General features: G+C 45.5%; 2 protein-coding genes, 2 long non-coding RNA genes and 1 other non-coding gene across 5 annotated transcripts; 1 reads left to right on the top strand and 4 right to left on the bottom strand.

Annotated features, from left to right (window-relative positions):
* Positions 1 to 4,993: 4,993 nt before the first annotated feature.
* Positions 4,994 to 11,643, bottom strand: LOC115402456 (uncharacterized). The gene is made up of 6 exons (XR_003933097.1): positions 11,479 to 11,643; positions 11,288 to 11,359; positions 8,019 to 8,119; positions 6,518 to 6,619; positions 5,148 to 5,249; positions 4,994 to 5,075 (listed from the first exon to the last, which is right to left on the bottom strand). It is a non-coding gene; the product is annotated as an uncharacterized LOC115402456 (long non-coding RNA).
* Positions 11,644 to 18,972: 7,329 nt separating this feature from the next.
* LOC115402425 (NLR family CARD domain-containing protein 3-like) lies at positions 18,973 to 35,993 on the bottom strand. The gene is made up of 12 exons (XM_030110970.1): positions 35,857 to 35,993; positions 35,711 to 35,782; positions 34,294 to 34,394; positions 33,704 to 33,805; positions 32,123 to 32,224; positions 31,972 to 32,050; positions 31,499 to 31,706; positions 25,316 to 27,119; positions 25,062 to 25,235; positions 24,784 to 24,957; positions 22,874 to 22,920; positions 18,973 to 22,756 (listed from the first exon to the last, which is right to left on the bottom strand). Exons 3-12 carry the CDS (start codon positions 34,380 to 34,382, stop codon positions 22,209 to 22,211), a joined length of 3,327 nt encoding a protein of 1,108 aa, XP_029966830.1. The 5' UTR covers positions 34,383 to 34,394; positions 35,711 to 35,782; positions 35,857 to 35,993; the 3' UTR covers positions 18,973 to 22,208.
* A 4,296-nt stretch (positions 35,994 to 40,289) lies between these two features.
* On the bottom strand, positions 40,290 to 58,691 carry vash2 (vasohibin 2). The gene is made up of 9 exons (XM_030111005.1): positions 58,079 to 58,691; positions 55,422 to 55,843; positions 46,442 to 46,530; positions 46,069 to 46,125; positions 45,585 to 45,659; positions 41,887 to 42,124; positions 41,635 to 41,778; positions 41,114 to 41,232; positions 40,290 to 40,986 (listed from the first exon to the last, which is right to left on the bottom strand). The coding sequence occupies exons 2-9, from the start codon at positions 55,725 to 55,727 to the stop codon at positions 40,917 to 40,919; spliced, it is 1,098 nt and encodes a 365-aa protein (XP_029966865.1). The 5' UTR covers positions 55,728 to 55,843; positions 58,079 to 58,691; the 3' UTR covers positions 40,290 to 40,916.
* On the top strand, positions 44,370 to 44,442 carry trnat-ugu (transfer RNA threonine (anticodon UGU)). Its single transcript has one exon. It is a non-coding gene; the product is annotated as a tRNA-Thr (tRNA).
* A 10,498-nt stretch (positions 58,692 to 69,189) lies between the features above and the next one.
* On the bottom strand, positions 69,190 to 70,315 carry LOC115402471 (uncharacterized). The gene is made up of 4 exons (XR_003933119.1): positions 70,269 to 70,315; positions 69,964 to 70,050; positions 69,858 to 69,886; positions 69,190 to 69,395 (listed from the first exon to the last, which is right to left on the bottom strand). It is a non-coding gene; the product is annotated as an uncharacterized LOC115402471 (long non-coding RNA).
* Positions 70,316 to 71,076: the final 761 nt, after the last annotated feature.

Here is a 71,076-nt window from a genome sequence, read left to right as displayed (position 1 = left end):
GTTTTGAGGGGTTGAGATACCCTGGATCATGGGGTACATGGCTGGAACACTGGTGGGATGCTGGCTTGGGGTGGATAGCCACCCGTGGAGGACGGTTCTCCTGGGTATGGTCATGGCCCTCTACCTGAGTGGGTGGGGTTGGCTCTTGGGCTCTGGGACCCTGGGCTCTCGGCTTGACCCGCCCTGGGTGTCCAGTGCTCGTGGGGGCCAGTGCCTGCCGGTCTTGGTCTCCTGGGGCGTGGGGAATACAGGGGCCTTCCTCTGCCCCCTTACCAGTGCATGGACATCTGCCTGGGATCTGGGCTCTGGGAAGGTCACTGGTTGCCTGGGCCCTGAGGGTCTCTCTGGCTTGCCGGAGTCCAACATGCACCAAGAACAGGTCTGACTTACTGCCGGCAATGCAGACCAGTCATCCACTTCGGTCACACAGAGACTGAATGGCCCTTAATGAGTAACCCCAGATTCCATACTCCCAAAGCAACTCACTAAAACTCGCCAACCCACCAAAACAATTTCCTGGTATGGTGTAACTGTACTGGGCAATAAAACCCGATTCAGATTACGATTGCAATTTGATTAAGGTGCAGCAGCAGGCTGATAGGAGGCTACAGAGGGCATTCACAGCACAACAGAAAATTGAAACATTGTCAAGGACAGCTCACATCCTGGTTTCCACCAGTTTGACCTGTGGAGACAATTGTAAGACAATCTCAGTTTGCGTGTTGAGCACCTGCTGTGTGTCCATACCTGAGAGTCTCCAGACTGCACTGTGGATCCTCCACTGCAGCAAACAGCTTCTCCACTCCTGAGGCTCCTGGATGGTTGTAGCTCAGGTCCAGCTCTCTCAGATGGGAGGACTTGGAGCTCACAGCTGAGACCAGAGAAGCACAGCCTTCCTCCGAGACCAGACACCCTGACAGACTGGAGGCACAAACATTGCATCAAGTCAACAAGGAAGAAGAAAGATCCTCCACATCATCAAGCAGCAGCTGGATCCTGACCTGAGAGCTTCCAGTTTACAGTGAGGACTCTCCAGTCCAGAAGACAGTAGCTTCACTCCTGAGTCCTGCAGGTCGTTGTTACTCAGGTCCAGATGTGTCAGATTGGAGGACTGAGAGCTGAGAACTGAGGACAGAGCTTCACAAATTCTCTTTGACAGACCACAGCTGCTCAACCTGCAGAAGAATAATGGAATAAAAGAGTTACATGTTTCTCCTGGACTCAGTTCTACAGATTTGTTCTTAAACCACGTACAGAGCTTTGTTGGAGACTTTGACCACTGGCAGCAGCTTCAGAAGAGCTTCCTCTGAAGCAGAGTACTTCTTCAGGTCAAACTCTTTCAGATCTTGTTCTGATGACAGTAAGATGAAGACCAGAGCTGACCACTGAGCAGGAGACAGTTCATCTGTGGACAGACGTCCTGATCTCAGGGACTGTTGGATCTCCTCCACCAGAGAACCATCATTCAGTTCATTCAGACAGTGGAAGAGATTGATGCTTCTCTCTGCAGACAGACTCTCACTCAGCTTCTTCTTGATGTACTGGACTGTTTCCTGATTGGCTTGTGAGCTACTTCCTGTCTGTGTCAGCAGACCTCGAAGGAGAATCTGATTGGTCTGTGAGCTACTTCCTGCCTGTGTCAGCAGACCTCGAAGGAGACTCTGATTTGTCGGCAGTGAAAGACCCAGGAGGAAGCGGAGGAACAAGTCCAGGTGTCCATTTGGACTCTTCAAGGCCTCGTCCACTGCTCTCTGATGGAGATGGTGGAGATTAACTTTCTTCTTCAACCCTTTTGAGCACATGAGGGTTTGTTGTTGCTTTTCCAGCAGGTTGATTCCAGACTTGATGAAGGTCTGATGGACATGAAGAGCAGCCAGAAACTCCTGAAGGCTCAGATGGATGAAGCAGAACACCTTGTCCTGGTACAGGCTGCTCTCCTCTCTAAAGACCTGTGTGAACATTCCTGAGTATAGTGAGGCTGCTGTGAGATCGATGCCACACTCTGTCAGGTCGGGTTCATAGAAGATCAGGTTTCCTTTCTGCAGCTCCTCAAAAGCCAGTTTTCCCAGAGACTTCATCATCTTCTTGGTCTCTGGAATCCAGTGTGGATCTGTGGCAGCTCCTCCATCATACTTGACCATCTTGACTTTGGCCTGGACCACCAGGTGGTGGATGTACATCTGAGTCAGGGTCTTGGGCAGCTCTCCTCCCTCTCTGCTCTTCAACACCTTCTCCAGAACTGTAGCAGTGATCCAGCAGAAGACCGGGATGTGGCACATGATGTGGAGGCTTCGGGAGGTCTTGATGTGGGAGATGATCCTGCTGGCCTGCTCCTCCTCTCTGAACCTCCTCCTGAAGTACTCCTCCTTCTGGGGGTCAGTGAACCCTCGGACCTCTGTCACCCTGTCCACACAGTCAGCAGGGATCTGATTGGCTGCTGCAGGTCGTGTGGTGATCCAGAGGTGAGCAGAGGGAAGCAGTTTCCCCCTGATGAGGTTTGTCAGCAGAACATCCACTGAGCTGGACTCTGTAACTTCAGTCAGGAACTCAGTGTGCTGGAAGTCCAGAGGGAGTCGACACTCATCCAGACCGTCCAAGATGAAGACCACCTGGAAGTCTTCAAAGCTGCAGAGTCCTGCTTCTTTGGTTTCAGTGAAGAAGTGATGAACAAGTCCCACCAAGCTGAACTTCTTCTCCTTCAGCACATTCAGCTCTCTGAAGGAGAATGGAAATGTGAAGTGGATGTCCTGGTTGTCTTTGTCTTCAGCCCAGTCCAGAGTGAACTTCTGAGTCAGGACTGTTTTCCCAATGCCAGCCACTCCCTGTGTCAGCACTGTTCTGATTGGCTGAGATCTTCCAGGTGAGGCTTTAAAGATGTCTCCTGGCCTGATGCTTGTCTCTGCTCTGTCTGCTGTCCTGGATGCTGCTTCAATCTGTCTGACCTCATGTTCCTGGTTGACCTCTGCAGTCCCTCCCTCTGTGATGTGGAGCTCTGTGTAGATCTGGTTCAGGAAGGTGGACTCTCCTGCTTTAGAGACTCCTTCAAACACACACTGGAACCTCTTCTTCAGGCCACATTTCAGCTTCTGTTGGCAGACTCCAGCAGAAGTTCCTGGAAATAAAAAACAATAAATTAGTTGAGAGTATTTGACAATGAATGTGAAGATTAAAGTATGTTGATCAAGTTCCTTCTCGATTGGAGCCAGTCAGCCACTCAACATGCTGTTCTGCCACAAAGAGTTCATCCAGAGATGAGTGTCTAGAGACTATCCAGACTTCATGGCAGGTCCTCTGTTATGCCCCTCCTATGTATGTGTATGTTATTTAGTTGTTTGAACATTTTACGTGGTTTGTTCATGTTCATTACCATGGCACCCTGTAGTCGGCATGTCACCGGAAGTAGCCAGCGTGCCACAGGAAGTAGTAGGTGTGCTAGCAGAAAAAAGTAAGCTGCTGTGCTGTGATTGGCTGCTGTCATTTGAACTCCAACCGTTGTCCTCCCTTGTGCGGTTCTCCTTCTCTCTCCCCTTTTGCTGAGGCAACGTCTTTTCACAGAATTCTTCAGTAAAACTTCTGAAAATGAATCTACTGTGTCAGAGAGTTTTTTGAAGACTGTTTAAGCTGATTGGGAAGCTGCCCATGAAAGTGAAAAGACGGCATACAGCCAACGAGGGACACGAGAATCACCACACTACGGTGCAACTCCATATCAGCAGATAAGTGGCTAACTCTACAGCTTCATGTTAGCCTCTTCCTCTGAGTTCTGGAAACACGGTGAGTCAAGATGTCACAACGTAGCATCAGCAAGAAAGGAAACAAAGATAACCAGTCTGAATCCGTGTGCTCGAGTAGCAGCAGCTTATCTGGTACATCTTCCAACTCAAAAGTTAGCATAGCTATCGCTATGGCTAGAGCAAAGGCCAAAGCAGCACAGGCTCGAGCGGCACATTCACAGAGAGAAATCGAATTAAAGGTGGAACAGGCCCGCATTAAAGCCAATCTTGATGCATTAAATGCTGAAAAAGAAAAAGATGCTGCCATAGCAGAAGCAAATACTCTTGAGGCGGGTTTACAAGATATGGGCTTCAAGGTACGCCGCGAGGCTAACAGCACGGTCCTCCGGTCCACCAAAGATGAGCGAGTTGCCTCCTATGTTTCGGAGCAAGCTAGCATGTCCAGCAAAACTTGACCTGCTAACAGAGAGATCAACGACACCTCACTGACACGTTGTCGTCCACATCCCCAACCAACTAGCGTCAATACTTCAACATCTCACCTGCCAGAGGCTAGCCAAGCACAAGTTTCTGCTTCTACCGATATTATGCCAGATCAGGATCTCCAAGCCTCTCAGACTAGTGGCCCACCACCACAACAAAGCTACAATCAGGCTCTCAGCTATCATCCAACTCCTCAACCTCGTGAGAAACACCGGCAGCATAATTTAAAAAGTACCTCAATGAAATCAGTGACTGAAAATAAATGAAAATGTGAATGTTTTTCTGTCCTGTGAAATGAGATCTTACTGCTCCTCAGACGCCCAGCCAGCTCCTCCTGCTTCATCCTCCTCAGGAAGTCCAGTGTGATCCTCACTAATGACTCTCTGCTGCTCCTCTGCTCTTCATCCTCATCCTCTCTCTCACTCTCTGAGCATGCTGGGTAATCTGGACTCAGGAGCTTCTTCATCTTCTTCAGCTCCTCCTTCATGAAAGCCACCATGCTGTCCTCCAGCAGCTGGAACAGAGAAACATCTGGAGATGTGAGGTAAATCCAGGATGGGCAACATGTGAAGCAGAGTCAGACTTCATGTGGATCTCCAGCAGAACCAGCTTCAGCATCAGAGAACGCTGGAAGCTGGATGAAGGCTGGACTGTTTCACTTTGGACCTGAATGGATCTAAGAAGCTGAGAGTCTGCTTCATGTTTCAGCTGGAAGTCACAACAACGTCTTCTGTCTCACTGAGGAGACAGTAAAGAGTTGAATGGAGATTTGTTCTCACCATAAAGATGGAGTCCAGATGTGCTGGATGCTGAGGGGCAGAGCCTCCATGGAGAACCTGGGAGCTCTGCTGGCTGACGCTGCAGAAACATGTTGACTTTGTTCAAGCTGCTGCTCTGAGGATGAATCCTGACACAAACACTGATCCTCACCCCTCATCAGCAGGTCCTGGTCCTGATTTAAATGAAATGGGTTGCACCCTGGATCCATCACTCTTCAGGGACACACAGCTGGATGGAAACTCAGAGTCAGAGCTGAAAAAATGGAACATCAGGAACAGACTGAGTGGAAAAATGGGAGGAAGACTGGAGGATAAAGGGAAGAACTGAGAGTTTCAGACTGAGTGAGAACTATTGAACAGTTTGAAACTTTTGCTGGATTATGGCTTCAATTACATGATTATGAAAAATGTTCTTTATAATTACATGGAATAAAGAAGACAATAGAAATTAAAACTCAATGTTCTCTGAAGTCAGAAATATGTCCTGTGAGAGATCACTCTTCAGAGACAAATGGGTGGACGGAAACGTAGAGTCAGAGCTGCAGACAAACACACCTTAAAACAAAAGAATAAATCACACTGGCAGTTACCACACAGACCCAACCCAACAACAGTTAAACATCTGGACTGAGCAGCAGCTATCAAACTAGTTCAGAATGAATTCACAAAACAGACACATAAGTTGAGAAATTTAACACTCCGGTGAGATTCATCACACCTCCACCCAGATCTTCTGGGTACATGAAGCTTTTCCTTTCACAATTAATTATCCCTACTCTTGAAGCCCCCCCCACAGGACACCTTGAGAGTTGAACACCTTCTTAAAATCCACAAAACACATGTGAACTGGTCGGGCAAACTCCCGTGAACCCTCGAGCACCCTATGGAGGGTCTAGAGCTGGTCCAGTGTTCCACAACCAGGGTGAAAACTGCATTGCTCCTCCTGGATCTGAGATTCGACTATCGGTCTATTCCAGTACCTGGAATAGACTTTCCCAGGGAGGATGAGGAGTCTGACCCCCCTATAGTTGGAGCAGATCCTCCAGTCCCCCTTTTTAAAAAGGGGAACCACCACCCCGGTCTGCCAATCCAGAGGTTCTGTCCCCGACAGACAAGACCACAGGTTCAGACTGTGAAACAGCTCAACACATCACAGCAGGGGGCAAGATGCTGGCAGCAAAGGCAGTCATGGAACGCCTTAACCAGGGCGAGGCGTGTACAGAAACATCTGTGGCGATTCCTTCTCTCAACCTGTAGTCAAACTGTATTTTATGTTATTTGGATTTTTACGTTTAAGTTTGAAAATGTAATTAAACAATTTTTAAAAGTTTATAATTATGAAAAGTTTTGAATATTTGTCATTAAGGAGGGGGATGGAGCCACCAGGGAGAACCAGGGAGCAGAAAAAACAATATCAACAAAACAATGACGACAGTATGAATGGAAGCTTTAAGATGCTCACAAAGGAGCAGATGATATAGAGCTGTAGAAATACATCACCAACTGTAGGTAAGTTCTTACCCATCGTCTGGATGTTGGTGAGATTCTCTGAATAAAATGGTTTCAAACTTGGACTGGTCACTCTTCAGAGACACACAGCTGGACGGAGGCCAGGAGTCAGACCTGAAAACAAACACATCAGGAACGACTGACTGGAAATACGAGGAAAAATGATCAATAAATCCAGTCGCTGTGAATTTAGAGAAAATTTGATTGAAACTTCTCCAATATCGAATGTCAGAAAACTGCTGAACTGAGTTCTGATTTCTGGCTGCTGGAAAGTCTTTCTCAACTTTTAAAACATAGCATGTGACTTGTTTGTTAAAGTTTTCGCCTTTAACTCTGGACCGATGACATTAGTTGAGGGTGAATGTGTCTCCTCTCCTCTTCAGCGCTGACTGTCCCGTTTTACACCAACACTGAATAAAGTATCTGAACGCTGCACCGACTGACGCCCCGAGACGTGACGCGATTCATTTCAGTGGATCAATCCCATGATGCTTTGCACTGCGGCTTCTGCTGTTTGAGACAGTTTGTGCGGTCAGAATCCCAGCTTTACCTGCGAATATCAAAAAATGGAATTCCATTTTTTGACATTTGTGGGTAAAGCTAGACACACTAGAATCCTGCTGAGTCGGTAAAACAGTGTTTTCCATTAAAGCTAGGGTCGACGATCTTGGAAAACTAGCATGTAGCACGAATGTAGCGTCTCCCCAAGGCTCCGCCCAGCTCCCACCCCACTGGAGGAGCTCCCGTTGGGAGCGAACGCACCGGACGCGGAAGCGCCACGCGCACGGACTTTGTGATCGGCTCCAATGTTATGAACCTTTCCGACTGCCGCACACAACGCGCACAGGAGCGCAGCGCGCCGCTCCGCTTCCTTCTATTTTTCACAAGAGCCGCGAGCACCGAGAGCTCCTTGGCAACGCGCTCTGAACCAGGGCCAGTGCACGCCATTGCAATGTACGCGCAGGGGGCTGGTAGAACGGTGAAGGGATTTGATTGGTTCCTTAAGAGCGGTCCGCGCGATACGATTGGTTGGCGTTTTTACACTCCTGTGGCCGCGACAGTGGTCAGATTTTTTCCGCACCTTTTTCCGTCCACATAATGTATTGACTTCTCCCAGGAGGCAAGGAGCATTTCACTCAGTATGACAAGAAGTGCTTTTGGACAACATCGTCTACCCGAGCTTTAATATATCTTTTTTTTTTTTTTTTTTTAAATCAAGCATCAAAGTTCTGCCATAAGTTCCCCGATCTGGTGTGTCAGACATGAATGTAAAACTAATCTCATGCCAAACAGACTGGGTCTCCTGTGAGTTAATCACTCTCTGAATAACAGAGATTTAGATCCGTCAGTCATTAGTTGGAAGTTTTTAAAAACACTTGAAGAGTTTATTTTATTTTAATGGACTGAATTAGCTTCATCTTTACAACTCAGAATTTACTGACTAAATCTAAAGTTCTGTGGATGATTTAAACTGAGCTCTTTTTCTGACTGAAGACGTTCTGCAGAGTCTCACCTCTGAGCTCTGCTCTGTCTCTCATCTTCCACATGGAGACGTATTTTAGAGGGACGGACTCCCTCCTGTCTGTCCTCACAGCCGTCCATCGCAGAATCAGCCTGCACACACACACACACACACACACACACACACACACTGAACATTATCATGTCATCAGCGTTGAGTGACAGATGTTGAGTCGGATGTTTGTGACTGAGGTTCCAGGACGAACTGAACCGAACACGCCTGTTTCTATTTTCCCTCCAGTTTTCTTCTTTATCACAATAAAAATGATTAAAAACATTTAAGCTAAAGCTTGTCATCTACTCTGTCTTCTGTCTTCTTCCTCAACAATGTTTTGGTGAAGCTTTTTTTTTTTTTTTTTTTCAAAACAACTTCAGTGGGCGGGGCCACATCATCTCCACTGTCTGGTTACTGGTTGAATGGAATGTTACTCTGCAGGGTCAACTTGATGAAGTCTGCTCACACTACCCAAATCTGTATCTCTCTGTCTCACACACACACACACACACACACACACACACACACACACACACACAGCACTCAAAAATGATCTGTTGGATGAACACAATTAAAATTTAGGCAGGATTTCCAAACCAAAGAATATATATGGCCCCAACTCAAATAAAATACATCAATACATTACAATATACTTGAGATTTTCAAACTTGTTTTGGTCCTACTGTAGATCCAACTATAAATTATTCTTTTTTAACCAATTTAATTGAACTCGTTCTTCTTATTTTTTTTGTCAAACACTTAAAATAAACTTGCCACTTCAAATAGTTTTCAAGATAAACTTTGGATGTACCTTTAATTTGTTATCAAGTAGACATATTGTTGCTGCCCGTGTAGCTTATTCTTGCAGAGTCCCTGACTTTTGTGAGCATCCAACAGGAAATACCAGTCTTATTATCTGCGTGCCGTGATGGGGAGTGGAAGCAGGAACAGATGAAACACACAGCACTATTCATTCCAGGCTTGACATGAAAAGACATTCAAATACTGACTGAACAAGAAGAACGCAACAAAACACAACGACCAACAGCACTATCAACACCAGAACACTGAAATAAACCACAAAAACAATGTTTAAATCACTCCCATGATGCATTCAGGCACGACCACCTTCACTACAAAACCCCTGTACAAACACTTTCACTCTGGGTTGAAAAATAGTACAGGGGCCCAATGAATTACTTTTAGGACACAATCAATCAATCAATCAATCAATCAATCAATCTTTTTATTTTGAACTCGGTTGTCAATTGAAGTTCCACAGGAAACAAGTAAACTTAAAGTACAAGTTTCATACAAAAACAATAATAATAATAATAATAATAATAATAATAATAATAGTAACAATAATAATAAAATAAACGTAGTACATATGTACACAGGAGTGACAACCGTTCAAAAGGGAGTGGGAAGAAGTAGATACTTATTCAATCCCACCCCCAGTACACACCATCTCTAATCAGCGGTTGTTTAATACCAATAATGACAAGAATGACATTAGAGACATCAGGGATGTCAAGACTACAAGGCTAAACCACCATTCTGGTCACTCAGGACATAACCATTCACACCACAGCGTTACAAAGTCCAGAGAACACAAAATTCATCCCGAGTCAGTCTGCTCCACACACACACAGACACACACAAAAATGCATCATCAACTCATCATACAAAGTAGAGTCCGAATAATTAGGTCACAAACAATATCATGTCAAGACAGTACTAACGATAGTCAAAGGTAACACTGACGCTTGCTCATAAAACAATCTCAAATAATGGTGTACCTTCTCACAGGTAATCGCTCCCCAGAAGGAGACATCCCCGCATCACTAAATAACAAAGATTGCAACTCCAATAATAACTTACTTCATAATTCATTAATTTACACTTACACATACCAACTCTGTTAGAAGCACTCCTAATTTTTCAAAACCACGTCCTGGTTCTAACTATGTTAGTAATGAATTATCCCAGATGTAATAAAATGTAACATATAATCTTTATTCTCTAACAAAGATTATAATAATAAGACTTTTCATCCTGCACTGTACTGTAATAATGTACTTTCCTGATACTTTGCCTTAAATTGATGAATATTCAAACTTTGTTTTAGACTCCATCCTAAGCTGTTCGACAGACGAACCCCACACACTGACACACACATCCTTCTTCTTGCAGTTCTTATAGCTGGTGGTACCAGTTTACCTCTTCCCCTCAGACTGTAGCCATCACCTTCCCTCTCCATAAATAAGCCTTAATATTGGCTGGAAGAGCATTTTTACTGGCTTTAAATAACAATTCGTACTACAATTAAGTACTTATCTATTATTACTCCTAAAAATTTAATTTCAGTTACTTTTTCTATAACTGTATTATCAATGTTTATATCCATATTTGTGCTTTCCTTACAGTTACCAAACATGATAACTTTTGTTTTTTCCAGATGAAGTGTGTCACGGCCAGCCCCCGGCCTCCTCGGAGGGAGGCTGCTGGTTTGATTTCCAGGTGGGCGGTGCTGAAGCGGGTTTTCGGAGGTGTGGTTCCAGCTCATCAGCCAGATGAAGTTCAGCTGCTCTCCTCGGTCCCTATTTAAGTGGCGTCCTTGGCTGGAATCGGCGCTGGAACTTCACCTCTGCTACAGTGTGTGTTAGACGTGCCTGCTTCGACCTGCTCTTGTGAACTTTGAACTCGCTCTGTTTTCTCCTCTGCTCTCAGTCTGGGATTCGCTCTGCCTGCCGCTCCTGCCGCCCGCCTGCTCCAAATTACCTCCGGACTCGGACCCAAATCTTGGACTGGAACTTTGCCGAGACCCACCTCGGACCCAGCTTGGTCCGACTCAGCTTCTCGACTCACCTTCTGTTCTTCGAATAAATCAGTTTTTTTCACCCGCCACCTGCTTTCCCGTGTCGTCTGCGCCTGAGCCTCCGACCCGACCCGTAACAAAGTGATCGCTTGTTATTATCCATCCATATTTTTATTTTTGCTAATTCCTTGTTAGCACAGTTTATAGCTTCATTATAGCTTTCATTTGAATAGAACATGTTTGTATCATCTGCAAATAAAATCAGTTTCAGTAGTGTAGATACCTTAAATATATCATTTATATACAGATTGAATCATTTTGGACCCAATATGGAACCCTGCGGTAGTCATGAGATATATTTAGGTTTTGTTGGACGAAATAAGCTTTAATTAGGAAAACAAAACGTGAATGTGTCAACTCTAAGAGGGGCTTGAATCCGTCTCACCCTGGATGTCGGCTCTTCCTCTCATTAAGAAGCAGAATTCCCAGATTGTTCTCCAGCTTTAGGGACGGTGATCTGCGGCAGAACGTGGAGAGATGGGTTAGTCTGACCCTGACACACACACACACACACACACACACACACACACACACACACACACACACACACACACATTTGCATGTTTCCAGACTCACCTCTTCAGCTCATCTTCCAGACTCTTTCTCCTCTGGAGGAAACTTCAGGAGAGAAGAAGCTTTCCTCCAGTCCGTCGGGTCGTCTCTCTGGGATCACTGCACAGCGTCTGGAGACAAAACCAGCTTCACTGTTCCTGTCAACATGAAACCAGTCGAAGCTCGTTGCATGATGTAACTCTCACAACCGGTTTTCAGTCTTACAGTATTTATCCGAAACACGCCTGCCTCTTTCCAGTCAGACCAGATGATCACAATCTGAGCTTCTTACAGGAACTCACAGGTGGATTTCTGATTGATAACAGTAAAGAAATACATTTGATTTATACTTTCAACAGCTTCAAAAGAAAAAGAAGTGCCAAATGGTAAACACAATGAAACACAAAAACAGTGAAAAATGAAGCACTTCAAAAACGAACATAAAGTTACTTCAAGTTAAATGTTAAACTAAAAACCACCACCAGGGACTGCAGGGCTGGCTGGAGGGGAGGAGGGGAATCCTGCAGCCGGGCAGCAAGGCAGCAGCGAGTGGCAGAGAGCTGGATTCTCACCTGGAGCTCCTGTGATTCAGGTGTCTAACATCAGAGGATGCAGTTCTCAGGTTTGTCCACTAGATGGAGATCTCTAACAGGATGACAGCTCCTTTATTCTCTCACTGACTGGTTCATGGGGAAGAAAAGAGGAGATTTGAATTCTAAACGTTTCAGTGTTTCTGAGAGCTTCACAGTTATTCTGTCTCTTCATAACGTTTTCCTGAATTTTACTTTTCAGAAGTTGAGTCTTAGATTTTCACTTTGAAGATGCAACAGCAATATTGTCGCCATTTGTCTTGAAACAAAAATTAAAAATCAATTTCAAAAGGTCAATGACCGTAATGGTTCACACAGACAAACAAACAAACAAACATTGTAGAGAGCAAACCCACTGCATTTTTCCTCACACAATGAAGCAAAGGAAGCTGCCATCATTTCCTGCTGTGGTTTAAAAATAAACAAAAAACAGGCCCACCCAGGTGCATGCTGGTCCGACCCCTGCTGTCTAAAACTCCAGGTAGTCAGTGAGCCTACAAAAATTAAAGGAATTTAACCCAAAACAAACAAACAAACAAAGCTACTGTAAGTGACGTGTAAAATAAACACTAGAAGTAATACTGGGCTCTCCAGAGCGCCCTGCAGCTGGCGTCATGCTGCTTTTTCTGCTTTAATGCGAGCGTCGCTTTGCTCATTTTCCAGGTTCCTGTATTCTTTCTGATTTCACTGAAGCGATTCTGCCGTCTTGTAGAGTAGTTCATGTAAACTGGACTCAACATCATCAACTCTCTTTATTTTAGGCTGTGTTCATTTACCGTACACACTTTTCAAACAGCAGCTTCAGCTTAAGTTAACCTTCTGTTTCAACTTGTTGAGCTGGTCTCGCCTGTATTTTCATGTGACCCATCATTTTTCAGATTTTATAAAATTCACTGAATGTTCCAACATATCAGTTTTATTACCGTATTTTCTGCACTATAAGGTGCACGTAAAAGCCTGTAATTTTCTCAAAACCCAACAGAGCGCCTTATAATCCAATGCGCCTTTTTTGCTGGAACTACGGTAATCAGCCTGATCACATGAGCAAACAACCCCTAAACGAGCCAGTACAAACAGAACGACAAACATGAAGCTGCAGGCACATTCTCCACCTCCAACCTGTCCGTCACCACAATCACACAGCTGTCCTCCAGCCTCCAGTCTCCCGACCGCGGAGCACGGCGCGGCTGCACAGCCCACCGACGTGGGGAGCGGCTGGACGCCGGGCGGCAGCCTGCACGCTGCCACGCCAAGAGCAGCCGCCCCCCCGCCCAGCAGCCTGCACGCTGCCACGCCAAGAGCGGCTGCCCCCGCCCTGCAGCCCACCCGCCGGGACGCCGGCTGCGGCTGAGCTGTCGGTGGGAGACTTCACTCAGGAGACGGCAGCTGGCTGAACCCCGGTGACCGAGCGATTAGACCAGTCGTGGCCGCTCTGAGCTGCACATCGTGAAGAGGAGCGATCCTCAGTCAGACTCGCTCTGATATGTCGCTTTACTCACACATTTCAACCGAGAATGTAACCACCTAGATCGCCAATGTGTATCTCGCGCAGACTATTCTATACATCCTATGCGCCTTAAAATGCGTTTTTTTTAAATAAAAGCCATTCATAAACTGTGCGCCTATTAATCCAGTGAGCCTTATAGTGCAGAAAATACGGTAGTTCCACTTTCAAAAACAGGCAGAAATAATGAAGGAACTGAGTTCAAAACTCATCCAGATCTAAAATATAAGAATTTCTTTCTTTTTTTTTTTTTAACGTTTTCAGTCTCTGCTTCTGTCAGAAATGAGAAAACAGGAGATTTAAAAACATAGAGGCTTTATTAAAGCTCGAGTCCGGAGTTTTGAAAGAGAGAGGGTTTGAAATTCCAACGTCTCAGGTTCCGCCCTCCCTCTGCTTTCATGAGCGACCAAGCCACGCCCCTTTAATTGTGCGCGCGAATTATCTGTGGGGTGAAAATGAGAGCCTCCGAGTCCTACAGCATCCTACATGTTTAGCTGTTTACGGTGGATGTTCAGCAGACAGTGGATATATCCGAGGTGAGCGGGGCGGCTGCTGCAGAGCTAACTCTCCTCTGCTGGGCGAGCGGCCGTGCTCTCTGGCTGCTCCACACTTTGATTGACAACACGAGAATGCGGAAGCTCGGAATCTATTGTGTGAAGCTGACCGGCGCTTTTTCGGATAACATGGGGGTCTATGAGACGAAGGCGGGGCTCATAAATACATTTTTATATTGCTTTATGCTAATATTATATTGTAGTATCGAACCAGACTGACACATTTAAGCTCTGTTGAAAAATGATACATACATTGGAAACGAACGGACACGAGCTTTAAAACAAGACATGCTGCGACAGCTGATAAAAACCGCTGTTATCAGAACAATGACAGGAACATCTTCAAACCCTCTGAAACTTCTGGGGACCAGTCCACACGTCAGGCTGTTTCGCTGCGTTCTGGACGTCCGTTGCCACGACGACGGCAGACACTGACAAATACCACTTTATGAAAAGGTTACATCTCCATGGAAACTATAAAAAAACTAAACTTGTCGAAAACACGCCGACACCATCTCCACAGAGAGGGGGAGAACGACTTTTTGAAAATGTTTCATCTCCATGGAAACAGGGAACACAGCAACTTTTTGAAAACAGTCCATCTCCTTGGAAATGGGGAAAACTTCATCTTTTTGGAAAACGTTCCGACTTCATCTCCATGGAAACGGCAAAAACCAAGTTTTCCAAAAACAACCATCTCTGCACCATGGCTCTTCTGTGAGTAAACAGGCTTCGCTTTCAAAATGTTGCTGTGTGAACGCCAAACTTTTCCAAAACAAAAACGCAGAAACAATGTGCTTTCACACCAAACGCTGCAGTTCTGTGGCACAAAACGGAGTTCCAGTCTTCATGTCGATAGATCCACGTCTCTAGAGTAGAGTAGTGCTTTATTAATCCCAAACTGGGAAATTCCAGACCTCATTTCAGGAGTCGAGAACTGAAATGCGTTTAGTTTCAGATTTCAAATGAAAGAGCAAATGACAAAATAAATACTTAAAAAAATACAAAAAGTAAAATGAAAGTTCAATATTTTAATCAACATTTTGAGACTTTTGCAGAAATTAAATTATGAAAATGTCTACAATTCAGAGAATACAGTTTTTTAAAATCACACTGTAATTTTGAGAATAAATATGTCCACTTATTGATGAAAAATTAAAAGAAAACATCACTTGTAAGTAAAAAAGCAAAAATTCAAATCCTAACATTTTCTTTCTTTCCATAAAGAGTCGACTGTTCTCGTTCGGCTCCTTTCAGTCCGTTTTCCCGTCTTCGGTTAAACTTCGCAGACAATCATTAAATGAAACTCAGCAAATAAAAAACTGCTAAAAGGCATCGCTGCTTCTCTTTTTACATTTCAAAGTCGAAGCCAAAGAAAAGCACAAAGTCCAGATAAAAAATTTCCAGGACCCACCACGCTAACGTCGAGCTAACGGTTAGCGTGAAGTTTCCCGGATCTGCAGTCGTTTCTACATCCGAAGCCTCAAAGAGACGAGAAAGAGAAGAAGGCTCCTCCTGGAGACGTGCTGCTGGTCGTCATCGTCCCACAATCAGAAAACACTAACGCTAGGCTAACGCTAGGCTAACGCTAGGCTAACGCTAGGCTAACGGGAGCTTCCATCCTGGCATCGAACCGCTGCTCCCGTCACGTGGAAGACCTGGATTGGCACGAGTGGTTCGCACCCTCACCTCACAGCCAAATGTCACAGGGTTTGAATCCGGGCTGTTTCTGAGAGTTAGCATCTCCGAACACGGTTAGCTAAAAGATGCTAAAGAGGAACCGGTCTATCGTAAAACTATGAAACATGTAAAATTAGAAGAAAACAAATAAAATACTGAAGAAACCTGAAGTCACTTTGACTTCATAATAAATAATGAACTTAAAAGTTCATCTAAACATTTGTGGTGTGTAACATGAACTCATGACCAATGTTTAAGGATAAACTGGAACATTTTGGGAATTAGAAAGAATGAAAGTGAAAATAAAAAAAATAAGATGACATTTATGATGATTTTCAGATTAATGATGATGAATACAGTTACAAAAAAGATTTTGAGAGTTGAGTTAAAATGTAAGTTAAATTATTTTGAGTTATTTGAATAATGATGAATAATAAAGTAAAAATCAAATCTGTAGAAAAAAGTTTAACAATGTATATAAAACTTAAAAATGAGATTTAATAAATATCAGTAAAATATCAAAAGAAAAACAATTCTGGGAAGACAACAGAAAAACGAAGGAAAAATAAAAAAGGATTTTAAATTTCAAATAAAGAATAAAGTCAAATAGTTTGAGGATAAAATCTCAGAAAAAAGCAGAAATCTGAGAAGAGATTTGAAATGTTGCGACGACGACTGGAGAGAAAAGAGGCGAAAGATATTTTTGGGATTGAATCTGTAATCAGGACATTTTAAAGCTGATATGTTGAAATCAGATGAAATTATGTCTTGATGAGAGAAATCGAAGGAAACAGAGAATCTGAGTTCCTGGATCGACTCTCTGCTGCCCCCCGCAGCTCAGAGGAGGAATTACATCCCTCATGAGGAGAAACGTGAGAGGAGCAGACTCGAAGGGGAAGAGGCGCTTCATGAAAACGACAAAACCTCTCGGCTCGGTTCTTTGTGCTGATCGCTTTGAGTTTTTCTCCTGCGCTTCTGTGATGAGAAGAAAAAGAAAGACGAGGAACATCTGGAGGAGACGGAGGACAGGAAGAGAGGGACGGTTTGGACCAATCAGAGACCAGGAGGTTTGCTGGGAGCAGATCCAGCAGGTCCTGCAGGGCGGAGCTGCCCTCTGGACTCTGGACCAGGGTGCTCTCCCTGGTCTCCCTGGTCCTTCTTCTGAACGGAAGCAGGACAGCTGGGCTTGCAGGTCGGTGGGCACGCACACACTCGTAGAACTGCAAGTTACGTTTAGTAACTATAATTTCTACTTCGTGTGATGCTTAGCCCACTTACAGCCTTCGCTATTGGTACACTACCAAGGTGGAGGCCGTAGGGATGAATGTACCCCCACCTGGAATGCTGCCAGGATTGGCGCGGAAAAGTTAGTAGGCAGGCCGTACGCCCAGTCCCGCCACACCAAACCTCCATGACACTAGCAGACAGCCTCGCACCGAGGCGCCGACCGCAGACGTGTCCAATAAGCACCGTAACGGCACACATACGCCGGCTAGGACACCAGAGTCACAACGGCAGGCAGCAGAACCACACGGCCTGAATCCCCCCAGGGGAGCAAGCAAGTGAAATATTCAGTATTGTTCATAAATTTCCAAATAAAAATTCCAGTGACCAGTGGTGGGCCGTCAGGGCCTGCAAAGCCTTCTCTGCTGGCCTAAAAAGTATCTGAATTACAGACTGATGTAAATTATATTTTGTCCATAAATAATTAATAAATGATTCCAAACGGTATGTTCCGGTTCCTTTCATAGTTTTCCAGTGGTTGCGCTGCTTCCAGACATGTTTTTTTCATATTAAATCATTTAACCAATCAGATTTCAGGCATCATCTGTTGCTAGGGTCAAAGAAATCTGCCCGAGGCCTTCTCTATCCGTTCCTGATGGCGCAGTAAAGTAAAGTGAAGCGTCAAACAGACAGCTGCTTCAACCAATCAGACAGTTGCTTCAACCAATCAGATTTCGAGTTGGCGACTCAGCGCCTTCTAGCTTCTAACAACAGCAGATCCAGGCCTTCTGATTTACATTCACCAAGAGACACAGTAGGGGGCAGTATGCACCTAAGTTGTTGGTCGCCTACCTCAATTATTCCAAAGAAGAAGAAGAAGAAGACCTGAAGAGAAATAAAACTTAAGCCAGAAATCCCACAGGGCAGCTGGACTTTCAGCCCTGGCTTTATGGAACTGAAACGCACAGATAATCTATATGACAGAGCAACTGAACTCTTTTTGAGGAAGGAAAGGAGGATGTATTTTGTTTTCAAATAATCGGGATTTTGGCGAGTAAAATGTTCCTCTTTTCCTAAATAATATTGCTGTTTTATTAAGTCGTTGATGCTCATTGTATGTGCACAGATGTAGTAGGAGAATTGTGCACTTCAGCAAAGGCATTTATTCTGGCTGCACAAGTATCTATCTGCTGTGCAACAACTCTTTATGTGCATATCTGCATAATAAGATTTTTTTTTGTGGACAAAATAGTTATTGAGAGGTGGATTGGTTCAGGCGGATCTGTTCTGAAGGCCTTAGTGTGAAATGCACGGTCCGCCACTGCCAGACACTATACAGACATGAACATGTCACTGTTAAAAAAAAATATCTGTTATGATGGAACCCTTTAAATACATCTGTAATTTGTCATTTGCCACAGGATCATTTCCAGAGAGTATGAAAATAGCCAAAGTAATTCCACTTATAAAAAAAGGAAATAAAAATGATGTCCCCAATTACAGACCCATATCATTACTTCCTCAGCTTTCTAAAATTTTAGAAAAATTAATTTTGATCAGATTAAATAAATTAATTGATAAACACAGAATTTTAAGTAACAGTCAATATGGATTTCGGACTAATCACTGAACCGCCACAGCAATTATGGAATCGGCAGATGAAATTACAAATGCAATGGACAAGAAACGTCTTTTAATAAGTGTCTCCGTGGATCTTCAAAAAACATTCGATACTCTAGATCAGGGGTGTCGAAAGTGGGTCCTGGAGGGCCGCAGCCCTGCATGTTTCCATGTCTACCGGCCCAGCTGGACAGCGGGACAGAGCCCCTCCCTGTGTGAAAAGAATAGTCAAGAATTTTTTGACTTGATCCCAACAAAAGCTACCTGGGGGCCGATCTATATAACCTATTTATCCGTCACCAACAGAAGACTCAGATGTCAAACAGGTTTTTTTTTTTTTTTTTTAATGAAGAACAGACCCCCCCCAAGAAAAAAAAAACTTTCCAGACTAAAAACTGACATTCATAAAGTGTCATAACTACACTTTCAATATATTACATTGCATTTTTGTGCATTTACAGCCCATATTTCACTGATCTTTCCTCCTTTGACCATATTTAATATTTTCGCCATTTTAGCTCTTTATAGCCGCTTCAGTCACTCATCTTGCTGATTTTCTACGTATTCATTTGTAGATGAAATACATAAAATAAGTGTGACAGAGCGGCCCCGTCACTGAGTGTGGACAGTGCACACACACACACACACACTACACACCAAACCTTTCTCTACTTCCTGGTTCTCTACGCCCCTCTCAAACCCTCAGACCCCCACCACCACGATTCCTCTGGAGCGGTTCTGTGGTTCAGTCGAGGGTTCACACCTGGCAGTCCTCCTCCGACACATCGGCTCTCATACATTTACGCTACAGACACCGAGTTGGAAGAACAGCTGCAGGTCCTGAGTGTTTTTCTGACCGTAAACGTTTTGCTGTTGGCTGTGAAGGAGCGATGGAAGAGTTCCAGAGCCTTCTGAAAACTTGTAAATACTTTTGTCGTTTCGTTTTCCAACCTTGTCACTGGTATTTTTGAAGCAGTAAACACCTTGAAACAGTTAGCCTTCAGCCAAGCCTTATTTTAGAGATTTTTCCCAGAAGGAACCTCGTCACAATCAGCAAGATGAGCGACTGTAGCGGCTATAAATCGCTAAAATGGCTAAAATATTTAAAACGGTTAAATGTTTGTCTGTTTGTTTAACCTTTATTTAGCCAGGAAAGTCCCGTTGAGATTTAAAACCTCTTTTTCAAGGGAGTCCTGGGGTTACAGAGTTATAAATTCCGATACACAGTACAATAAATTACAATTGAAATTAAGAAAAACAATGAGACTTAATAGATGCTGTCTCAAGTGCTCTCAATCTTGTTTTAAAAGAGCTCAAGGGAACAAGTTCACTCAATTTTTAGTCCTTTTGCAACTTGTTCCAAGTGTCGGGAGCTGAATACGCAAAGGCTCTTTTTCTGAATTCTGTAAGGGCAAATGGAACAGAGAGCAACAAATAATCATTTGAGCAGAGACAATGAGAGTCAACGCTTCTCTGAGTGATTAAGTCGCAGATGTATGAGGACAAAAGACGGAGCATGGCCTTGTAAATGAAGATATACCAGTGTTCTAGTCTCGTAGTGGACAAGGAAGGCCATTACACTCAAGAATACTAGTCACAGTGATGGTCTGGGCTTTACAGTTCGTTGTGAATCTTAGAGAAGCATGATAAAGACTGTCTATCTTGCGAAGACATTGAACAGTGGCATCCATATAAAACAAACCTCCATAATCTAAAACTGATAAAAAAAAAAAGTTTCAGTGACAAGCCTTTTTTTCATGTTAAAGGAGAAGCAGAACCTTTTTTCTAAAGGAAAAAAAACAATTTCAATTTGAGTTTGTTTGCCATATTATCTATGTGGGGTTTAAAGGTGAGAGTGTCATCAAACCAGATACCAAGATATTTGTACATGTGAACCACCGCTATAACATTTCCTTCAAGAGTGGATACTAGTACAAGAGGCCTCCATCTTTTCAGCTTTTGAGAACAACATTAACTTAGTCTTGTCAGCATTTAAGATGAGTTTCAGTGACAAAAGTGTGTGTTGTACCACATCAAAAGCTTTCTGCTGGGACCCAATCGCTTTGGCAGCTGTTGAACCACAACAATATATAATAGTGTCTTCAGCGTATAGATGAATATTGGCATCAGGCACATTTTATCCCAGATCGTTGATGTACATAATGAACAACAGGGGTCCCAATATTGACCCCTGTGGCACCCCCTTGCTGACATGCTTGTAGTCAGGGCAGAGGCCATCATACTTAATGCACTGAGTCCAGCCATCCAGATAGTTTGTGAACCAGGCAACAGCATCACCTGACAAGGTTCCATCAAGTCAGGTCCACGAGGTTTTCTGTTTTCTAAAGCTTTAAGTGCTTTAGATCACAAAGTAGAAAGTAGTTAAAGTAGGAAAAGTCAGTGAAAAATGGCTAAAATGAGTGAATCAAATAAAGTGTTAAATAGTGCAAGAAAGAGCTTATGTACAAGATGAAATCAGACAGATTATCTTTTTAGTTTGATATTCAGCAGGTGGACGGCCTGATGAAGTATCTCCTCCTCATCCTCTGTTTCCCTTCAGGCAGCAGATTGAAGTCTGTAGCTGTTCTTCCTGTTTGTTCTGAACGTCCTGCAGCTCCACCAAAGACCAGGACCGAGAAGTCCTGCTGGGTGCTGCTGCTCCTCCGGGTGGATAGACCCCAGACAAAACACCATCAGCGGTGCAGCAGTAAAGGATCCTGAGCGCCTTGAGAGGGAGCTTGAAAACCTTCAGACGTCTGAGATGGAAGAGATGCTGTGGAGCTTCCTGCAGCAGGGTGTTGATGTGACAGGAGCACAGTGGGAGATGAGGACTGGTCTATCTATCTGTCTATTGTGATCGATGAAATATGGGATTAGCCATTCTGAAAACACTGAGGAGCACTGGGGGAAAGCTGAGTTGGAGCCATCAGCCAGCTGACACATCATCAATGACGTCTGAAAAATCCCAAAACAAAAACGTTGATATAAGCATCGTGGACAGAGGAGAGACTGGGACATGAAGAATCTCAGCAACACAACACAAACCAACAACAAAACACACAACAGAATCCCACATCAGGCGTGACCAGGAGCCAAAGGAACCAAACCAGTGAGAAGGAAACTGGTGTGAATGATCTGGTGTCAAATGGTTCAGATGTTATTATCTCAGCTGATTGCCTGTGTTTTCCCACAGGACTTGAATGCACCACCATTCAACTAACCCCATCTTCATTCACCGGCGCTCCCTCCCTTTGTTCACTCCATTGACTCTGATCCAGAGAAGATAAATCAAGAGTCAGGAGAGCATGGAGGTGAGGGGGAGAGACGGGCCATTTGTTGACTGAACTCATTTCCACTTCCAGGAGGAATAAAGAACTGTTCCCCACACTGCCGCTGTTCTCTCTGCAGCTTCACCTCCACCTGCACTGCGTCTGTCCAGCCTGAGTACTGGGAGCCTTAGTTAGCAGAGCATCTCACACACACACACACACACACACACACACACACACACACACACACACACACACACACACACACACACACACACACACACACGTGCTGTCAGAGACAGAGACGTCCTTCCTACAGAGGACACAGACTCGCTGAAGAACCGGAGGACCAGAGTCTAAATCCAGCAGACAGAGGTTGAGAGAATGTGGTGTTGAAGGTGTAGAGGTGGATCGGAGAGTCAGAGGAGACTCTGAAGAAGGACAGAGAGCCAGCAGGACAGTCCACATACACTGCTACTCTACCAGAGGAGAAGGAGGACGTCAAGGAGAAGGAGGGGGAGATGGCTGTTACTGTGTTGTTGTGCTTGGCGTAGTAACCTCCATCAGAGCAGCTCAGACACCAGGACTGGTGATTCAGACCAAACAAACACTCAGTATTGTCTCCTCTCCTACTGATTCCTCTGGAGCTCACTGATATCTCAACCTTTCTGCTCCACTCGACCTCCCAGTAACATCGACCACTCAGAACATTTCTACACAGCAGCTGACACCAGCCTTCAAATCTTTCTGGATGATCAGGATACGGCTGCTCTTCCTCCACACGTGTCACCGTCCTGTCGTTGTTGGACAGTTTGAGTTTTCTGTGCATTGAGTTTGTGTCCAGTTCAAGTTGAGAGAAATCTGATGGAGAGAAAAAGTGAAAAGTCATTATCTGACACATGTGATGGATTTCTATTTAACCATGAGTCTTGTTGTCAGAAAAGTTTTAATGAATAAAAGCTTTCTGATCAAACTTACACTTCCGCAGACCAGGTTTTAACCTGTGCTCTCCACCATGATCCACCCTGCAGGAAGAAAGACAGAAGAGGTTTCTCTCCAACACAAAGCAGAGATCCTGAGTTTGCCAGAGGGACTCAGAAACTCTCTTCTCAGACGCATGGCTCCACGACAGCATCCCAGGCAGCCATCCTTTTAACAGTTGATGCTGGTCACCCTGCTGTCCTGGTCCTTCTGCGTCTTACAGCTTTGACATGGGCGATCACGACATTCTCCTGTCACACTTAAACACTTGTGGTGGGCATTAGGGGGAATGCTCTTCAGTGGTTTGAGTCCCACCTCACAGACACGAGCTTTTCTGTCCAGCTTGGCCAGTGCTTCTCAGCCACTTCCCCTCTGAGTTGTGGGGTGCCTCAGGGCTCCATTTTAGGCCCTTTCCTTTTACAATACACAAGTGTCCCTTGGGGTCCACATTCCAGAGGCATAATATTTCATTTCATTGCTTTGCCATTTGATATCTGCCAGTAAAAATAGAAAATCCAGCCTCTGTTCAGGCTCCATTAAACTGTCTCATTAATAATCATTTTTCAATGGAAATTGATTTTCTGTCTATGAATAAAAACATAACTGAGATAATCTTATTTGGCCAACATAACATCTTAGATGGGCATGACAGCGCCATTGGCACACTTCATTCATATTCCCACGGCTTTGCTAAAAATCTTGGTGTTATTCTGGGCTGTGAACTGAAACTCGACAAACACAGTCCACTGTAAAAACAAGCTTCTTTCAGTTGTGGTTGCTGGCAAAAGATAAAAACTATCTCCCCAAACAAGGCCTCGAGAGGACCATTCACTGCTTCATCACATCACGCCTTGACTACTGCTACTCCTTATTTCTTGGATTGAGCCAGTCAGCTGTGCACCCTCTACAGGTGGTCCAGAATGCAGCTGCCCTCCTTTTTACTGGCAACAGACAGCATGGCCACATTACTCCTGCCCTTGTCTCTTTGGATTGGCTTAGAGTTCATTTCAAAGTTGTTTTAATTGTTTTTATGTTTTTGAATGGTATGGCACCATCATACTGAGCTGAGTTGTTGAGGTCTCACTTAACTACCAGGACACTGAAGTCATCCAACCACCTGCTCCTGGCGGTGCCTCGGCCCAGGCTCAACATGTGTGGGGCCTTTGATTTGGTTTGACCAAACTAAATTTTGTGACAATTTATATGATATCTTATGAAAGTAAATATGTAGGCTAATCAGACAGAGGACTCTGGGCCAAATAGGTACTTGGGGCTCTGTATTTATGTACAAGCATGAGGACAAGTGAACAAACAGCATGATCATGGGCAGTCATCCTCACCTGGAATCTGTAAAATGCAGGTGTTTATTGATTAAGTGAGCTAACAGCATGATTGTCACGGCTCCTTATAGTCCACATAATACATGGTATTCTCTCCCTCGCTGAACATCATAAACACCGGCGGCTTCACCCTGACGGTGTTCGTATAATTGCTGGAGACTTTCGTAAGGCCAATCTGAAGATGGTCCCTCCAAAATTTCACCAGCCAGTCAAGTGTCCAACCAGAAGGGTCAACACTCTTGATCATGTCCATTCCAACATCAAACACATAGAGCCACGCCTCTCCCCAGCTTGGCCAGTCAAACCATCTCTCATCAGTCCCCATCAACAAGCTGGTCAACCTGGGACCCCTTGAACCACTCCTCCAAGCAGAACCTGCTGAAGTACTGTGTTACAGTTTGGTACAGGAGCAACACTGAGGCGGATCGGAGGAAGCTCCAGAGGTCAATCAAAGCAGAACAGTGAATTAAAACATTGTCAAGGACAGCTCACACCCTGGTTTCCACCTGTTTGACATTTGTAAGACAATCTCTGTATCCATAATGAGCTCCTGCTGTGTGTCCATACCTGAGAGTCTCCAGACTGCACTGTGGATCCTCCACTGCAGCAAACAGCTTCTTCACTCCTGAGGCTCCTGGATGGTTGTAGCTCAGGTCCAGCTCACTCAGATGGGAGGACTTGGAGCTCACAGCTGAGACCAGAGAAGCACAGCCTTCCTCTGAGACCAGACACCCTGACAGACTGGAGGCACAAACATGGCTGCATCAAGTTAAGCAGGAAGAAGGAAGATCCTCCACATGATCTGCACCAACATCAACCTGATCAATCAGCAGCTGGATCCTGACCTGAGAGCTTCCAGTTTACAGTGAGGACTCTCCAGTCCAGAAGACAGTAGCTTCACTCCTGAATCCTGCAGGTCATTGTTACTCAGGTCCAGATGTGTCAGACTGGAGGACTGAGAGCTGAGAACTGAGGACAGAGCTCCACAGCTTCTCTCTGACAGACCACAGCTGCTCAGCCTGAAGAAGAACCAACAATGAAAACCAGATCAATGTTTCTCCTGGACTCAGTTCTACAGATTTGTTCTTAAACCACGTACAGAGCTTTGTTGGAGGCTTTGACCACTGGCAGCAGCTTCAGAAGAGCCTCCTCTGAAGCAGAGTATTTCTTCAGGTCAAACTCCTTCAGATCTTCCTCTGATGACAGTAAGATGAAGACCAGAGCTGACCACTGAGCAGGAGACAGTCTATCTGTGGAGAGACGTCCTGATCTCAGGGACTGTTGGATCTCCTCCACCAGAGAACCGTCATTCAGTTCATTCAGACAGTGGAACAGATTGATGCTTCTCTCTGCAGACAGACTCTCACTCAGCTTCTTCTTGATGTACTTCACTGTTTCCTGATTGGCCTGTGAGCTACTTCCTGTCTGTGTCAGCAGACCTCGAAGGAGACTCTGATTGGCTGGCAGTGAGAGACCCAGGAGGAAGCGGAGGAACAAGTCCAGGTGTCCATTTGGACTCTTCAAGGCCTCGTCCACTGCTCTCTGATGGAGATGGTGGAGATTAACTTTCTTCTTCAACCCTTTTGAGCACATGAGGGTTTGTTGTTGTTCATCCAGCAGGTTGATTCCAGACTTGATGAAGGTCTGATGGACATGAAGAGCAGCCAGAAACTCCTGAAGGCTCAGATGGATGAAGCAGAACACCTTGTTCTGGTACAGGCCGCTCTCCTCTCTAAAGATTTGTGTGAACATTCCTGAGTACACTGAGGCTGCTGTGAGATCGATGCCACACTCTGTCAGGTCGGGTTCATAGAAGATCAGGTTTCCTTTCTGCAGCTCCTCAAAAGCCAGTTTTCCCAGAGACTTCATCATTTTCTTGGTCTCTGGACTCCAGTGTGGATCTGTGGCAGCTCCTCCATCATACTTGGCCTTCTTGACTTTGGCCTGGACCACCAGGTGGTGGATGTACATCTGAGTCAGGGTCTTGGGCAGCTCTCCTCCCTCTCTGCTCTTCAACACCTTCTCCAGAACTGTAGCAGTGATCCAGCAGAAGACCGGGATGTGGCACATGATGTGGAGGCTTCGGGAGGTCTTGATGTGGGAGATGATCCTGCTGGCCTGCTCCTGCTCTCTGAACCTCCTCCTGAAGTACTCCTCCTTCTGGGGGTCAGTGAACCCTCGGACCTCTGTCACCCTGTCCACACAGTCAGCAGGGATCTGATTGGCTGCTGCAGGTCGTGTGGTGATCCAGAGGCGAGCAGAGGGAAGCAGTTTCCCCCTGATGAGGTTTGTCAGCAGAACATCCACTGAGGTGGACTCTGTAACTTCAGTCAGGAACTCAGTGTGCTGGAAGTCCAGAGGGAGTCGACACTCATCCAGACCGTCCAAGATGAAGACCACCTGGAAGTCTTCAAAGCTGCAGAGTCCTGCTTCTTTGGTTTCAGTGAAGAAGTGATGAACAAGTCCCACCAAGCTGAACTTCTTCTCCTTCAGCACATTCAGCTCTCTGAAGGTGAATGGAAATGTGAAGTGGACGTCCTGGTTGGCTTTGTCTTCAGCCCAGTCCAGAGTGAACTTCTGAGTCAGGACTGTTTTCCCAATGCCAGCCACTCCCTTTGTCAGCACTGTTCTGATTGGTTGAGATCTTCCAGGTGAGGCTTTAAAGATGTCTCCTGGTCTGATGCTTGTTTCTGCTCTGTCTGCTGTCCTGGATGCTGCTTCAATCTGTCTGACCTCATGTTCCTGGTTGACCTCTGCAGCCCCTCCCTCTGTGATGTGGAGCTCTGTGTAGATCTGGTTCAGGAGGGTGGACTCTCCTGCTTTGGAGACACCTTCAAAAACAGACTGGACCTTCTCCTTCAGGCCACATTTCAGCTTCTGTTGGCAGACTCCAGCAGAAGATCCTGGAAATAAAAACAATAAATTAGTTGAGAGTATTTGACATTGAATGTGAAGATTAAAGTATGTTGATCGAGTTCCCTCAACATGCCGTTCTACCACAAAGAGTTCATCCAGAGACAAGTGTCTAGAGACTATCCAGACTTCATGGCAGGTCCTCAAACGTGTCGGGAGAGAAAAACTGTTTAATGTGGTGTACATTTCTAGTCCAGCTCTAAAGTGAACAAATCTCTAATTCAGTACAAATTTCTTGGCGATAAGCTCGTTCTATTTCCGGGTGTTTTCTGATGACCTTTTCCACAACAGCAGCAGCCGCCATTTCTCCTGAACTAACACCGTTCAGTTTTTTTGTTTAAGAAGCCAGTATCCAATGGAAAGTTTTCATAACAATTACCAGTGAACGGGAAGCCTCGCATGAGCAATGTCTTGCACAATCGTGGCAAGTCATAATTACATTTGAGATATTTCACTTTCATCCGTACTGGTCAAAACTGAATTACAGACAACCTTTATGAAAAATTTACTTAGTAATAATTATGACCAGTCAAAATGAAGTTATTGATATTGTTTGGAGCTCAGAAATGATCAGGATCATGTTTTCTGTGAGTTCGGCCTGCTTCACATAGAAGGCCTTAGACCACGCCACATGGCAGGTTTGACCCTTGGACAACAGAGACACCTTTCCCCACCAGGGGGCCCCCACCATGTTGTCTTTCACAAACACAAAATGGCACCCAATTTCAATCTCTGCGCAGGAAGAACAGTGGGAACATGGCGCCTAGTCTCAAGCCAACACAGCAGGGGAGGGAAGCATGACTTGGTGGTGCAATACCACTCTCCCACCTCACGGGGGCGCGCGTGAGACCCTACAAAACAGAAGTGGTCCGCCGGGTCACCACTGGATTGGTCGCACTGGAAGCTGGGGGTGGGAGCTCCGCCTGCCAGTCAAAAGGACCACGACTGATCCAGAACTTCAGTCTTGGGCCAAATTCTGTCTACGGAAGACGCACACCGTGTCTTCTCACTCGTTAATGTAGGCTTAAAGCGTCCCGCTGGCTGCAACGGAACCGATCACCCTCCTTCTTCACGTGAGCCTCCTAACAAGCCACCTAAGTCCGACTGGACGCAGTCACGACCCGGTTGAAACGACAATTTCAACCCCATCGAACTTCGACTGGATCACACACACACCACTGCTGCTGCAGCGTCATCAAGACCCCCCCTTCCCCTCCACTCCCCTTATCAACAGAAATCAGTGAGATCCCTGGGCAGGCTTACATAGAAGTGTGATTAGCTTGTGCTTTTTATGAATGAACTGAACTGAAGTTGCGTTCATTATACGCGTGATTGTTTTCTTTCTTTGTTCTTACTCCGTCTCCACACCTTGTGCGCATGGCCGCGAGCACGCGCTTCCATTCTCACCTCAGACTCGCAAGACAACCGGCCCGATCCGCTTTGTTCATGCATGTGAGATAGGGAGCAGAACACTGACGTCCTTCACTCTCTTCTCCATACTAACAAACCTCAGAAATTTCAAAAAGGCGCGCAAGGCTTTTGCCAAATTCGCGCACGCGTCCACACTCGTGTCCACGCTCGTGTCCACATGTCTTTCTCTCTCTCCCCCTTCGTTTCCATCTCACCGCCCCGCCCCCCCCCCCCCCCACCCCCCCCCACCCCAGTCTTATAATCAGTCAGACTGATAATTTAACAGTTGTTTATCCAAAGATTAACAACCAGCTTAAATTAACTTTATTTTGAGACTGAAAATTGGTTATGGATTTTCCTCTAACGAGGTGGCCCCCCTGAATTATTAATTAAATAACCCACAGGTTTATTTAATGCATAATTCACAACTTCTCTTGGCTCATTTTCTGTAATTTACCCATTTCCAGTAATAAGTAATTTGTGGTATGATTGAATAATTAATAACACCTTGTTAATCAATGATTTGATGGTTAAATCACTCTGTGGTCTACTCGTTCCCAAATAGCTGATTATTTGACATTATTAACAAATAAATAACCATTTATTCTGATTAATATTAATTGATGTTGGGTTAAATTACAGAATTTCTAGGTGCAGCCAGGGGCCGGAGGGGGTCCGGTTCGGGGACCACAGGATTTCATCTCTGCTTTTTGCAGATGATGTTGTCCTGTTGGCTTCATCGAACCAGGACCTACAGCATGCACTGGGGCGGTTTGCAGCCGAGTGTCAAGCGACAGGGATGAGGATCAGCACCTCCAAATCCGAGGCCATGGTCCTCGACCGGAGGAAGGTGGCTTGCCCCCTCCAGATCGGTGGGGAGACTCTGGCCCAAGTGGAGGAGTTTAAGTATCTCGGGGTTTTGTTAACAATGAGGGACGGATGGAGGTGAGATTGACAGGCGGATCGGTGCAGCGGCTGCAGTGATGCAGTCGTTGTATCGGTCCGTTGTGGTGAAGAAGGAGCTGAGCCGAAAGGCAAAGCTCTCGATTTACCGGTCAATCTACATTCCCACCCTCATCTATGGTCATGAGCTTTGGGTCATGACCGAAAGGACAAGATCCCGGATACAAGCGGCCGAAATGAGCTTCCTCCGTAGGGTGGCTGGGCGCTCCCTAAAGGCTGGTCCATGCTTCACATGTACGCATTTCCGCGTCCGCTTTGGAAGGTCCGCGCACCACCAATGCGGACACGCTTTTTCCCATGCTACATTTTGAGCTCAGCTGTGCGCGTCCCATGCAGGCGCGGTAATTCACGCAGCCTCGAGAAGCTTTTCCGCCACTACAGACTGTTTGTCTGCTCCTTTATTACGGTTTATTCAGAGAAAATGAAGAACATACAATGTCAGTACATTATCATTAAGTATTAGTTATTAAGTTTATTTAGCCTTTTTTTCCTGTTTCTGAATCGCGGGGGCGGCGCCGGAGCGATTAGTTACTTTCACTTCTGTCTGCAGACCTTCTCCTCCCTCCAGACAGTCTGCTCTCTCTTTCCACGAGGTTTTCACTCTTTCCGGGTCTTTAAGTGGAGCCATCAGGCTGGAGTTCCGTCTACTTTCACTTTTACCGTCATGTTTTGTTTGCTATGGCGCTCTGGCGCATGTGTACACTTCCGCGACCTGCGCGCACTGCGCAACGCGGTCTCAAAATCTGGCTCCTGCGCGGACGTCCGCGGATCGGTCCGCGCGGACCCTAGCGGACAGGAATTCATGACGATTTTTACGTCACGCGGACCAAAGCGGACCAACGCACACCCACGCGGACATGTGAAGCATGGACGGGCCTTTAGAGACAGGGTGAGGAGCTCAGTCACCAGGGAGGAGCTCGGAGTAGAGCCGCTACTCCTCCACATCGAGAGGAACCAGCTGAGGTGGCTCGGGCATCTGGTTAGGATGCCTCCTGGACGCCTCCCTGGGGAGGTGTTCCCGGGCATGTCCCACTGGGAGGAGACCCCGGGGAAGACCCAGGACACGCTGGAGAGACTACGTCTCTCGGCTGGCCTGGGAACGCCTTGGGATCCTCCCAGAGGAGCTGGAGGAAGTGTCTGGGGACAGGGAAGTCTGGGCATCCCTGCTGAGACTGCTGCCCCCGCGACCCGGCCCCGGATAAGCAGTGGAAGATGGATGGATGGATGGATGGAGGGTTAAATTATTTTGTGCTTCATTTTAAACAGTTTGTTACGCCTTAATTGATTCTTATTGGTGATTCACTGTTAATGACCTGCAGTTATTAATTGGTAAATAACAATTTACTCAAATTAATAAGTAACTTAATTAAAGTAATCAATTACTCCTTGTAATCAATACTTTAGTAATTTATTCCCAATTATCAATCGTAAACCACAACAATATCTATAATGTTAATTCTGGATAGTCAAGTTTAGGTATTAAATGTTAAAAGGCCTTCCATATGGAGCCTCTATACAAGTCTTTCAGGCTTCATTTCCTTCTTGCACCATTCTTTAATGTGTGCTGAATAAACAAACTAAGCTCTCTTCAGACCAACATCGTGAAGACAGTAATCAATGCTCTTCTAGAAATTAATAATCTGGATTCATCAGGACTGAACAATAACAGGCCCATATCAACCTGTCTTCCTTTTTAAGGAAAGATTTTTGAAAAGTCAGTTTTTTCTACATCGTAATGCTTTAACGATGCAAAATACCTCCTTACATGTTTTCAGTCTTTATTTAGGTCAAACCACAGCACTGACATGTCAGAGAATAATAATGTCTTTAATGACTTTACAACATCTATCACAATTATAGATGACATACATTTCTATATACACGTCAGTGAACGGCCAAAACTCTTCATACTTGCTGATTAAGTACCTCAATGACTGAAAATAAATGAAAAGGTAAAAGTTGTTCTATCCTGTGAAATGAGATCAAATCCTCTTACTGCTCCACAGACGCTCAGCCAGCTCCTCCTGCTTCATCCTCCTCAGGAAGTCCAGAGTCATCCTCACTAATGACTCTCTGCTGCTCCTCTGCTCTTCATCCTCATCCTCTCTCTCACTCTCTGAGCATGCTGGGTAATCTGGACTCAGGAGCTTCTTCATCTTCTTCAGCTCCTCCTTCATGAAAGCCACCATGTTGTCCTCCAGCAGCTGGAACAGAGAAACATCTGGAGATGTGAGGTGAATCCTGGATGGACAACATGTGAAGCAGAGTCAGACTTCATGTGGATCTCCAGCAGAAACAGCTTCAGCATCAGTGAAGGCTGGAAGCTGGATGAAGGTTGGACTGTTTCACTTTGGACCTGAATGGATCTAAGAAGCTGAGAGTCTGCTTCATGTTTCAGCTGGAAGTCACAACAACTTCTTCTGTCTCACTGATGTGACAGTAAAGTGTTGAATGGAGACTTGTTCTCACCATAAAGATGGAGTCCAGATGTGTTTGATGCTGAGGGGCGGAGCCTCCACGGAGAACCTGGGAGCTCTGCTGGCTGACGCTGCAGAAACATGTTGACTTTGTTCAAGCTGCTGTTCTGAGGATGAATCCTGACACAAACACTGATCCTCACCCCTCATCAGCAGGTCCTGGTCCTGATTTAAATGAAATGGGTTGCACCCTGGATCCGTCACTCTTCAGGGACACACAGCTGGATGGAAACTCAGAGTCAGAGCTGAAAACAAACAACATCAGGAACAGACTGAGTGGAAAAATGGGAGGAAGACTGGGGGATGAAGGGAAGAATTGAGAGTTTCAGACTGATGATTCTCTGAGTGAGAACGATTGGATAGTTTGAAACTTTTGCTGGATTATGGCTTCAATCACATGATTATGAAAAATGTTCTTTCTAATTACATGGAATAAAGAAGTCAATAGAAAATAAAACTCAATGTTCTCTGAAGTCAAAAAATATGTCCTTTGAGAGATCACTCTTCAGAGACAAATGGGTGGATGGAAACGCAGAGTCAGAGCTGCAGACAAACATACTTAAATAAGAATAAATCCAAAGAATAAATCACATTGACAGTTACCACATAGACCCAACCCAACAACAGTTAAACATCTAGACTGAGCAGACAAATCAAACATAAACATAAACATAAACATAGTTCAGAATAAATTCTCGAAACAGACACGTAAGTTGATAAATTTAACACTCTGGTGAGATTCATCACACCTCTACCCAGATCTTCTTGGCCACAGTTACATGAAGCTTTTCCTGTCAGAATTAATCATCCATCCATTTTGAACAGCTCATCTGGGACCGGGTCTCGGGGGCAGCAGTTGAATCAGCGATGCCCTGACTTCCTGATTACAAAAGCTTCCTCCAGCTCTCCCTGGAGGATCCCGAGGCCCTCCCAGACCAGCCCAGAGACATAGTCTCTCCAGCATGTCCTGACCAGCTGGCCCTGAACAAGGGGCCCTGGACTGTGTATTCCCAAAGCGCCCCCCCCACAAGACACCTTGAGAGACGCAGTCGAACGCCTTCTCCAAATCCAAAAAAAAAACAAAAAAAAAAAAACACGTGGACTGGTTGAATGAACCCCGAAGAACCCGCACCCTATGGAGGGTCTAGAGCTGGTCCAGTGTTCCACGACCAGGACGGAAACCACATTGTTCCTCCTGGATCCGAGGTTCGACTATCGGTTCAATCCTCCTCTCCAGTACCTGGAATAGTCTTTCCCAGGGAGGATGAGGAGTCTGACCCCCCTATAGTTGGAGCACATCCTCCAGTCCCCCTTTTTAAAAAGGGGAACCACCGACCCGGTCTGCCAATCCAGAGGTTCTGTCCCCGACAGACAAGACCTCAGGTTCAGACTGAAACAGCTCAACACATCACAGCAGGGGGCAAGATGCTGGCAGCAAAGGCAGACATGGAACGCCTTAACCAGGGCGAGGCGAAAACAGAAACATCTGTGGCGATTCCTTCTTTCAACCTGTAGTCAAACTGTATTTCATGTTATTTGGATTTTTAAGTTTAAGTTTGAAAATGTAATTAAAAGATTTTTAAAAGTTTATATTTGTCAAAATTTTTGAATATTTGTCATTAAGGAGGGGGATGGAGCCACCAGGGAGAGCTTTAACATGCTCACAAAGGAGCAGATGATATGGAGCTGTATAAATATATCATGAACTGTAGGTAAGTTCTTACCCATCGTCCGGATGTTGGTGAGATTCTCTGAATAAAATGGTTTCAAACTTGGACTGGTCACTCTTCAGAGACACACAGCTGGACGGAGGCCAGGAGTCAGACCTGAAAACAAACACATCAGGAACGACTGACTGGAAATACGAGGAAAGTGATCAGAATCCCAGCTTTACCTGCAAATATCAAAAAATGAAATTCCATTTTTCATGTGCTTTGTTGATTTCATACACACACTAGAATCCTTCTGAGTCGGTAAAACAGTGTTTTCCATTAATTTATTGCTTTATTTTGAAATCAAGCATCAAAGTTCTGCCATACGTTCACCGGTCTGGTGTGTCAGACATGGATATAAAACTAATCTCATGCCAAACAGACTGGGTCTCCTGTGAGTTAATCGCTCTCTGAATAACAGAGATTTAGTTCCGTCAGTCATTAGTTGGAAGTTTTGAAAAACACTTGAAGAGTTTATTTTATTTTAATGGACTGAATTAGCTTCAACTTTACAACTCAGAATTTACTGACTAAATCTAAAGTTCTGTGGATGATTTAAACTGAGCTCTTTTTCTGACTGAAGACGTTCTGTAGAGTCTCACCTCTGAGCTCTGCTCTGTATCTCATCTTCCACATGGAGACTTATTTTAGAGGGACGGACTCCCTCCTGTCTGTCCTCACAGCCGTCCATCGCAGAATCAGCCTGCACACACACACACACACACACACACACGGTGAACATTATAACATCATCAGCGTTGAGTGACAGATGCTGAGTCGGATGTTTGTGACTGAGCTTCCAGGACGAACTGAACGGAACACGTCTGTTTCCAGTCTTCCTCTTCCTCACTGCTGTGTTCTAATGAAGTCACACGTCTACTGTAAAAATAATTAAAAACATTCAAGCCTGTCGTCTGCTGTGGAAGAATCTGTCTTCTTCCTCAACAATGTTTTGGTCGAGTTTTTTTTTTTTTTTTTTCCTTCTCCAAAACAACTTCGTCAGTGGGCGGGGCCAGGGCGACATCATCTCTACTGCCTGTCTGGAATGTTACTCGTCAGGGTCTGCAGCTACATCCTTGTCAGTTTAGAACGGTAAGATTAACTCTGTCACTTCCTCACACAACCCAAAGCTGTCTCTCTCTGCAATGCACACACACACACACACACACACACACACACACACACACACACACACACACACACACACACACACACACACACACACACACACACACACACAACACAAACAAAAAAGACCCATTGGATGAACACAATTAAAATTCAGCAGGATTTTCATCCAAACAATAAATGTGGCCCATATAATTTATGTATAATGCAAGTTTATACATTACAATACATTTGAGATTGTCCACCTTGTTTCGGTCCTTTAGATCCCACCATAACTAAATTATTCTGTGTTAACCAAGTCAGTTGAGCTCATTCTACACATTTTTTGTCAAACAGGTAAAATAAGTTGGCCGCTGTTAAGTGAACTCTATGACAAGCTTTGGTTGAACCTTCATATTGAAATCCAGAAGTGGTTGCAGTCATTTCTGCTACACAGTCTCTGACTCATGTTTTCACCCAACAGTATTTACCAGTTTTACTATCTGTGTGTCACAGTTCGGAGTGGAAGCAGCAGATTAAACACACAACGCTTCTCATCCCAGGTTTGATGTGAAAAGACACTCAACTACTGAGATTAACACAACAACGAGAACACAACAAAACACAGCTACCAACAACACTATCAACACCAGAACATTGAAATAAAACAGAAAAACAATGTTTAAATCTTGAACGTCTCATCCCAAACTCCCATGATGCATTCAGGCACGACCACCATCACGACAAAACCCCTGTTCAGACACATTCATTCTGAGATGAAGGACAGTACAGGGGGGGGCAAAGAATCACTATTAGGACACATTCATGAAGTATATTTAGGTTTTGTTTGATTAAAATAAGCTTTAATTAGGAAAACAAAATGTTAATAAGTCAACTCTGACTCCGGCTCACCCTGGACGTTTGCTCTTCCTCTCATTGTGAAGCAGAATTCCCAGATTGTTCTCCAGCTTTCGGGACTGTGAGCTGCGGCAGAACGTGGAGAGACGGGTTAGTCTGAGCCTGATGAGCCACGACTGCCTGAAGCATTAAACTCTCACCTCTTCAGCTCGTCTTCCAGACTCTTTCTCCTCTGGAGGAAACTTCAGGAGGGAAGAAGCTTTCCTTGTCTGGTCCTCAGTCCGTTTGCTGTCTCTCTGGGATCACTGCACAGCGTCTGGAGACAACACCAGCTTCACTGTTCATGCCAACAGAAAACCAGTCTGACCTCATAGTATGATGTACCTCCAACAAACCGGTTTTCAGTCTTTATCCGAAACACGCCTGCCTCTTTTCAGCCAGATCAGATGATCACAATCTGAGCTTCTTACAGGAACTCACAGGTAGATTTCTGATTGATGACAGTAAAGAAATACATTTGATTTATACTTTCAACAGCTTCAAAAGAAAACAAAGTGCTCAATGGTAAACACAATGAAACACAACAACAGTGAAAAATGAAGTACTTCAATAAAGAAAATAAAGTTGCTTCAAGTCAAATAGAGGTCCATAGAGGAGCCTGTAGTCTAACACTAGATAAAGAGAGAGGTTTCAGCAGGTCACTGACTGATCAGCCTGACCAGGACCAGGACTCTCGTTTTAAAATGTACTCTAAATTTCAGAGAATCCAGGACTGGAGTAATGTGGGACCTTCTCTCGGTACCTGGGTAACAAACGGCTCTTCAGGCTCCAGCAAAGGAGGAAACAGCCAGAGAGATGATCTGTTGAGGAACATCATATTAATGGGAGTGTCGTCAGTGTGAAACAAAACTAAAAACCACCAAAAGGGACTGCAGGGCTGGCTGGAGGGGAGGAGGGGAATCCTGCAGCAACATGGCCGGGCAGCAAGGCAGCAGCGAGTGGCAGAGAGCTGGATTCTCACCTGGAGCTCCTGTGATTCAGGTGTCTAACATCAGAGGATGCAGTTCTCAGGTTTGTCCACTAGATGGAGATCTCTAACAGGCTGACAGCTCCTTCATTCTCTCACTGACTCTGGTTCATGGGGAAGAAAAGAGGAGATTTGAATTCAAAACGTTTCAGTGTTTCTGAGAGCTTCACAGTTATTCTGTCTCTTCATAACGTTTTCCTGAATTTTACTTTTCAGACGTCAAATCTTTTAATGTCACTTTTCAGATGCAACAGTAATGTTGTCGTCATTTGTCTTTAAACAAAAAAAACAAACTCAAATTCAAAAGGTCACTGATGCACCATGGGTAATGGCTCACACAGGCAAAAAACAAACAAACAAAAAAAAAACAACAACAAAAACCCCCCCCCAAAAACATTGTAGACAAAAAGTCCGCTGCATTTTTCTCAAACAATGAAACAAAGGAAGCTGCCATCGTTTCCTGCTGTGGTTTGAAAAAAAAACAAAATAACAAAAAAAAAAAAAAAACAGGCCCACCCAGGTGCATGCTGGTCCTATCTAAAACTCCAGGTAACCACTACGATGTCTAAACCTGCAAAAAGGTAATTTAACCCAAACGAAACAAACAAAGCTACTGTAAGTAAAGTTTAAAATAAAAATCAACACTGGAAGAAGTAATGCTGGATTCTCCAGAGAGCCTGACGCCTCCTTCCGCTGGCGTCATGCTGCTCTGCTCACTTTCCAGGTTCCCAGATTCCTTTTTTCTTTTCCACTGAAGCGATTCTGCCGTCCTGCAGACTGGTTCAAGTAAACTAGACTCAACATCTGGAACAAGAATTCCTCCATCTTCCCCGTTCTGATGCCTCAGTTTCTTCTCTTCTCACGAATTTTAAACTCTCCTTATTTTAGGCTGTTTTCATTTCCATACTTTTTAAACAGCAGCTTCAGTTTGATCTTGTTTTGATGTCTGATACTTTCTCTGCCGTTTCTCACTCCACTGTAGAAAATAAGTTTGTTCAAACTTCACAACATTCACTTTTCACATGATAACTTCACCTTGTCTCCGCTGTTCACTTCTTCTAATCTTCAGCCTGCTGAGCCGACGCTCTGGTCTCACCTGCATCGTCTCATGACTTCTATCATTTTCCAGATTTCATGAAACTCACTTAATTTTCCAACATGTCAGTTTAATTAGTTCCACTTTCAAAAACAGGCAGAAATAATGAAGGAACCGAGTTGAAAACTCGTCCAGATCTAAACAATAAGAATTTCTTTTTCTTTCTTTTAACGTTTTCAGTCAGAAATGAGAAAACAGGAGATTTTAAAAACATAGAGGCTTTATTAAAACAAGACATGCTGCTACAGTTGATAAAAACCGCTGTTATCAGAACAATGACAGGAAGAGGAAGGAGCCGCTTCTTCTTCTTCTTCTGCGCTGCGAGCCGCGGCGTCTTCACACCGCCTGAAACTTCTGGGGACCGGTTCACACGACAAGCTGAAACGTTTCGCTGCATTCTGGGCGTCCGTTGCCACGACGACGGAGCTCAGAGACGCCGAGAAAAATACCACTTTTTGAAAAGGTTACATCTCCATGGAAACTAGAAAAAAACTAAACTTGTCGAAGACACACCGACACCGTCTCCATGGAGAGGGGGAGAACGACGTCTTCAAAATGTTTCATCTCCATGGAAACAGGGAACAGCAACTTTTATAAAACAGTCCATCTCCATGGAAAAGGGGAAAACAATCTTTTTGAAAACATTCTGACTCCGTCTCCAAAACGGTCCGTCTCCATGGAAACTGAACTTCTCAAAACCACGTGCGCCATGGTTGCAGCGAGTGGTTCTTCTGTGTGTAAACAGGCTTCGTTTTCAACATGTTGCTGTGTGAACGCCAAACTTTTCCACACCGAAAACGCAGAAACGATGTGCTTTCCAAACGAAACGCTGCAGTTCTGAAAAAAATCTGTGGCACAAAACAGAGTTCCAGTCTTCATGTCGATGAATTCACGTCGCGAGAACCTCGAGACAACAGGAGAACCAGAGAACCGATCAAAAGAGGAGGAAATGCGTTCGGTTTCAGATGTCAAATTAAAAAGTACATTACAAAATAAATACTTTTAAAAAATACACAAAAGTAAAACGGGAGTTACATATTTGAAATGAAAATGAAAATGAAAGTTCAGTGAAATTTGTTTTTTTTTATAATAAAATCAACATTTTGAGACTTTTGATAGATTGAACCATGAAAAGTTCTACAATTCAGAGAATGTTTTTTTTTTTTTAATCACTTTTGAGAATAAACAGGTCCATTTTTTTGATGACAAAAGAAAATGTTACTTTCAAACTTCTAAGTGTAAAAATTTAAATCCTAACATTTTCACACCTTTCTTTCCATAAAGAGTCGACTGTGCTCGTTCGGCTCCTTTCAGTCCGTTTTCCCGTCTTCGGTTAAACTTCGCAGACAATCATTAAATGAAACTCAGCAAATAAAAAACTGCTAAAAGGCATCGCTGCTTCTCTTTTTACATTTCAACGTCGAAGCCAAAGAAAAGCACAAAGTCCAGATAAAAATTTCCAGGACCCACCACGCTAACGTCGAGCTAACGGTTAGCGTGAAGTTTCCCGGATCTGCAGTCGTTTCTACATCCGAAGCCTCAAAGAGACGAGAAAGAGAAGAAGGCTCCTCCTGGAGACGTGCTGCTGGTCGTCATCGTCCCACAATCAGAAAACACTAACGCTAGGCTAACGCTAGGCTAACGGGAGCTTCCATCCTGGCATCGAACCGCTGCTCCCGTCACGTGGAAGACCTGGATTGGTGTTTTTGCTCGGGGGTGTTTGTGCATAGCTCAGCCCAGAGGAAACCTTCCAACCTTCGACACGATGGAAGGAAACGACGAGACGACGCAGAACAACGGAGACGCAGGATTTCAAGTCATGACGCCAAAACCACACCTTTCCAGCTGGTCGCTATGACAACCAGGTTCTTCTACCTGCGCAGTGCCAGACAATGTAAAACAAAACAAAACTTAAATTGTAGTGAATGTTAGCTCGATTTAACAGAATCCAGATGCTACACTGGGAGCACGAGTGGTTCGCACCCTCACCTCACAGCCAAATGTCACAGGGTTTGAATCCGGGCCGTTTCTGAGAGTTAGCATCTCCAAACATGGTTAGCTAAAAGATGCTAAAGAGGAACCGGTCTATCGTAAAACTATGAAACATGTAAAATTAGAAGAAAACAAATGAAATACTGAAGAAACCTGAAGTCACTTTGACTAAATAATAAATAATGAACTTAAAAGTTCATCTGAAAATATGTAGCGTGTAACATGAACTCATGATGAAGGTTTAAGGATAAACTAAGTTCTGGGAATCAAGAATCAAGGTGAAAACAAAAAATAATAATAATGAAGCTGACATTTATGATGATTTTGAGACGAATGATGAATAAAATTACAAAAAAATATTTTGAGTTGAATTCACATTTAAGAATGAAGCTGGAAATAAAAATAAAATTTGAAGAAAAAAACGTTTAAAAATGTATATAAAACTTAAAAATGAGATTCAATAAATATCAGTAAAATATAAAAAAAAGGAAAAATTCTGGGAAGACAACAGAAAAACAGGAAAAACAAAAAAAGGATTTCAAACTTCAAATAAAGAATAAAGTCAAAGAGTTTGAGGGTAAAATCTCAGAACAAAAGCCGAAATCTGAGAAGAGATTTGAAATGTTGCGACGACGACTGGAGAGAAAAGAGGCGAAAGATATTTTTGGGATTGAATCTGTAATCAGGACATTTTAAAGCTGATATGTTGAAATCAGATGAAATGATGTCTTGATGAGAGAAATCGAAGGAAACAGAGAATCTGAGTTCCTGGATCGACTCTCTGCTGCCCCCCGCAGCTCAGAGGAGGAATTACATCCCTCATGAGGAGAAACGTGAGAGGAGCAGACTCGAAGGGGAAGAGGCGCTTCATGAAAACGACAAAACCTCTCGGCTCGGTTCTTTGTGCTGATCGCTTTGAGTTTTTCTCCTGTGCTTCTGTGAAGAGAAGGAAAAGAAAGACGAGGAACGTCTGGAGGAGACGGAGGACAGGAAGGGAGGGACGGTTTGGACCAATCAGAGACCAGGAGGTTTACTGGGAGCAGATCCAGCAGGTCCTGCAGGGCGGAGCTGCCCTCTGGACTCTGGACCAGGGTGGATCTGGATCAGGAGGACTGCAGGTCCTCCGGGTCTCATGTGGATCTGGATCAGATGCGGATCTGGTAGCCGTCATTCAGAGTGCTGAGTTCTGGAGGTTTTCTTTCCACTGAGGCCGGCCTGGAGGAGCAGAGATCAAGAAGCTGAAGCACACACACTCTGGAAAACCACACACACACTCACACACTCCGGAGAACCTCACACACACTCCAGAAAGTGAACACACAGCTGTGCAGTGCAGACTCACGATTTGTCTCTGCGCTGTGGGAAGCGTCGCTGGGGGCTGCTCTGCCGTCGCCGTGGCGACAGCGACTTCCCCCGACTCCGCTCTTTGATTGGCGACTGAGCGCTGGAGGATTTCAGGATCTGGAGGAAGAGTCACATGACTGCAGTCAGAATAATAAACGAATCTGTAACCAAGCAGCGCCGACGAGCGTCGCTTCACACTGCTTCTGCACCGCAGTGTGTGTGTGCGTGTGCGTGCGTGTGCGTGCGTCACTCTAAAGTAAAGGTTTCATGTGACCAGAAATTCCCACTTGTTCCTCACAAACACATCTCTGTCTCGCTGTTCCTCATTCCTAAAACTGACGTCGTGTGTTTTTTGTGAGACTCTTTCCTCGCAGACGTTCAAACTCCACTGGAAAACTGAGGACAACTGGAGTGAGAATGGAAACTGACAGTGGAGTCTTGACGCGACCCGAGCCCAGACCGGGCTGGAGCCGGCACGGTGAGCTGGTCAGTTCTCGTCAGCGTCTCTGCACGCCGTACCTTCATCCTCATGTCCCGGCCGTGCTTCTCCAGCTCCTTCCTCATCTCCTGAGCTCCCAGGCGGGCGGCGTTCAGCACCAGGTGCTTCCACTCGATTGGCTGGAAGACGTGGGGGTCGTGAGGCACGTAGAGGCCGATCTTCACCTGGAGGGGGCGGCAGAGAGGAGGGGGGGGGGGGGAGGAGTTTACACCACAACGCTCTGAAAAGCAGACCTGTTTCCACGGCGACGGCCCCCCCCCGCCGCCGCCCACCTTCTTCAGGGTGTGCTGGTATCTCCTGTAGGAGCTCTCGAACTCGGACACCAGCTCCCCCAGCGTGCGGTGGCTCAGCGGCTTGTCCATCAGGTCCTGCCGCCGGCTCATGCCCAGCGAGCCGTAGCGGCCGTTGCAGTAGACGCCCAGCACCACGTGGTGGAAGCAGTGGCCCGAGAACTGGGTCTTGAAGCTGATGGGGAAGCGCTCCAGCGAGGTGAGGCCGTTGGTCAGGTAGCTGGAGGAGGTCGGGGTCAAGGACTCTGACAGCAGCCAGGCCGACTTCACAGGGCCGAAGTCGGACTCAGACAGGAGGAACAGGGAGGCTGTGTCAGCAGCTCTGCTCTCCTGCTGGACCAGATGAGGGTCTGGACCACCCGGGTTCACTGGAACCACTGGGACTGGACTCAACGCCCCAAACAGGAGACGCTTCCTGAAGAACAACTGGTCCAGTCCGACTGCTGTTCAGACCAGTATGTAGACCTGCTTTAGCAGCAGTGTTTAGACCAGTATGTAGACCTGCTTTAGCAGCAGTGTTTAGACCAGTATGTAGACCTGCTTTAGCAGCAGTGTTTAGACCAGTATGTAGACCTGCTTTAGCAACAGTGTTTAGACCAGTATGTAGACCTGCTTTAGCAACAGTGTTTAGACCAGTATGTAGACCTGGTTTAGCAACAGTGTTGAGACCAGTATTCATCCTGGTTTGGTCCAGTTTCTGATTGCTGTTTGGACCAGTATTTATTAGGGCCAGTTCGAAATGATGGAAAGTAGGTCACACACACAAACACACACACACATAGTACAGTGTAATGCTCATTAAATATTAAGTCAGGCCGTTCACACGTCTCCACCAGAGATAACACACACATTCCAGTGTGTGTGTGTGTGTGTGTGTGTGTGTGTGTGTCGGGCCGCCCGAGGTGTGAAACAGTGCAGAAGAAGCAGCGTCTCTCGATGCTGAATGAAATGTAAATGTTTGCAGAATGTGTAAACTAAGCGGAGCCGATCGGAGACTCCTGCAGCCCAGCGGAGTGACACAGCCGAGCGGAGTGACACAGCCCAGCGGAGTGACACAGCCCAGCGGAGTGACACAGCCCAGCGGAGTGACACAGCCCAGCGGAGTGACACAGCCCAGCGGAGTGACACAGCCGAGCAGAGTGACAGAATCAGTTCCACTTGGAACGTCTGACGGTTCCTGATTATCACCGAGGGCCTGGCGGGACTGACACTGGCTTCACTACGCCTCCTGTAAAGAGCTGAATGGTGCTTCACCCCCTGCTGACTGTAGCTGCTAATAAGTTAATTACTGTTTCATTAAGAAGCTTTAACACCCAGATTATGGAGCATCTTCATCGCTACTTTTTAAATTATTATATATTTTTTTTAATGATGATAAAAATAATTGTGATACAGCAATAGTTCATTAGCAGTAACTTGTACAATGCCAACCTTAAACAATCTGACGCAGACTGTAAACATGAAACACAGGCTGTCCTGAGCGGTGGCTGGATATGCGAGTATCCAGATTACAGGCGAAGCTGCTGTCAACATCTCTGAGCACAGCGGCGTCTCCGACACGTCATCCGTCAGCATCGGCGCCGCTCCTCCGCTGCCGGCTCAGCGGAGCTCGCTTTCAGCCGAGCCCTCACACTTCATTCAAACATCAGATTTCATGCTTCCCGTCGCTGAGAGCACGGCGATCTGAGAGTCTCTTATCTGTCAGCGTAACGCTGAGCGAATCCACTCTGTCTGCACGCCGCTGCTCCACGCTCCATTTCAAAGCAGCCAGATTCCAGATAAGGAAATACTGCGAAAGGCAGAGAGTTCTCCACAAGTTCACTTCTGATCAAGCGCCTTGTTAAATCGAGGGTGTGTGTGCGTGTGCGTGTGTGTGTGTGTGTGTGTGTGTGTGTTGACTTGCTGTAAGCATTAAAGCTCCTTTCGAAGGTTTTCCCTGTGCATTGAAGAAATGCCTCAACTTACGCAGATGACGAAACGTTTTATGAATGATTGAAAAAGAGCTGAGCTTCAGACTGTAGTCTGGCCCAGTTTCAGACTGTTGTTGTTTCCTTCAGCTTCAGACTGTTATTTGGCCCAGTTTCAGACTGTTGTTTCCATCAGTTCCAGACTGTTGTTTCCAACTCACTCTGAATCTCTCAGCACTTCTTAAACCTACATTACACGTCACCATCTTAGTGCACGTTTCAATCTTGAATATCAAAATCTGGAATCCACTACTGTGAAAATGGTCTCCAGCACAGGCTGCCGGTTGTTTGTCCTGACAGTTTGCTGCAGAGTGAGCGGGGAGCGGGCGAGCTCCCAGCAGGCCTGAAGGTTTCACACAGCCGGCTTCTCGCCGTGACGCTCAGCCAGTCAGCTGGCAGCGCGGGATTACCAAAACAATGGCCGGTATTTGTCAGGGGTGTGGCGGCCGTCCTCGCCGCTATCTCGAGAACGGGTCATCAACCCAGACTGGCAGGTGAGGCCTCATAGCTCAGAGGTTAGAGCACTGGTCTTGTAAACCAGGGGTCGCGAGTTCAATTCTCGCTGGGGCCTGATAAGCTTTTACGTCGAGGCAGCAGGAGCGAGCGGCAACAAGGCCGGGGAAGCAGGGAGGCTCCTCTGTCGGCCTCGCTCTCGTCACTCTCTCTTTCCCCCTCTCACCTCCTTTCATCTGCAAACTGAAGCCAGCCTCCGTTAAAGTCACTGTCAGCTGCACCCCTCCCCCAGCAGCGCCGGCCGGCTGGAAGTGGACCATCCAGCCAGGCTGCGCTCACAGCGCTTCAGGGAAACACGTCGCTCTGCTGTTCTGGCGTCAGAAAAGTTTCACACTGACGCCTCGGCATTCAAACAAGAACAGGAGAATGAGGACTGGAGCTGGAGCCAGGACCAGCAGAACCTCGTCCTTATGGTGTCTCCACTGAGCACGTGCAGACTGCAGGACTGCTCCCGGCCGTGGAGGTCAGGACCAGGACCAGCGCTTCCTTTTCCAAATAATCACCATTTCCACGACAACGGAGCCTGAGGGATTTCGAAAAGTTCCACCTTGGGAGCAATTTTGAAAAAGTTACCTTAGCAGTGGCTCCGAGCTGCGTTGCCGTGGAAACCGACACCCGAAGCACAGCGGAACGCAGTCAGGTAAAAATAATCCAACAGGGAACACGTGAAGCCTCCACCGACTGACAGTGGAGCTCAACTCCCTCCTCCTCCCTCACAGCTGGATTATTCTGACTGAATACCATCTGGAGCGAGTTCCCGGTCCACACTGGAGGCAGGAACTCAGACATTTATATGAATTTGTGTCGGATTGGGATTCAGTCGACAAAGCCTTTTCATGCTGAAACTGCAGGAAAAAAAATTACAATGATAGTAAAAAAAAAAAAAAAAAAAAAAAAAAATGCACTGCTGCTTTAAATCGTAAGCCCCGCTGGATGATACTAAGCCTGTGAGTGTGTGAGGGTGTGTGTGTGAGTGCGAGGAGGGTGGGGGGGGTAAACTTTGAAGTAGGCTTGTTGCCAGGCAACGCGTTTGGAGCTGGAAAGGCTGGTTTGTGATGGAGGGGCATCAGAGCAGCGGCTCTCATCGATTTCAACTGGAGACAACGGAGTAACCTGGAAGCTCTCAGCGTGTGTGTGTGTGTGTGTGTGTGTGTGTGTGTGTGTGTGTGTGTGTGTGTGTGTGTGTGTGTGTAAGGATACATCCCCAGGATGACGGCCTCCAGACATTTGATTGGCAGAGACTCCCTGATCATCTCTCTTGCTGTCTCCATTAACCTGCAGGTGGAAACCGAGAGAGAGAGAGTGATTCAGTGTGCTGTAGTTCACTGGACTGCAGTGGAACACACTACACTGTAATGTAACACACTACTGCACCATACTGTAACACACTACACTGTACTGCAGTGGAACACACCATACTAAACTGCAACACACCATACTGTACTGTAACACACATTATGCTCCACTGTAGTGTACAACATGAGATTAACTGATCGATTTTACTGTATTGTACTGTAAATCACTCCTACTACACTGCATTGCTGCGTACGACGGTACACTGCTCGACTGTTGAGATCAGTATCGTATTTTGTATTTTACTGTGTCGTATTGTGGTAAATTAAGAGAAACAGTCTTAGAGTTCCTTCAGAGCAGGCGAACGGAAGTCATCCGACGAGGAACTCACCCACACAGCGGTCGGCTCTTCTTGATCTCAAAGAACTGCGTTCCCGTGTGATTGTACCTGACAGAACCGTGAAGGAGGAACAGACGTTCTGCTGGGATGCTGCGCTGCTCCCAGGTTCAGTTTCCATGACGACGTTTCAAGCAGAAATGCTTTATTTTTGCGTTTTTGTTTCAGAAAAGTTTCGCAATTACACAGCAACATTTGGAAATACAGTGCGCGTGTGTGTGTGTGTGTGTGTAGTTTTATTTCAAAAACAACCAACGGCATCAACTAGTGGCTGAACATGAAAACTACATGGTTTCCAAAAGGCTGCCGTGTGAAGACGAGACTTTGCTGAAACACGCTGAGAAGAGCGGCTCGGTTTGAAGGATACTGCAGAGCCTTCATGTAGTTCTGCACGGCGACCAGCCAGTCCGGGACCGACATGGACGGCTTGAAGGTGGGAATCGAGGGGACGGGATGCTGGAGGGGGACAGAACGGGGTCCACAGGTTAGCGGAACATTCCGGAGAGAGCTGAGGAGTCGTGTTTGAAGTGAACAGGATCAGAAAGAAAGACCTGAAAACTGCACGGAGCTGTCAGATCATCAACAGAACACAAACGCCTCAGAGTCTGGTTCTGCAGGGAGTCTCCTCCAGACTCTGGGTCCTGTTTCTGATGATCCAACACTCCACTGAAGCCAAACACAGACCGGCTGTCATCACCACGGCGAACCAGGAGCCTTCCCCCCGGCCTGCTTGGTGGTCTGAACAGGGTCCTGTACCGGCCTCACAGCAGGTCGAGTCCTGAATCTGGAACCTGATCCGACACTCGTGAGGCAGCTCTCCCCGCTTCTGACCGCTTCTGACCGCTTCTGACCGCTCGGCTGCCCTTGACCCACATTTGTGGTCCAAAAAAAAAAGTAATGTAATTACTGCGGTGTGTTTACAGCTGCCTGACCTCAACCAGAACTATAGGAGGAGGAAACAGCTGTGGATTTACCCCAGGACACACACACGCACGCACGCACGCACGCACGCACGCACGCACGCACGCACGCACGCACGCACGCACACACGCACACACGCACACACGCACACACGCACACACACACACACACACACACACACACACACACACACACACAAACCAGGCAGGCCTGAGTCAGACTCACAACACAAACACACTTCCTCTGACAGGCACTGGCAGCTGGCTGTGTGCGTGTGAGCGTGCGTGCGCGCGCGCGTGTGTGTGTGTGTGGCACGGGCTCTCGTTTCCTGCGGTTTCGTCTCGCTCTTCATTTAACTGCCCCAGAAGAGGAAAAATAACAGAACAACAAAGTGGCGCCTGTCGTCCCGTCAGTCGCTCCTCGCTCGCTCCTCGCTCGCTCTTCGCTCGCGGCCCCGTCTCGTGACGAGGAGAGAGAAACCACATGACGGCCAGGAGGCTCCACATCAGGGACGGGTTTCCTGCTTCGCCGTCAGCTGCTGATAGAAACCAGAGCAGTGTGCATCCTGTCAATACTCCGACTGGTCGACACTTTGACCCGAGATGGAAAAACAAGACGACTCTGTGCATCATATATTGGATCCTGCATGTCTTCACTTCATTTTGGGATATTTGATACTTAGTGGGTGATTATTTCTGTGTATTTCCATTTGGTACTTCATCCATCCTCGAAGGTGCAATAAATAAGAAATTCACCCTAAAAACAACTACAGTGTTCCCGTTCGCCTCCTGTCATTGAAGAAACATTCCCTTTCATCGACCTCGCTTCTCCATCAACAATGTCTCCGTCAAGTTTTTTTTTTTTTCAAACTGAGGTACAGGCAGGAATAACTTAGGTGGGCGGGGCTAAACGTTTCTGCTTCCTGGTTCCAGAGCCAGTCATATGAGTTCCTGAGGTTGCTGGACTAGCAGAGCAGAGTTCAGGATTTTATGACCCGTCGTCTACCATGAGTGTAATGAATCACGTTACTCATTCAGGGTCAGCTGTATAACAGCACACATTCCAGAGCTTTACTGCATTAGATAGTGCATTAATTATGTTTTTAAACTTCAGTTTTCAAACTCCTGCTGCTCCGTGTGTCTTGCCCAACTTCTCTTTATTATTTTTCTTTATGTTTCTTGAAAAATGCTGACACCTTTCAACCATAAAGCAGAAATGGCAGCAGAGCAGACAGACGAAGACGATCGAACACTGACCCGGTTTCCACAGTTCAGGAACATTTCACTGAAAACTAACCAGCGAAACACGTTAAAGGCAAACCGTGGGAAGCTCAACTCTTACTCCATGGAATCACCGCAGCAGAACACCAACGTCTTCAACGTCTCCACCCAGAGTTCATATCATTTAATACATTCATTATTTCTTTACTGTGGCCACAATGACACATTACATTAAAAACCACATGAAGCGTGTGCTGCCAGAGTACAGAAGGGTACATTTATTTTAATTTCATTAAAGCAAAGTTCAACCAAAGTCCAGAATAGGTGAAAAAAATGAGGGATAGATTAGTCAACAATAATGGTTAGTAGCAGTGTAAACCAACGCCCAAAACGCAGTGAAAGTTCAGCGTTTTTACTCGTTTCCATGTGAACGGGGCCTCAGCGAGACCAGCTCGGCTCAGACTCTGTCAGAGCAGACCGGGTCTGGGCAGAAGAGTCCGGAGGGGAGTGGAGCAGTCCGGTCCAGGAGCTTCTGCAGGCCGCTGCTTTCTGGGTCTGGCTCTTCAGATGTCGCTCTCGTGTGACCGAACCCTTTCTATTTCCATCGATACAGCTGTCGGCGGCTCGCACCGCCGGCCAGGCACTAATTTTAGGCTGCGCGACGTCGCTGGGCTGCGAACCGGAGCGCAGAAAATGGAATAAGCAGGGAAACAATCAGCCGGCTGCTCCTCCAGTCCTCCAGTCGACTGACAGCCATTAAACCAGTCTGCCAGTAAATAGGAGGTTTTACTGCCACATAATCTCCCATGTAGTCAAATCCTCACTAAAGCAGAACACACACACACACACACACACACACACACACACACTCTCACAGCGGGGATAAAGCTGCTTTCTGCTGGGTCAGGCACTGAGATGAGAGCTGATCTCTCCGGTTGGAAGCTGCCATCTTTCCCTTCGGTTCCACGCCGACGCCTCCACAGCAGGGACGGCCCTCCGGAGGAGCCGGTGCTAATGGAGGAAAAACTAAATGCTTTCTTCTTCTTCTTCTTCTGCTTCAAAACAAACACCCAGGCTCATGAAGTTTAAAACTGTTGACAACACTGACCTGTGGAAAACATTCCCCTCTTCACTTGGTCTGTTTTGCTTTCAGACTGATCCAAACGACTCCGGACTACGTCACACGAAACAAACACTGACCAGAGACGGAAACAAGATCCTGACGAAGTCCGAACCCACTTCACTGATTGGTCCGGAGTGAAACAGGAAGTCCCGCCCCTTTAGCCGGCTCGCAGCGAGCTACAAGCAAACAAAACATACAGTCTTCTGACCATGAGCGCCTGTCAGAGATGTGTGTTTTATATCGTCTACGAAGGGGTTTGCATCTTCCTGATGAGGACCCGCAGCGTCTCAGTCTCTTTTCCACCGTCGGGGAAAGACTTCGCCAAGTCGCCAGCCGGGTCAGCTGTTAGCTTGTTAGCTTAGCCGCTCACTCCGTTAGCTTCATGTTTCTCTATTGAATAAAATGTTTAAAGAAAATCAAGAGTATTTTGTCCATCAGTAGATGTTTTGGTGAGCAGGAAACTTAACAGCATGTTTTGGGGGGGAAGGAAATCACATTTTAAAAGCCATCGTGGGATTGTGCTTATCGAAACTAAAGACTCGTGTCCGCACTTCCTCGCTTCGCCGCGTCTGTCCACGAGACATTGTGAAACTTTGTCTTTCTGCTTCGTTCCTGTTTCCTTTGGATTCGTGCCGTTAGCTCTGCTCGTTCACTACCCAAAATGCACTGCGTCCACTGTCCGTGTTCTTTCACTCTGTCCCAGACCACAGACCTGAGGTGAACCCTCATCTTCAGGTGGACCACAGTCCCTCTCTTCGGTCCAGGATCTGGCAGAGCACCAGCTGTGGCTCTCGTCTGGATCCGGCCAGATGTTTCTCTTCTCCCGTTTGACCGGAGATCCGAGGCGGAGTGTGGGGGCGGGGCGGTCCTCCCACTTTTTTAAAAACCTCTGCTCTTCAAGTCAGATGAGCTGCACAAAGCCATGCGGACTCTCTCCATCAGCGCTCCAGCCTTCATCTAACACCACTAATTACTGCGTCTCCACTGCTCTTCCTGCCGCTCGGCTCGTCCTCGCCCCGGTAATTTCACCCTCCGTCCTCCTCCTCCTCTTCCTCCTCCTCCTCCTCTTCCTCCTCCTCCTCCTCCTCCTCCTCCTCCTCCGCCCCTCCAGTCTTTTTCAGTCCATGTCGTCACTTTTCCTGCTCTAATCTCCCGCTTCCTCCGTCCACGTCCGCTCGCCGTCAGCAGGATCTCCGTGCCCGGCGTGATCTCTTTCTGCTCTCTGAATGTCAAACACGACGGGCAGCAGGAGGCGGCGGCGAGAGGAAGAGCAGGACGATGTATAATTATGCAGGAAACTGCAGCGAGCGACTCCACGAGGAGCCTTGAATTTACTTGATTGGTCTTTTGTTGTTAAAGCACATCGTTTCTGCTCGAGAAGACATTTCCGAAGCGTTCACACAAGTCGTGGAGGCTTCTTCATCCCGGTGGCCAGAAGAGGGACTGTCAGAGAGATTCCTCACAAGAACCGTCGGAAAAGTTCTTTAAACTGGTCTCAGAGACGAGCTACGGTCCGACCTCGAGTAAAACGAAGCGAAATGACGCGTTAAAGCTGAGTGATCAGGTCACTGATCGCTGGTCGATCATGATCAGCTGTGTGGACATTTACTGGATCAAACCAGCAGGAAGTGAACGTTTCATGGGTCTGATCAGACCAGTAAGAGGTGCAGGGGGAAGTCATGTTTCATCGGACCGACGATGAAAATACACTGCAGGAGAGAAGCGCTGACGGAAGTAAAACTTTTCAAAGTAAAACTCAATGCAGATCAACAGAAATTTTAATGAATTCTTCCAAATTAAACTGACAACCTAAAGAACTCTCAGGATCTGAAAAAACTTTATTTTATATGTTCTTCATTCATCGTACTGTTGAGTAAAAATCATTGTTATATTTTCTATAGTAAACTAGTTTAATCAGCTTTATTTAGTAAATGTTAATAAAACATTTAATCTCTCGTTTCTCTAGTTTTTAGTACAAATGGTTCAAACCGGCATTTTTTTAAAATCTCGATTAAAATGGAGCTCTGACAACATGAAAACACTGTAAGTATTGGTTTTGCCAGAACGCTCAGCCGTACAGTGTGCTGAATCATTTTTTCTTGTCAATATTACATGGATAACAGGTTCAACAACAGAGAATTATTCCTTGAAAACTTTTAATTTGAAGACGATGCATGTAACAGTGCAGAGCTTCTGTGTAAAACTGAAACTTCTCTGAAACGAAAACCACACTGACTTTGCCGAATACGAGCATGTGCAGGACGGATCAGGCCCAGCGGCTTTCATTCAGCACAGGTTCATTATCTGGAGGAACCTCAGGCTCCTCACAGAGAACAGGGACCTGTGGAGTTCTCGGAGGAGCCTCCTCAGTCGGCACTGATCCCGGAGACTGGACTGGACTGCAGATGGTTTTCTCTGTTCTGCTCCCGACATCAGGAACACGGCAGGAAACACGCCGTCTCTTTGTTTACATTCAGGACATGAGCGAACAGAACAGAACAGCAGGACAGCAGGAGCTTCGGGTTTCACCAGCTTCGCCGTGCGCTCCTCTATCGACCGGGGACGCCTTCGTGATTAAATATAAATAGGTACGACAGTGACGGGTCACATTTCCCTCCCAACACCTCCCTGCGACCGGACTCGCACCTTCCTCTGCAGATCGCCGCAGCGGTCTGCTAATCCGCGCTGGCAGGTGTCTGCATGAATCAGCGTCCCGCCAGAAAAACCCAGACCGGGCGCCGGATCGGAGCAGCTGTGGCTCAGCTGGAGGAGACGGCGACGCTTTCAATCCAACACACTGCAATGGCCGCGCGCTTTAGTGCTCCTGAGCAAAGCACTGAGCCTCCGACAGCTCCCAAAGGAGGTCGAGCCTCTCGCAAGGCAGTCGTCAACACTGGTCTGAATTCAATTCTACTTTAGTTTTAAAGAACAGTCACCTGAAGGCGCTCTTATTCTGAAAATCCAACAATTCCACATGAGCAGGCAGAAGATGCGGTGGAGAGGAGACCGCCTCTTTAAACGGGAAGAAACCTGCAGAACCAGACTCAGAGGAGACGTTCCGCAGAACCAGACTGTGACACCGAGCCCAGAGTACCGGTACTCCTGAAAGCTCCTCAGTGGAGCCTGGCCAGCATTTCCTGAGGTTATCAACCAGCAGTGAGGTTCTCAGCAACACGCCTCATTTGAACTGAGCATCGGGGGGCAGCTGAAGGTCGGGACTCGCGCGTCCCGACTCTGATTGCTTTAGAACTTCATCTCAACCCGTCGTACAGAACGCGGTGGGACAGTGGAACGCCGTGGGCGTTTGGCGTTTGGCGCTGCATCGGCAGATTTCTCAAACCCCTTGATGTTAAAAAAAAAAACCTGCCGTTTGTCCGGTGTGAAGCAGAGCGCGACTCATGTCTGCCTCCCTATTGTTCTCGGAGGCGTCCCTCCGCTCGGCGTCTCCTCTGCATGTTGCCGTGCTACCTCTGCATGGAGACGTGACGCCGCGGCGCCGGCCGGCCTCGCTGTGCGTCTGCTCTGCAGACGGCTTTGCTTTGCTTTGCTTTGCTTGGCATCCAGATTATCTACAACCCAGATTGTATTAGAGGGATTATTTGGTGGCCGTGCCAGGGCTTCTGTTCTGTGAATGAGGGCACGGCCAACGACAACAACACACACTTACACTCTGCTCAATTCAATACTGACAAACTGTGTGTGTTTGTGTTGAACCCGCAACACATTTAGAGGGTTTATATGAGAAGTTATTTTCACAGGAAACATCAGTTTTCTCTGTTTAAACCACAGCAAACAGTCCAGATCATCAAACAGCCTCGCTGTTCCTCAGGACTGAGCGGTGAGTCTCAGCAGGGACCTCACCTCAAGATAACATCACAACATATCACAACATCATCGTGTACCGCGATACTCTAGACCAGGGGTGTTCAACCTGCGGCTCTGGATGATTCGTTCAAAAGGGGTTCAAAAAAGGTTGAAGGAAAATTGGGAAACATTGCTAAAACCACAAGAAATGGGGAAAAAATGACAGAAACGTTTTAACATAAGAAAATTAAATAGGTCAGGAAAAAAGCAAACAAAACTGTTTAAGAAGAGGTAAAATGCATCAAACTCCAAAACTGTCAACAAAAAAGCTCAAAAACAGGAATAAAATTGTTAAAACCAGGTGCAAAAATGGGTTCAATGTAAAAACATGTTCACTATTCTGACCTGTAGTTAAAACTCCATGAATGCATCATAAGATCTAGTTTTTGTTTGTGAAACTTCCTGAGCTGCATTCGCCTCATTCTAAAGGTTAAAAGTTCTTTACGGCTCCAGAACAGCTCGACTTGGCTGAAAGTCACGAGAACGACTCCTCTGGTCATCGAGGCTGCAGAACCCTGTTCTTTACAGTAGACTTACAAAATAGAAACATAATAAAAGTTGCAGTATAATTCTATCAGATGCTACTGATCATTCAGAGTAAACTGAGTCAAAACGGTCTGACTGGAAACGTCTGACGGTTCTCCTCTGTTCCCTGAACGGCTCAGTGGAAGCTTTACCTCCTGCAGTGGAACGACGGATCAGACTGCTGCTGAAACACCAAGGATTCTGCTCCCTGAGTTCACTGCGGCGCAGGTTCTCTAGTCCTGCTGTATTCACAGCGCGTTTAACACATCGATGAATAAAAAACATCAAAACCAAGAACTATCGATATTTTTTCAAACCTGTATTAGTTACTCAAAACAAGCACTGATTTAAATCTAGGGTTGGCGATCTGAATGAGATACATTTTTTTAAATACTGGTTAAAATGATCTTTATGACCCGATGGGAAGCAATTCATGGCGTGTTCTTAAAGTAGTTTGGAAAATATCTGCTCCCTACAGCAGGAGTAAAACGGGAAAAACAGCAACCAATCCTCTTGCCGGGACACCTTTTTTAAAACCAATCAAATCCCTTCGCCGTTCGACCTGCCCCCTGCGCGTACATGTCAATGGCGTGCACTGACCCTGGTTCAGAGCGCGTAGAAGGACGGAGCGTCGTTGCAGAATGGTGGAGAAGGATGTTTGGGGCTTTACTTACCGGTGAGTGCGCCATAACTTGGCGTCGTGCAAATAAAGAAAAACGAAGAAACGAAGCGCTGAGGACAGGTTACGCCAGGAACGCACCGGACGCGGAATTAACACGCGCAACGCGAACGTCTCCGCTCCCAACAGGAGCTCCTCCAATGGGGTGGGAGCTGGGCGGAGCCTAGGGGAGATGCTACATTTGTGCTACAAGCTAGTTTTCCAAGATCGCCAACCCTAGCTTTAAGACAGCCGTCAAGTTATAAAAAAAAAAAAAAAAATTCTTAAGAAAATAAGAATGCAGAAAATATCATTTCAGGTAAAAAAAATTTTTTAACATATCGGTATCGGTCTGGTCAGTACAACTGGTCTGATATTAACAGCTGATATCTGCTAACTTCTAGTTCTTGTCCTGTGTGGCTTAAAGCTGATTTAAGTTAAGGATTGTGTACAAACAAGTTCCAGTTCAGTTATGGTTAGTAATTTCATACATGACTTGGCGTGACTTGTTTCGGTGATTTTCTGTTTCCTTCCTCAAAACACAATTTGTCAAAACACACAGGACATGTTTTGATATTTCTGATTAAGCCTAAAACTAACATTCTATAAGTGACTTTGTTTTCTATTCTATAATTAAAGTTTTGGAAAATAAAGACACTGTTTTGTCATATTCAGAGTTTACCAGGTTCTCAGTGTAGAAAATCAGCAGAGAAACTTGTTTTTTTAACCAATATTGATATCGGTAAACATCAACTGTCGGCCAGAACCACACCATCAATATCGGTATCGGTTAAAATTACAAAGTTAACAGTATAAAATAACAACAGCAGCAGAATCAGTGGAGTTAGCAGTAGTGCTAACTGGAGACAGTGGTTCCAACATTTAAAAAAATGATGAACAAACCTTAATCTACTTGCCGATAGCCTCGAAATGAAGGGCTAATTCTTTAGGCAGTTAGCATTAATCTGAACGCTAAAGAACTGTGGTGTTACTGAGAAGGTTTTCCCACAGAGAGCCCGGAGCCCGGCGGACTCACCTTGGGCAGGTAGGCGGCGTTCCGGATGCGGTCCACCATCTCGGGGCCCTCGGGGTGCACGGCGCCCACGTGGGACCACATCCTCTCCCAGGTGGCGCCCTCGATGGGGAAGCCGGCCCGGTTGACGTAGAACAGGACGCCGCCGTCCTTCTCCTCCTCGTCGCCGGGCGAGCGCGGCGAGGCGGAGGACTCGTCCCGGGCGCCGAGGCGCAGCAGGCAGTGCGAGCTGCTGCTCTTGGAGCGGCCGTGGCGGCTCAGCTTGGCCGGGGAGGCGCTGCTCCGGCTGGGGGAGGTGGGCCCCGTCATGGATGCCAGCTGAGGGGGGGGGCGGGGCTATCAGGGTAGGTCGTCCTCCTCCAGCTACTGGAGCTCCTCACTGCTGCTCAGCATCAGACGCACGGCGGCGGTCTTCAGGGACGAACCTGGCGGAGGGAGACGGCGTTCGGTGACCCGCAGGTGAAAAACACTCCTACTGCTGAGATGAAACAGGTGTTTTTCTCTCTACTAGGATTTTAAATGAGTTTGTTGATTTGATGATTATCAATTGAAAAATAAAAACACACACATTCCACCTTTGCAGGGAGGTGAAGGCAGCTGCGAAAGTTTCAAATCTACAGCAGCTTTGAAACACAAACAAAACCTGTATCTTCTGTTGCCTTTATGGAGTTTGAATTCTGACTCAGGATGGTGAACATTTCATGACATATTCAGCTGTTTTTAAACCCGACTGCAGCAGATTTATCTTTGTAGTTGACGGATGTTATGAAGTCTTATATAAGGTTAAAGGTTAAAACACATAGTTTCAGAGGATGCGGATTTTGAGTAGATTTCCATTTTAGTTGTGCCTTTTATTAAAGCTACTTTTTATCCTGATAAAAATGACTGGTGTGTAAATAAAATGAAAACAGTATCATAAAATGTCTTGAGACGTGATTTTCTGAAAGCTTCAGGAGGCATTTAGAGGAAGTGAAGAACCCCGTGTGGCTCCAGAACCGGAGATCAGTGACTGGAGGATGACCTGGCCCAGCTGGAGACCGGAGCCCCACGGCACAGGACCACTGAAATTTCATCCTGACTTTTAAAATATATTCACAATCAATATATTTCCTATATTTTCAATTTTATATGTGGGTGTAAATAAATTGTAGAAACACTAAATATATTTTGTGTGAACATTACGAGGTTCTTCTCCATTTCAGGCTGATTTCAGTCACCTGTATTTGTCCAGAAATTCACTCACTTCTTGGCGTCTCAGTTTATCTTTTCCATGTTTTGCACACGTGACAATAATTAAATAATTTATGAGACACTTAGCAAAGCCAGTGCTTTGACAGCAGCTCTGCTGAAGATTCCCTCGCTCTGTGGAGACATAAGCCGATCCTCAGCCAGTCGGCGAAGCCGCTGACAGTCCGTGTCCTTCCTGCTCAGGGAGAGGAGCGACGCTGCAGCAGGACTGCAAACCCCCGAAGGGAGTCGACGAACAGAGGTCACCAAGTAACAAACACACAAAGACTCACAAGGTGGGAAATCTGAAGTGTTTGATAAACCAGAGTTGAGTCAGACTCTGAGTTCGTTCGGAATTACCGAAACCGATCTGATCAGCTGCCATCAAATGCTGCGGTGCCTCCAGTGGCACCGCGTGGTACTGCAAGACCGAAGGAGACGAAGCGAGAGAACCGCACCTTTAAACAATAAGACACATTTACACAACGGCTCAAGAGAAAATACCCCGTTCTGGTGTTTTATTTTAGAACAACTTCGTCTCAGGATTCTTTGGTGTTATTTTATTTCTTTCCAGAAAAAATAAAATACTCGGGTCTTGAATTTTGGTTTTTTTGTGTGTGTATGAAATGAAATATGAATCACTCTATAATAGAAATGTCATTATTACTATAATTATTTTAGTTGAAGCTGAGGTGTGATTCTCAAAAAAATAAACACTTAATTCTGAATTAAGTGTCTGGTTTATTGTGATTTTGAGGCTGAATTAAATAATTCCTCCATCATGTAAACCTTCATTCTATGTGTTAGCTTGCTCTGCTGCAACGACGCACATATTCCAAGATGGCTGCCCGACGCAGGCGCTGGACTCCAGCTGGGAATATTTAACAGGAGCAACAGAAGAAACGGATAAAATGAAAAGAGTGGATGGACGGAAATATGATGGAAACACGGAGACCTTTTGTAGCGTCCAATGTAACTGAGACAGAAGGAAAGAAAACAAGCAGGAAGTGGAGTTTGTTTACTTCCTGTAGAGGCAATTACATCACTTCCGCCTGGTCCAATCAGAGCCCTTCACAACCAACACATCCTAAGGTGAATTAATTGAAGGAGAATAAACATTTCACATGTAAACCTTAATTCAGAATTACTATTCCCGTGTAAACGCAAAGGAAAATACTCTAATTTCAGATTGTTTCATTCAAAATTATTGATTACAATAATAAAAAAAATCATGGAACTGTGATCAGTGTCTTGGTCTTAGATGAACTGATTTAGCAAATCTTAACTATTACCCTAACTAATGCCATAAAACGTGAATATTATGAAAAAATGCTGCGAGTCCCCAGAGATGATGAGAAACAAGTGAAAGTGCAGTGAGAGGCATCCCAGAGGACACAACTTCCCAGTATTCAGCGTCCGGTTCGATTCCTCACCTCACCGGCCGAGCTCTCCGCTTCACCGGCGCCGGAGTCGAGCAGGCTCCGGTCCCGTTCATGCCCCCGCGGAGGAGTCCGGGTCCTGCTGGGAAGTCTTGTTGTGGCTCGAGGCTTTGTAACTTCACCCCCCTTTTTCACGGGTGTAAAGCCGCCGCCTCGACGGCACGCGCAGCGGCCCGTTCCGCTTCAAAATAAAACAACGCGTCCGTCAAACGGCGTAAAGCCGCGGGAATAAGAGAGGGCAGAAATCACTGTCGGGGCGAAGCAGGATACTCCGATAACAGTATCTGCTGCACATTTAAGAGTTTAATCGACGGGAAGAAGAAGAACTGAATGGAAATCCAGCTGCGGTGTTTTATTTTGAAGGTAATCGGAAACATCCGGTGTAGCGCAGCGCTCCTCTCACGGCACTGCGGCGGTTCCACCTCCCGCTGCACACTCTCTCCTTCAGCCGCCTCCCGGGTCCCGCGGTCAGCCGCCTCCTCTCTCCATCCGGAGCCGCTGAGGGTGAAATAAATCCTGCTTCGCTCGCTCACATCGTGAGAAACGGACGCTGAAACGGCCGCGAAGGCGGAGAGCCGCTGCTCTCCTCTGTCACCCGCTGCTCGGATCCGCGGCAGCGGCTCGCGCACGCCGCCTCCTCATTGGCGGAGCTAACAAAGAGGGGCGGGACCAACAGCGGCTTTCACCGTACAAGGAGCGGGTGGTGCGCTCTGATTGGTCAGAGCGGGATGCGGGGAGGCGTCAACAAGTGATATATCGGCAACAAATGGGATCCTGTCAGCCGCTCAGTGCAACTGTTGATCTGACCAAAACACATTAAATGATCATTTAAAACGGCTGTTTTTTTTAATAGTATTTGGTCAAATTTTCAAAATAATAACAAATAGCTGTAAATCTTTAGAAATGTATTCATTTTGCACTGAAATGTCCAGCCTTTTCCCTGGAAACATTTCCTTTAACAAGCATGGATTCAAGATTCAGTTCAATTTAAAAAAAAAAAAGAATAACTTCAACATACCCCTAGATATTTGGAAAAAAAACAAAAACATCCTGCTTTCTGTTGAAGTGTCCTTGAGCAAGACTCTGAACCCCAAACTGCTCCCAGTGGACAGATTTACCACCTGACATGTGACAGCAGCCTCTACTGCTAAGACATTTTTCTTTCTGGGATGAATAAAATTATTCAATCGTTTCTGAAAAAGTCCTTTTTCTCCCAGGAAGTCGAGGTTATAACAGTGATAACAGCATCTTAGAAGAAGAAATAAGTCACAGGCAGTTTTCTTTTGCATGAAACGATGCTGGACTCACTTGTGTGATGTCTCCCCCTGCAGGACGAAATGTTTATTACAGGGAGAAAAAGAAAAAAACAGTCAGGATCGAGCTGGAACTTGGCTTGGCGCAGAGTTTGAATCAAACTGAGCAGATTCCTGTAGAGCAAAGTGATCGTACACTGTGGTAGAGTGGTACATGAAATTACATCAATATTTTTCTTCTCCATCTATTATGTAGATGTGTTTTGTAAGTGTTCTCAACGTGTCTGAAATGAATAAAGAAAAAAAAAGTGATTTCACTAAGCTCCTGTTTATTAGAGGCAGTGTGATGATTTATTTGTTCGTGTCCAACGTCACTCATAAACTGATACAAGTAGAAACAGAAGAAAAACGGAAGATAATTAAGAGAACAGCTCCATTTAAAACAACATCCTGAATTTAGAGAAAACAGTGAAAGTGCTGACTCAGCAGCAGTGGACTGGCGTTGTCGCTCAGTGGAGTCGGACAGAAACAGACGGCTCTCCCAGGTTCTCGTACGTCACTGAAGCCTCGTCTTCTTCACGCCGAGTCTGCAAACAGCACTGGGTTAGGTAAACCTCCTGCACACACCGGGTCCAGGTTGTCTCGTCAGGTCAATGGATCAGCTGTTTTTCATTAAACCTCCTCTTTGTTGTCTTAAAATGCTGTATTTCAAGATACTGTGAGCATTTTCCACCGAAAATAGAAGAGATGTCCACCATGTTTGTCATGGGAGCAGGCAGAGAGACGGCAGTCTGACCTGAAGGTGTGTCCAGAGGACAGACTGGGACGATCAAACACACATCTTTCCTGACATGTCTACAATATGTCCTGTGGACCAACGGAGCTGTTACACAGTCTGGAGTGAGACTGGGCTCCAGCTACACTTTAACCATCCAAATGTTTCTGATCTCTCTGAACGTCATTGAACAACAAATCCAACATGACAGAGATGTGAAGGAAAGATTCTTTCTCTGCAGACAGAAACATGTAGAACTCAGCTTTATACTCACTGTGGTTCCATCTCTTCGAATTTGTTTTTCTAAAAATGAAGAAAAAGTCAACTGAAGATTGAATCAACAATAAATAACTGGAGCAACTTGTTGACCTGAGACTCACCTTTAATTCTGGCCCACATGTTAACCGTCACAACACAAATGACAAGTGCTGCTAATCCCAGAGAGACGGCCAGATTTCTGCTCAGACCTGCAGAGAGAATCAAGATATGGCTTCAACAGTCTGACTGGAAAACGTCTTTCTTTACAACTGGTGAAAACAGAGAAGAAGTGGAGCTGCTGAGCTGCTCCTCCTCGTCTGAAACTCCTCCTGGAGCTCCAACAGGGATCTGGACTGGATCTGAACCTCTGCAGGTCTCAGCCTGGTTTTGCTCTTTAAACATTCTGATCAGAGTCAGGAGTCGTTACCTTGTGGATCTGCTGAAGCTCCACTGGTTCCAGTTGTGGTCGACTTTGTGCAGGTTTCTGGTTTTACTGTTGAATTTGTGCCTCCTGGACGAAAAATATACAAAACAGTTAAATCATATAAACAATTACTGAGATTCAGTCCTCATTTTTAAATCAAGCCTTGTTTTCAACCAACATCCATCAAATAAATATTTGTTTTTTCTTCTGTTGATTGGAGTCTCTCTTTCTGACTGGGCTCACCTGAGGGTCGAGGACTGAAACAAAACTTTTCTCCAGTTCTCCTTTCAGTCACTTCACAGCTCAGGAAGTGTGTTTGTGGGTGAAGATAATGTGACTTTTTAAGAGTCACAGTGGCAGAACATTCATTCTTTTCTGTCTTTATCTGATTGTTGACTTCATCAATATCTTGATCATTGATCTTCCACTTCACTTCCTGTTCACACTTTTCCTCTGAAGACGTCACGGAGCATTTGAGTGTCTCCTCGTCATCGACTTCCTGTTCAGTCACTACTCAAAGAAAAATACAAATGAGACAAATGAGCCTTTTTTCTGTGATCACAATAATACTGAATGTTCAAACATCTTATAAATACTCACTGGTTGCTACAGACAGATCCATGACAGACAGGTGAACTAGAATGTGGTTCTTTGAACTGTCTGATTTGTATTGTTGACAGTGATAAAGACCAACATCCTGAACTGTGACTTTCTTCATCATCAGAGAACAATCAGCTGTAACTCTCAGTCTGTCTGGTCCTATTTCATTGCTCTCTTGAATTTTCCCAAGTTTAACCAGCTCTAATATGGCAGAACTTCCAGGTTTAGAATATCTCCACGTTCTCTCATTACAGTCCTGTTGACCCTCCAGCTCATGTTGACAGGTCAGAGTGACGTCCTCTCCTGCTCTCTGAACAACTGCAGCCACTGGTGAGGAAGAAGAAGAAAACTCAGCACCAAAAACTATTTGTTCTGTAAAAACAAACAGTAACACTTTGAAGCACCTGGTATAACACATTATAAGTACATTTATAAAGCATTATAATGCCATTATAGCACATGTAGCTATAGTTATAAACACTCATAAATGATCACAATGCCAGGACCTAACCCTAACCCGATGCTGTGTAGTGGGTTATAAAGCATTGTGATCATTTCTGAGTATTTTTAACTACTTATAATGTGTTATACCGAGTGCTTCAAGTAAAGTGTTACCAAACAAACTGTTGGTAACAGTCACAACTGAGATCTCTCTCAACTTTTTGTCTGCATTTTCCCATTCAGTAACTTCATTAGTTTCCAAGGAAAGAGAGAACAACCGCAATAGATTACATCAGGTCCAGTTCTGAAACACTTAGTGTGGTAACAGGTCCAAATGTAGTCTGAGAACAGGTCCAAACTGAATCTAAAACTGGTCAATCCTTCTTACTGTCCTGATTGATGGCATACTTTGTGGAACATTCATTAGCTTTTCATTCATTCCCGTTTGTAAAGTAACTCCACTACTTTTGAAAGAAGTAACTAATAACGGTAATACTTTACTTGAAACATACCTGTATAACGCATTATAAGTAGTTATAAATACTCATAAATGATCAGAATGCTTTATAAGTCAATATACAGCAAAGGTTTAGGTGTTAGACACCAGGTCCTGGCCCTAATTGATGTTATAAAGCATTGTGATCATTTATGAGTGTTTATAACTATAGCTAAACAGTGCTATAATGGCATTATAATGCTTTATAAATGTACTTATAATGTTTTATAAAGGTATGCTTCAAGTAAAGTGTAACCCTCATAACTAGTGGAGGACTGATTCTCAGTTACTTCTACAAAACTGAGTGTTGAAGTTTTCTGACTGAAACTGAGCAGATTGAACAAAAACATGTTGGTCTCCTGAAATACACGAGAAGTGAAAACTAAAGTGGTGTTTGAGAGATATTTTCCAGTAATCCGAGTACTTACCTGCAGACTGAAGCACAAAGAGGCGATATAGAAACATTTCCACAGGTCTGACTTCAGTCGTCGTCTCACTGGAGTTGTTTTTTTAACTCTGCTTTTAAAGATGATCTGTCCACTTCTTGCAGTTCACTGATGTCACTTCCTCATCTTCACTCCTGTTATTCTCAGCTTCTGATCAGCGTTCACACCTTTAGCAGTGTGAAATACAATAAAGCAGCTGATGAGAAGTGTGACCTTCAGCATGTGAGAAAATCTGAACAATCACAACTCTGTGAGCAAAGTTTGATACTTTTCCTTGAAGCTTTCTGGGTTGGTAGGTCGACTGTGTTGCTCAGCAACATTTACCTTAAAGGAATACTCCACCCAAAAAACGATTTGGCCTCATTTTCTACTCACCCTCATGCTGAGAAACACTCTGGAGCACTTTTTTGACGTTTCAAATGCAGTTGGAGATGTTTGGGGATTTTCGTTGTCAACAAACAGGGACCGACAGAGCCCGACAGAAAAAATGTCATTTTTGGAGCTGTCATACAGCTCCATTGCATGTCTGCGCGCGCATCCTGAACTATGGAAGTCACGGCAGACCAAGCAACACGCTTGTGCCCTTTCAGCAGGACACCGAATTCAAAGCTTTAAAACAGTAGCCAGTCACTTTTGTGATTGTCCACAGCTCGGTCACTCACAGCAGAATATAAACAGCGGAACTTCTTCTTCTACGCTTGCAATTTAGAAAAGTAGTCGCTGAAAGTGGCAAGCGTCTGGCTTGGTCTGCCGCGGCTTCCGTAGTTCAGGCTGCGCGCAGACATGCAATGGAGCTGTATGAGAGTGCCCTGTTTGGGCTCTTAAAATGTACTAAATGACCTCGTTAAGAATTAATTATGGACGTTACGCGCTCAGGACACTTGGATTACAGCGGACGAGCAGTATGAAGGAAAATGGGAACGTTTTGTGGATTTTATGGACCATTTTTTCTGTCGGGCTCTGTTTGTTGACCACGAAAATCCCCAAACATCTCCAACTGCATTTGAAACGTCAAAAAAGTGCTCCAGAGTGTTTCTCAGCATGAGGGTGAGTAGAAAATGAGGCCAAATCGTTTTTTGGGTGGAGTATTCCTTTAAATCATTATGACTGGGCGAGCCTCAATCAGGAGTATTTCTCATGACGGAGGCCCCGTTTCTGAAAGCATCTTTTTTGTTTGAGAGAAGTTTGGTGTTCAGGCGGCAACACCCTGAACCTTCATGGAACAGACCTTTCATTCCGTGTTCTTCTGGGCGTTGATGTCAGCTGCCAACTGAGAGCGGATATCTTTGTTGCACTGGGAAAATTTAGGATCTAATTAATTTAGGCTCTATTAAGTTGGACATCAACACCAATATATTATGTCATGTAAATGTGTTTTGAGTCTATACGTTTGTTATGTTACAATGTGTGATTTGGAAAAATGTGGGACTGTTTTAAGAAGCAAGACACAGAAAACTCTGGAAGTGTAATTTTCTGTTGTTTATTTGATTATGGAGCTGGAAGGAAGTGTCCAGTTACACGAACTTGGGTGGAGCCTGGGGAGGAGAAGCAGCCGGAAAAGGATGGGACTGAGATCGGAGCGGGAGAAAGGAGGCAGCGTAGCAGGAGCTGTGGAGAGAGAAAGACAACTCTTAACTTGGAAAAAGTTGGAAAAAAGATTGAAAACGTCCCGTGAATGCAGCAGCACGTTCCGGGAGTGCCTACGGAGGAGAAGGGTTTTTTCCTCCCTTCTCTGCTGCTAACAGGCCTGCAACGTTTTCTTCATCCCCCGGGGGTAAAGTAACAGTGAGTGAGTGTGTGTATGGGGCCCATGTGTTTTTTCTTATTGTTGTGATTTGAATATTAATTTGTTTAAATATCTATTGGTGTGGTTCAGAGTTTCTATTGCATATTTAGATTGCCATTAAAGGTGCATTAAGGAGTTTTCCAACTTTTAAAAAACTTATTTTCCACTATAAATATGTTACACATTTTTAATGATGTGTACAATGTGCCCTGACATATTCATTACCAGTACCTCTAACAGCGCTAAATTGTCACTTGAAAGTTGCAGTGCCGGTCCGGCACCAGCATTTTTTGGGGGAGAATTTGAAAGGACTGACGTAATGCGCGCTCCCGCTTGTTAGGTTTCATTTTGTCCGCCATTACTCCGCCAGATGCTTAGTGAGTGTTGAATATTTATATTGTATTCTTCGTATTATGTTTATCTAGTATTCATTATTTCATGTTATTTAGTATTATTCATATTATGCATGTTTTTGGTAGTGTGTGTACTCATGTGTGGAAAAAACAATGTATTCTTTCAGGTTTGCCTGCCTGTCATTTTTCATTTTTACGGCAGCCTCTTGGCAGCTGGACAGTTTGCTTTTTCTAAAGTTAAGACGACAGGTCAATTGCCTCTCTGTCTCCCTCTTGCGCAAATGAGGCTCATTGGACAAGAAATGTGACACTATGCGAGTTGTTGCACAACACCTGGCATTTGGGAAGGATGGATGGAGACTTGATGGAGACTTGATGGAGGCTGATAGGGCCTCCCAAGGGGTCACGGACATTGACCTTTGTAGGGAGGGGGGAAGAGAGTCAATTGAGAAGCAACGAATGGTTTAGAGCAATTGTGTCTTGACGAAGAGTCAATTGAGAAGCAACAAACTCCCAAAAAATAGCATAAATAGATGGAGCGGAGAGCAATCGGCGCGTCAGTTCTTTTTGGTCTGCCTGACTGCCAGGGGGTTTTTGGAAATAAAATCCTCTTTTTGCATCCTGACTCCGACTCTGCCTGATTGTTCCGAGGAGAACTACGATTGAAGACTTCAAGAACCAAGAAGATTTTGAGATTTTCCCGGAAATATGTTTGTGGGTTTTTTTGCACCGTGACTGGCCTAGGATACTTTTTAAATAAAAATCCACGACATGAGCAACAACTGAGCAGGATCCTCCAGAAGGTAAGAACAGACTGGCTTCTAGCACTGCCACAGCTCCACACAGACTCCACCAGGTAAAAGAAACTTAAATCTTACTTGAGCGCTACAAAACGAGCGAAGGAGTCCCCCTCTTCTGTGCACGCGAGCCACAGGGACGAGTTTTTCACTAAGCTGCATTACGCCCAAGGCCTGCAGGGGGCGCTATTTCGCTTAAACTTGCAAACTCCTTAATGCACCTTTAACTATTGAGTTGTTGTTCTATCTGCACATTTGGTGCATAGATAGAAGAGTGGCACACTGTTATTTCCTTTATCCTGAGGAAGGAGTTTAAATTCTTGATTCGCACTGGTTGAAGATCAGATATTTGTTCTAATAAATTGTGGCAAACTGTTATTTTTTTCTCTAAACGGTTGTCTGGTGTCAGTTTTATTAAATTTTGTGAGGAGGTACTTTGAGTTTCCCCTGCTGGGTAACTATAAACCTCAATATTGGTAAACCCTTGTGGTAGATTAACTCTCGAACCCAAAACACCCCATCAGCCGAATTGAGTAAAATACCCACGTTAGTTAGTGTATATTGATGGGGTGCTACATATTTATCAGGGAGATTTGAGAGACGGATGTGTGAGTTGCTGTGCAATTGTGTAACTAACGCTGCCATCGTGAAGATGCACCCAAGGCATTATGGGTAGTGTAGTAAATGTTCAGTGTCCTCATCCAGCAGTCTGTGTAAGTTGGTGTACTCATTAATAAAAGGTAAAAATGGCTACCCAAGTCCACATCCTCGTTTCGTAAAGAAGAAAACATAAAAACAGAACCTGAGTGTTGTTGTCTCCAGAACATGTTGGTTTGTTTACATTTCAGCAGAACATCTTATCAGCTTCTGAAGCTTGGTATTCGAGTCACAAGGACCTAATGTGTAGTTGATAGAACTGTTCCTTTACTTCATCCTGCCAGTAGCAGTCATACAAGTGTATCCTCCAACACAGCAGAGGTGCTTATGACTTCACTGCCATTACAATTTATTCATGTTGTGATCTGTCCACACCACTCAATTTTATTATACGGGGTTTAAAGATCAGTTACTCGAGTTTCCTCCTGGAAGAGGTTTTGACCGCCTGCAGCTGCTGCTGCTGCCTTGGTCCATGGTGATGGTGAGGTGAAATTGCTTTGTGCTTCTGCCTGCAGTGAGTTCAAACGCGAGGAGAGACGTTCATTTGATTGGTGAAGACGACAGTTGGCTGTGTTTCGCAGCTTCTCTCCTCCCTGTTTGCCAGTTGCGCTGGTGGGAGGGACGGGTACATGGGTGCACTGCGCTCCGCCAGACTGTGCTCTTCACAAACTTGCAAAATGTTATGGACATGCCGGGGCGCAAGCATGGCACACCTGGTCTGCACTGCACTTTCATGCGGTCTGCAAAAGTAGAGCCCCAAGACTTTAAGGAGTGAAGATCAAAACCAGACCAGGGTAGACGTTTGAACAAGTTTATTGAAAACAGGGGTGATCAAAGATGGCTGCTGCCTGGCGGCAGTGTCACAGGTTAGCTTAGTCTTGCGAGATGAGATGAGAAACAGGAGACGAGTTGTCTTCTCTTTAATCTATCAACGTCAAAATGGGAAATGAAAATTGGCTTTTGGATTTCCAGAATCAGAACGAAATTCAAATGGTCAGAAGACGTACAGACTGAAAACACACTGCATGGTTACATTTGTCTTCTGTATAGATAATATTCTATCAAACAATGTTGATGTGTACAGAAGCATATATATTGTCATGGTGCAAAGATGGAAGGACCCACACGCAGGCAGCCGGGCAGAGTTGACACAACTTCCCAGTATTCAGCGTCCGGTTCGATTCCTCACCTCACCGGCCGAGCTCTCCGCTTCACCGGCGCCGGAGTCGAGCAGGCTCCGGTCCCGTTCATGCCCCCGCGGAGGAGTCCGGGTCCTGCTGGGAAGTCTTGTTGTGGCTCGAGGCTTTGTAACTTCACCCCCCTTTTTCACGGGTGTAAAGCCGCCGCCTCGACGGCACGCGCTGCGGCCCGTTCCGCTTCAAAATAAAACAACGCGTCCGTCAAACGGCGTGAAGCCGCGGAAATAAGAGAGGGCAGAAATCACTGTCGGGGCGAAGCAGGATACTCCGATAACAGTATCTGCTGCACATTTAAGAGTTTAATCGACGGGAAGAAGAAGAACTGAATGGAAATCCAGCTGCGGTGTTTTATTTGAAGGTAATCGGAAACATCCGGTGTAGCGCAGCGCTCCTCTCACGGCACTGCGGCGGTTCCACCTCCCGCTGCACACTCTCTCCTTCAGCCGCCTCCCGGGTCCCGCGGTCAGCCGCCTCCTCTCTCCATCCGGAGCCGCTGAGGGTGAAATAAATCCTGCTTCGCTCGCTCACATCGTGAGAAACGGACGCTGAAACGGCCGCGAAGGCGGAGAGCCGCTGCTCTCCTCTGTCACCCGCTGCTCGGATCCGCGGCAGCGGCTCGCGCACGCCGCCTCCTCATTGGCGGAGCTAACAAAGAGGGGCGGGACCAACAGCGGCTTTCACCGTACAAGGAGCGGGTGGTGCGCTCTGATTGGTCAGAGCGGGATGCGGGGAGGCGTCAACAAGTGATATATCGGCAACAAATGGGATCCTGTCAGCCGCTCAGTGCAACTGTTGATCTGACCAAAACACATTAAATGATCATTTAAAACGGCTGTTTTTTTTTTAATAGTATTTGGTAAAATTTTCAAAATAATAACAAATAGCTGTAAAATTTACAAAAATTATTTATTTTGCACTGAAATGTCCAGCCTTTTCACTGGAAACATTTCCGCTAACAAGCATGGATTCAAGATTCAGTTCAATTAAAAATAAATAAATAAATAAATAAATAACTTCCACATACCCCGAGATATGCTTTCTGTTGAAGTGTCCTTGAGCAAGACTCTGAACCCCAAACTGCCCCCAGTGGACAGATTTACCACCTGACATGTGACAGCAGCCTCTACTGCGAAGAGAGTTTTCTTTCTGGGATGAATATAATTATTCAATAATTTCTGAAAAAAGTCCTTTTTTCCCAGGAAGTCGAGGTTATAACAGTGATAACAGCATCTTAGAAGAAGAAATAAGTCACAGGCAGTTTTCTTTTGCATGAAACGATGCTGGACTCACTGGTGTGATGTCTCCCCCTGCAGGACGAAATGTTTATTACAGGGAGCAAAACAAAAAACAGTCAGGCTCGAGCTGGAACTTGGCCTGGCGCAGAGTTTGAATCAAACTGAGCAGATTCCTGTAGAGCAAAGTGATCGTACACTGTGGTAGAGTGGTACATGAAATTACATCAATATTTTTCTTCTCCATCTATTATGTAGATGTGTTTTGTAAGTGTTCTCAACGTGTCTGAAATGAATAAAGAAAAAAAGTTGCGATTTCACTAAGCTCCTGTTTATTAGAGGCAATGTGATGAGATTTATTTGTTCGTGTCCAACGTCACTCATAAACTGATACAAGTAGAAACAGAAGAAAAACTGTAGATAACTAAATGAGAACAGCTTCATTTAAAACAACATCCTGAATTTAGAGAAAACAGTGAAAGTGCTGACTCAGCAGCAGTGGACTGGCGATGTCGCTCAGTGGAGTCGGACAGAAACAGACGGCTCTCCCAGGTTCTCGTACGTCACTGCAGCCTCGTCTTCTTCACGCCGAGTCTGCAAACAGCGCTGGGTTAGGTAAACCTCCTGCACACACCGGGTCCAGGTTGTCTCGTCAGGTCAATGGATCAGCTGTTTTTTATTAAACCTCCTCTTTGTTGTCTTAAAATGCTGTATTTCAAGATACTGTGAGCATTTTCCACCGAAAATAGAAGAGATGTCCACCATGTTTGTCATGGGAGCAGGCAGAGAGACGGCAGTCTGACCTGAAGATGTGTCCAGAGGACAGACTGGGACGATCAAACACACATCTTTCCTGACATGTCTACAATATGTCCTGTGGACCAACGGAGCTGTTACACAGTCTGGAGTGAGACTGGGCTCCAGCTACACTTTAACCATCCAAATGTTTCTGATCTCTCTGAACGTCATTGAACAACAAATCCAACATGACAGAGATGTGAAGGAAAGATTCTTTCTCTGTAGACAGAAACATGTAGAACTCAGCTTTATACTCACTGTGGTTCCATCTCGTTGAATCTGTTGTTCTAAAAACAAAGAAAAAGTCAATTGAAGATTGAATCAACAGTAAAAAACTGGAGCAACTTGTTGACCTGAGACTCACCTTTAATTCTGGCCCACATGTTAACCGTCACAACACAAATGACAAGTGCTGCTAATCCCAGAGAGACGGCCAGATTTCTGCTCAGACCTGCAGAGAGAATCAAGACATGGCTTCAACAGTCTGACTGGAAAACGTCTTTCTTTACAACTGGTGAAAACAGAGAAGAAGTGGAGCTGCTGAGCTGCTCCTCCTCGTCTGAAACTCCTCCTGGAGCTCCAACAGGGATCTGGACTGGATCTGAACCTCTGCAGGTCTCAGCCTGGTTTTGCTCTTTAAACATTCTGATCAGAGTCAGGAGTCGTTACCTTGTGGATCTGCTGAAGCTCCACTGGTTCCAGTTGTGGTCGACTTTGTGCAGGTTTCTGGTTTTACTGTTGAATTTGTGCCTCCTGGACGAAAAATATACAAAACAGTTAAATCATATAAACAATTACTGAGATTCAGTCCTCATTTTTAAATCAAGCCTTGTTTTCAACCAACATCCATCAAATAAATATTTGTTTTTTCTTCTGTTGATTTGAGTCTCTGTTTCTGACTGGGCTCACCTGAGGGTCGAGGACTGAAACAAAACTTTTCTCCAGTTCTCCTTTCAGTCACTTCACAGCTCAGGAAGTGTGATTGTGGGTGAAGATAATGTGACTTTTTAAGAGTCACAGTGGCAGAACATTCATTCTTTTCTGTCTTTATCTGATTGTTGACTTCATCAATATCTTGATCATTGATCTTCCACTTCACTTCCTGTTCACACTTTTCCTCTGAAGACGTCACGGAGCATTTGAGTGTCTCCTCGTCATCGACTTCCTGTTCAGTCACTACTCAAAGAAAAATACAAATGAGACAAATGAGCCTTTTTTCTGTGATCACAATAATACTGAATGTTCAAACATCTTATAAATACTCACTGGTTGCTACAGACAGATCCATGACAGACAGGTGAACTAGAATGTGGTTCTTTGAACTGTCTGATTTGTATTGTTGACAGTGATAAAGACCAACATCCTGAACTGTGACTTTCTTCATCATCAGAGAACAATCAGCTGTAACTCTCAGTCTGTCTGGTCCTATTTCATTGCTCTCTTGAATTTTCCCAAGTTTAACCAGCTCTAATATGGC

Source organism: Salarias fasciatus, chromosome 15 (assembly GCF_902148845.1).
Source record: "Salarias fasciatus chromosome 15, fSalaFa1.1, whole genome shotgun sequence".
Classification (NCBI taxonomy): Eukaryota; Metazoa; Chordata; class Actinopteri; order Blenniiformes; family Blenniidae; genus Salarias; species Salarias fasciatus.
The sequence above is the reverse complement of the archived record's forward strand: the minus strand, read 5'-3'. Positions and strand labels throughout refer to the sequence as shown.

Bases quoted from the DNA above. Each gene is read 5' to 3' on its own strand.
- LOC115402425 (XM_030110970.1), bottom strand. From the start codon at position 34,382: ATGGACGGCTGTGAGGACAGACAGGAGGGAGTCCGTCCCTCTAAAATA. The intron at 32,225-33,703 runs GTAAGAACTTAC...GTTTGTTTTCAG, and splicing joins CACCAACATCCGGACGATGG to CTCTGACTCTGAGTTTCCAT. The intron at 22,921-24,783 runs GTATGGACACAC...TTCTTCCTGCAG, and splicing joins TGCAGTCTGGAGACTCTCAG to GGTGGATCATGGTGGAGAGC.
- vash2 (XM_030111005.1), bottom strand. From the start codon at position 55,727: ATGACGGGGCCCACCTCCCCCAGCCGGAGCAGCGCCTCCCCGGCCAAG. The intron at 46,531-55,421 runs GTGAGTCCGCCG...GTCCCCCTCCAG, and splicing joins ACGCCGCCTACCTGCCCAAG to CATCCCGTCCCCTCGATTCC. The intron at 46,126-46,441 runs GTATCCTTCAAA...CGGTTCTGTCAG, and splicing joins AACTACATGAAGGCTCTGCA to GTACAATCACACGGGAACGC.